The 61757-nt window shown below is 40.3% G+C and overlaps 1 protein-coding gene and 2 non-coding genes across 3 annotated transcripts; 1 reads left to right on the forward strand and 2 right to left on the reverse strand.

Moving 5' to 3' along the window:
• Positions 1-34679: 34679 nt before the first annotated feature.
• LOC133306133 (uncharacterized) lies at positions 34680-35072 on the reverse strand. The gene has a single exon (XM_061506413.1). The coding sequence runs from the start codon at positions 35070-35072 to the stop codon at positions 34680-34682; it is 393 nt and encodes a 130-aa protein (XP_061362397.1).
• A 1255-nt stretch (positions 35073-36327) lies between these two features.
• Positions 36328-36434, forward strand: LOC133306136 (small nucleolar RNA R71). The gene has a single exon (XR_009750850.1). It is a non-coding gene; the product is annotated as a small nucleolar RNA R71 (small nucleolar RNA).
• Positions 36435-55377: 18943 nt separating this feature from the next.
• LOC133306137 (small nucleolar RNA R71) lies at positions 55378-55484 on the reverse strand. Its single transcript, XR_009750851.1, has one exon. It is a non-coding gene; the product is annotated as a small nucleolar RNA R71 (small nucleolar RNA).
• Between the last annotated feature and the right edge of the window lie 6273 nt (positions 55485-61757).

Raw genomic sequence — 61757 nt, forward strand, 5'->3', positions numbered from 1 at the left:
ATCTGCTGCATTGCACTGTTTTAGAAATGATATTGATGAACTGCTTTTGGAACTTATATTGCACATGTAAGTGAGCTTGGGGTGGAAGATCTTTGAGGGCCCCTTGTCTTACTGAGATTTCTTGTTTAGAGATCTCACCCCACGTTTGGGGACGCTTATTTCAGGTTCAGGTAATTTGGGGGCTGATGCCTCTAGCAGTAGGAGGCCAGAGCATAGCTGATTAAGATATTATATGCTGACTTGTATGGATGCTGGGTTTAGATGCTGTTTATGTTTTCTGCCTTTATATTATTATGTTGTTGTTGTTGAGACTTATGTTGGGCTTGTTGCCTTATTTGGGTGAGCATGGGGTTTGTCTATGCCACTTTGATGTTAGTACTTTTGAGTTGAGTTGTATAAACTATCAGGGTTGTCCGGTCTACGTGTTGTAGTTCCGTGACTAGAGACTTATATCTGTTATTTTAATTAATGAGGTATTTCAGTTAGCGGTCTTTTGCAATTTACATACAGGTAATGTTTTATTAAATGATTAAGTAAGCAAGTTGGTAATGATAATGACGTCATAATTGAAAAAAAAAGATATTCCGCATTTTTAATTAAGCGCAGCTTAATCCGATAATATGATAACATTACCGGATATATACGGGAAGTTACAAGATCTCTAAAAAGAAATCTCACTAAGAAAAAGGGTCCTCAAGGACTCTTCTGCCCAAGGTCACTTACAAGTATAATATAAGTTAGAAAACAGTAATTACAATGCATGTTCATATTAAGACATTTAAATCATGACAATATATCTCTTGCTCAAAGAGCCAAAGACTTTAACTAATTAATCATGTGATGTATGCAAATGCGGTTCGACTGGCCAGGGAATAGGATAGGGTTTATAATGTAAGAACCCGCACCGTTAATTAAAGAAGTTAATTAAATAATCTTGAAAAATTAAGAAAGGATTCCATAATTGATCCTAATAATTATGAGAAGGCTTAATTAATTATGGTAAGTAATTAATAATGCTGAAAGTCTCTTTTCGGACGAAAAGTGCAGATACCGGTTCTGCTACTTGGTATAAATGCGTACCGATGAAGTATCCCAGAAAATTATGAAAAGTTTGTATATGTCACTAAAATAATATATAGGACTTGTAAAACAAGTTTCAAGTTAAAATAATGAGAACTGATGCCAGAACTGATACTGGCTATGGAAAAGCGCGTACCGAAAAGGTGTTGCGAAAAATAAAATAAAAATATGAAAAATCTTAGAAAAATGTGTAGGATCAAAATCCTAAGTTTGGGATTAAATTGCTAATCGTAGCTATTAGAGATAATACAATGTGTTTAAAATTAAATGTGCTATAAATACTCCTTTTGCACAAAACCCTAGGCCATATTGGCTTCCTACGTGAGTTGCTCAGGGGCTGAGTGTTTCTCCCTTTTCTGTCCCTTCTTCCTCTTCACCTTTCTTCTTGGTTTCTTCGTTAAACACATAGTGGAAAGTCTTGTGAGGTTGAGAGGCATCATTCTTCTGAGTGTTCAGCCACTGTTTGTGAGAGTTTGGGAGCTGAGTTCATAGGCTTTAGTGGTTGAAGCCATTTCCTTGGTTGTGGGAGATCCAAGGAGTGACCTTTGGTGCAAAGAACCAACCTTTGATCACCATTTTCGTGCACTTTGTGAGACAGAACCTTGGAGCTGACTTGAGAGCTCCAAGAGCATCATCCACCTCTATCTTGAGCTTGTGGTATGATCATCACCTTTGTTCTTGAGTTTATTTAGTTAAAAATGAAGCCTTGATGCATGTAATGGATTAAAGTTGATAACTTTAGGTTGGGTAAGGTTAAACACACTTAGAAATGCATGTTTTAGCCTTTGAAATCGTGAAAAGGACCACCTTTGGGAGGGATATCTCGCGAAATTCAGAACTGCATTTTGTCGTGAAATATCTGGATATGGATATCCGGATATGATATCTGGATATGGATATCCGGATATGATATCCGGATATGGGATATCCCGATATGTCCCCGACATATATCCGGATATTCTGGGTTTGCGTGAACAGTAACAGTATTGTTCATACAGAACTGTGTTTGGGGTTTGTGGACCCTAGATTGGTTAAGTTGAACTTCTGTTATGATTAATCTAAGTTAGAATCAAGTGACTAAGGGCTTGTGGCTTTGGGAGAAGCCTTAAGACATGAAACGTAAGGAAAGGCGTTGCCTTTATGTCTTATACTTGTATGCTTGAATATTGATATGATTGCTGGTCCAAAACAGATTGTGATTCTGCTGTGTGTGGAACTTGAGCTTGTGTGGACTCTTGGCTTGGATTGTTAGCTTGCAAGGTAAGCTTTTGTGTCCTCGGTTTAGCCATTGTGTGGTTCCACCATACCCCATGGGGGAATGGTTCATATGCATGATGTGTTTACATGCTTTGATAATTGAAAATGCTGTTGAGCTTTATGTGCAAGGGCTTTTAATATGTATGTGTTGTTCCACTTAGACGGTTAGCCTGAGTATGTGGCGTCATACAAGACGGTGACACTGTGGGTGGGTGCAAGTGGCGTCTTGAATTAGTGTGGGCAATAGACGTATTCCTGCATTTCTCTGGCCAGTAGATTAGTTATAACACACATGACATGACTATCTGCTGCATTGCACTATTTTGGAACTTATATTGTTGAACTGTTTTTGGAACTTATTTTGCACATGTAAGTGAGATTGGGGTGGAATATCCTTGAGGACCCCTTGTCTTACTGAGATTTTTGTTCAGAGATCTCACCCTACGTTTGGGGCACTTATTTCAGGTTTAGGTAACCCAGGGGTTGAGACCTCTAGCGGCAGGAGGCCGGAGCTTAGTTGATTGATGTTTATCTACTTATGTATGCTGACTATGTTTGGATGCTGGATTATACCTGTAGCGTTTATGTCATTAGCTTTATGGATTATTATGTTGAGACTCTGTTGGTTATGTTGTCTATTTGGTGAGCATGGGGTTTGTCCATGCCACATTGGCTTGACTTTATGTTTTTAGTTCGGAGTTGTATTAATGTATCAGGATATTGTCCGGACTACGTGTTGTAGATCCGTGACTTAGATACTCACTTATTTATCTATTGAGGTATTTCAGTTAGCCGTCCTTTGCAATTTAAATACAGGTGATGTTTTTATGAAAATGATTAAGTAATCAACTTGACTAAGTATAATGACGTCATAATTGAAAAGTAAAAAGTATTCCGTATTTTTTTAATTAAGCGTGGCTTAATACAATGACATATTAACAAACCGGGTATACACAGGGTGTTACATTTTATGGTATCAGAGCACTTTCTGGAGTAAAGCCTGTATGTATTGCAATAACTTAGGATGTTTACTTGCGAGTCTGTCTTTTGTGTTTTCTCTGATAGGGTTTTGCTATGATCATGCATGTGTGACCACATTGCGTGGGCCTAATCAACTCATTCTTTGTGTAACTTGTACAGAGTCATGGTAAATCCCAGGAGAAATCGCGAGACGAACGAGGATCAGCCGGATCCTGTCTTGACTGCATTGGCTGAGATGCAGGCAGCTAGACTAGCCGATCAAGATGCCACTAGATTGGCCAATGTGGCGATGATGGACGCCGTTCGAGAGGCGAACCGGAAGGCCATAGAGGATGTCCTTGAGGCAAGCAGGCTGGCAAACATGACCATGATGAGGGTCATGTTGGAGGAGATGCGGGCTGGCCGTAATGAGGGTCAGTTCCCACCGCCACCACCTCCACCGCCACCACCGCCGCCTCCACCTAGTCTTCAGGATGACAGCCAGAGTTATGTTAAGGGCACTGGTCAACTCACTGGGGTGATGGAACCCTATGTGGAGCCTGCTGAAGACCGTGATGTGATTGACCGTCGGCTTAATGCTTTTTCCAAGCATAAGCTACCTTCCTTTGATGGGTCTTATGATCCTATTGCTGCAGCAAGATGGCTACATGCACTGGACAAGATCTTCCGGGTCATGCAGTGTACGAATCTGCAGAAGCTGATGTTTGCGACGTATATGCTGGAGGGTGATGCCCATGAGTGATGGATGAACACCTCTCACACTTTTAAGATGCAGGGTCATGTTATGATATGACCATTCTCCGAGGATTGCTTTCTGGGTCGGTACTTCCCTTATGATGCGCAGGAGAGAAAGTAGGGGGAGTTCGACAGGTTGGTGCAGGGGTCATTGTCTGTTGACGAAGACCTGGAAAAGTTTAATGAGCTTATGGAATTTGCACACTGTCGGATGGTTATGCCTACTCCGACCTTTCTTGCTGCTGATAAACCTTTGGTTTACCATGTTTTTAGGCTAAATTATACAAGAGTTATATATTAGAATGCATGGAATTCAAGGTTTTACAACATATAAATCATAAAATAGGAAATTGAGCTGACGTTTTGATGATAATTGCATTTTGAAGGTAAAACCACAAGATTTGGTGCTAAAAGTGCTAAAGAAATCATGACGAAAAAGTAGCGGCTCAATATGGACCAAGGGAATCCAAAATCTTACAAGTTAGGAGCCAGAAAAGCACGCTCAAACGCACAACAGGACGCTCGAGCGTTTGGAAGCAGGAAAAATAGCCAAACTGGGCACAACAGGACGCTCCAGCGCACAGATGCACGTTCAAGCGCCCCAGAAGACATAATTTCAGACTCGAGGAGAACGCTCGAGTGCCCAGTAGCACGCTCGAGCGCTCTCAGGCAGGCAGAAATAGAAATTTGAAACAATTCAGCACGCTCACGCGGCTAACAGCATGCTTGAGCGCCCAAGCACATCCTGACAGCAAAGATTTGACAAAATATAATGAAGATTTGCTGAGATTTTTCAATGGTTATCAGATTTTGATATCCGAAATTAAAGAGGAAGCATATCAAACTTGACTTAAAGAGATTCATGGAAGATTGAAGCAAGATTATAACAAGATTCAAAGTCAAAAGTCTGTCACCAATATACAAGATCTTAAATGCAAAAAGGAAACAATTGTAGAATCAACTACAAATCTGATACGGATTCGGTGAGAGATGCAATGAAGGATACAACTCCAATGGCTATAAATAAGGAGCTTGGGGTCAGACCAAAACACGAATTCACAAGTCCAGAGCATTACACCAAGACTGAAGGAGGAATCCTGTTGCGGAGCGCTGGAACACTGAGGAACCAAGTCAACATCACACTAATGGAAGCTTGGGGTTCTCTTTTCTTTATAATTGTTTTTCAATTCAGTATGCTAGAGTAGTCTCTTATGTAGTTAAGGGTAGATGGAACCCAATTGAATCTTTATGTTTATGAATTAAATTGTCTCTGAATTCTGTTCTTTTTATAATCGAATAAATTATCTGTCTTTATTGCTTTCTATGAGTTTGCTCCATATAGAATGATTTTGGGGAATTGTATGACAATAGGGATGTTGGTGCATGAACCCTGAATTGATAATTTATCATAATCCTTGTGATCTAGGGATAGACATAGGGTAATTGTGCAATCTTGGAATTTTTGATCTTAATGCATGTTTTCTTGGGGAATAACCAGGGAACTAGGGTTCTTCTCAGATCACATAGATTTAGGGTAACAAGGAATTAGGGTTCTCTGTTTTGATCTCAACTTTCAAAGCATTCTCTGTTTCCCCTTCCCCAATATGCATTACAATTTTTTGGTAAGGTTGACATTGGAAATTAGGGTTCATATTAAGACATTTGGGGATTTAGGGGAATTTGATCTCAATGCTTAAGGGATTCATCATATTTGTTTTGGTTAGAAATTGAATAATCACTAAGTATCCATGTATCCTTCCCATGAACAACAATCAAACGAATCCATTCATATATTACACGCAAGCAAATGATGCATGTGAACTATTTGTAAAAATGCCCATATGAACCAATTGACAAAATGTCAAATGAGAACTCTAGATGGTGTCTAGGATTGGCATGATATTAGCATTGCAAGTTTACAAAAATGCTCATATAATTCTCACACATTCATGGCACATTCACAACACCATATGCTAAAGTGTATCGGTTCATGGTAGAATATGGAAGCTGTTTAATAAAATGCTACAAAGAGTTTTACAATTGTGTAGTTACATGGAGCACATAATAGACATGTATAGGTAAAGTTGTCATTGAGTGTGGATCATGACCATGTTTTCCAAAAGCAACGTACAAGGAAATTGATATGTAGTCACCTTTTTAGAAAATTATTGCAAGTTTTTGATGAATATGATTGAATTCTTCAATGGAACCATACTTTCAAACAAATCTGGGAATTGTGAATGATGAGAACATTTTTCTAAGTGCAAGATGTCCAGAAGAAGCAAGAGACACACAGGCACCAAGAATATCGATGCCGATTCAAGCTCTCAACCTCCCGTAGTGGAGGTACAAAAGTTCAAGTCCCCAACTCATGAGCAAAGGTACAACGATCACATCTTGGGCAAGGGAATATGCAAAGAGAGAGTCCTCCAACTTACCATGGGCCAGCACCCTGAATTCTACAACAATATTACTAGACGTGGTTGGAGGAACGTCTGCACCTTGCCAGTGGTGACTAGGGAGGATATATGCAGGGAGTTCTTTGCAAATGCTTACATCAAGCATGAAGAGGGAGTAGAGAGGCAGTATGTCAGTTTTATGAGAGGGAAAGAAATAAACTATGACTCCCTCTCCCTTCTGAACCTGCTGAAGACTGCTCATTGTGACAGGACATCTGTAACCACTTGTGCATACCAGAACAAGTGGCGTACATTGGAATATTCGGACGATGCATTAGAGGATGCAAAGCCTATAGTGGAGTGTATCACCAATCCAGGTGAAAATTGGGATAAAACAAAGGACGGGCGTCCTAAGAGAGTGTGGCTAAGGAATTTGAATAACCCAGCCAAGGTATGGTTTCACTTTATGGTTAGCAACATCATACCCTCTACTAACCACACTGAGGTGGTAGTAATACAGGAATTTTTGCTTTGGGCCATTATGACTGCAAGACCCATAGATCTGCCCAGGATCCTCTCTAAGAGTCTATACGACATGGCCCATAACACGAGTAAGAAGGCATCCATTGGCCATAGCTCTCTGATAGAGTACATGTGCAAAGCAGCAGGGGTAGAGATTCCCACAACAGGTGGAAGAGAGATTACCTTGCTGCCAACCATAGATGCCAAGTGGATTTCAGATAAGCTAAATGAACCGGTAGAGGAAGATGGTTCGATAGCAGAGGCAGCCCAAGCAGGAAGGCGGAGTTGAGTGAGACGTGCACCAGCCCAGACAGATGAGGCTTCTGGTTCAGCTGATACATGATCAGTAGAGAGTCGACTGACTGTTCTTGAGACTCAGGTGAGATTCATCTGGTGCAAGAACCGCCATATGCATAGGTAGCAGCTCGCGTACCAGACACATATTTTGCGCTATCTCAGCCTCACTCAGCCAGATGGACTTCCAGACTTCCAGCCAGAGCCTTATGACGGATCAGAGGAGAAGGATGCTTATGATGCTGCACAGAGAGTGGCTAGCATAGGTCCCGCTACTGATGGCCAAGACGATGATGCGGAGGATAGCAAGGACACAGTCATGCCACCAGCCATTGTGAGAGACGCAGAGGACGAGGAGATGGATGACTGATCACCTTTCCCACTTTATATGCTTTATTTTAGTTTCCATTTTGCATGAATTATTATGTTTATGTTATTTTGGTATGAGATAACCTTGTGTTGCAGTATAATGTTTTAGCGCTGTTGACCGATAGTTTTATGATGTTGTTTCACGAGGAATCGACTAGTTTTTAGACTATCCACGCGATTATTTTTATAGATTTAAATTGGTTGCTGAGGACAGCAACATTTAAATCTGGGAATGGAAACGCATGTCATCAGCTAGAATGCTAATTGACCAAAGGAACTTCATGAGTATACACAGAACATCCGGCTAGTACAGGGAACTATCTCAACTTTAACTTTTTCCTTGCAATTTGAATTTAATTGATTTTTTTTTAGAGTTTTAATTAATAAAAACCCCAAGCCACTGTTTTGTGAAAATTTTAAAGATTTTTTTAAAGATTTCTCAGTGTTTTTAATTTTTAATCATTAAATTATTCAGAGCATGATGATTACTTCAATTTTTCATAATAAGCATCAATGTCTGATTTTCATGATTTGTTGAATACTTTCATTAAGGATGAGATTGTTAAGCTTTGGAATAGAGAAATTACTGCGCATTCATAGCCGTGAGGTTTTTGAACCTATACAGAAATTTTTTATTGAGTGTGCAAGCCACTGTATGAAAGACTCTAGATCTTACTTTGTTTCTTGCTTGAATTGGTATGTGATATTGTTAGAATATTAGATATGATATGATTAGATATAATTAGATATGATTGGATTCCGTCTTATCCGTAAATATTCTGACTGTATTCTGACTGTATTAGGATTAGGTTTGGGCCTTTCACTTAAGCCCATTAGGGTCTCTATATATTGTAACTCTCTGACACAGGTCAATACACAACATATTATTTTATATTCAAGTTGGTATCAGAGCTCTTTCGTTCTGGGAACCCTCGCTTCCGCTTAGAAACCTTGTTTTTTTGCATCAAAACCTAAGCCCACTGCTTAGGAGTCCTCTTTCTTGCCGTGCGTCCTTCCGGCAAGCCTTCTAGGGCTGTAAACAGCCTCTGAGTGATTTTTCCAAACGCGTCAGCACCTCCGATGGCCACCGGAACCACCGTCCGCCGTCAGAATCACTGTTCAGGCAACTGGAGACTTTTTTCGGCGACTTTTCCGACCAAACTTCACGCGATCAGGACCCTCTCTTCCCGGCGACCAGGTCTGTGGTGGTCCGGTCAGCAACGCATCTCCCACGCGCCGTCACGCGCCACCTGTCTTCTCTGCGCGTGGGCTTCACGCGCCACCTTCTGCCGGCGCGTGAGCACTATTCCGGCGGCTTTTTCCGGCCGGTCTTGGACAGAGAAGCTCGCCTTCTCCTCCCCTTTCTGGATCTGTGATTGTTTCTCTGTGGGTCTGACCTTAGACGCGTGGTTCTTCTTGATTGGATATCGTTTGCCTTCGTTTACGGCTTTTATATTCTATCTTTAAATGGCAGCAGCATCTCCTGATCTCTCAGAGGTTAACTCTCCTTCTATTGTTGCAAATATAGCTCAGTCAGACAATGCATCATTTGGTTCAGGTTCAGACTATGCTGCACTCCAAACCCCTCTCAGGAAGGCTTCTCCTCAGTCTCAGCCTTATACTGGTAATCCCGTTGCTTGTGTTTCTCATTCTACATCTCTTGGCACTTGGATATTTGACTCTGGTGCTACCGATCATCTCTGTGGTAATAAGGAACTCTTTACATCTCTTACTTATTCTGATCATTTACCGTCTTTTACCCTTGCGGATGGAACCAAAGCCCCAGTTCGTGGGATTGGACAAGCTCGTCCGACCTCTACCTTGGCCTTGACATCTGTCTATTACATTCCTAGCATCCCTTATAACTTAATTTCTATTAGTAAGTTGACCATTCTGTGTTTTATAGGATTAAATCTCCTGATAAGTGTATCTATTTGTTAGTCTATGTTGACGACATCATTCTCACCGGAAGTGATCAAGACAGAATTCGTCAGTTAAAACAGCATTTGTTTAGTACATTTCAAACAAAGGACCTTGGGAAGCTGTGTTACTTCTTGGGAATTGAGGTGGCGCAATCCAGACATGGCATTTCTATCTGTCAAAGGAAATATGCCTTGGATATCCTAGAAGAAACTGATATGTTGGGGAGTAAACCAGTTGATACACCTATGGATCCTAATGCCAAGTTATTGCCCGGACAGGGGGAGCCGTTATCTAATCCTGGACGTTATCGGAGGCTAATTGGGAAGCTCAACTATCTTACTGTAACTAGGCCAGATATTTCTTTCGCTGTTAGTACGGCTAGTCAGTTTCTTGATTCCCCTTGTGATTCACATTGGGATGCTGCTGTGAGGATCCTCCGATACATCAAAGGAGCACCAGGAAAAGGTTTGTTGTATTCAGATCAGGGAAATATAGAAATTTGTGGTTATTCAGATGCTGATTAGGCAGGATCACCCTCGGACAGGCGCTCTACTTCTGGCTATTGTGTCTTCTTTGGAGGAAACTTAATTTCGTGGAAGAGCAAGAAACAACCTGTTGTTGCTCGATCTAGTGCAGAAGCTGAGTATCGTGCAATGGCAAATGCTACCTGTGAGTTAGTCTGGTTAAAGCAGTTGATTCAGGAGCTTCATCTTTGTGAACAGAAACAACCCATGACACTCATCTGTGATAATCAAGCTGCGCTACATATATCCTCTAATCCTGTCTTTCATGAGAGGACCAAACATATAGAGATTGATTGTCACTTCATTCGAGAAAAGATTCAGTCAGGAGAAATCAAGACTGCTTTCGTCAACTCCTCTGATCAACTAGCGGATGTTTTCACTAAAGCTCTTAGAGGTCCTCGGGTTGAATACATTTGTAACAAGCTTGGTGCTCATAATATATACGCACCAGCTTGAGGGGGAGTGTTAGAATATTAGATATGATATGATTAGATATAATTAGATATGATTGGATTCCGTCTTATCCGTAAATATTCTGACTGTATTCTGACTGTATTAGGATTAGGTTTGGGCCTTTCACTTAAGCCCATTAGGGTCTCTATATATTGTAACTCTCTGACACAGGTCAATACACAACATATTATTTTATATTCAAGTGATATATTTTATGGATATAATTGAGGCATGTTCTTTCTTAAACTAGATGGCCAAATATTCCTTAGTTTAACCCCTTTGAGCCTAGGCCTATTTATTCTTTGAAAACCTATGAAGATGACTAAGCCACTTTCCATATACTCTCCTCATCTTAATTGAGATTGAAATTTCAGATTAAATTGAGAAAAATGTGTTAATTGTTAAAGATATAAATTGCGGAAGTACAGAGAAAAAGGAAAAAGCCAAGGAAGTAAGGTTGCGTGGAATGAGAAAGAAAGAAATAAAGAAAAGGAAAAATCCTCAGGAAGCAAGAAGTGAAAAGAAAGAAAGAAAAATTGTTCTAAGGAAGAGAACGACAACCAAGAGAAAAGTTCAAAAGAAAAAAAAGAAGAATGGACTGAAAAGAAGGAAGAAAGTTGTTTACAAAATGTAAACAAGTACGTTAGTTTCTCTTTGAATCTGAATTTTAATCTTACAACTCCTTCTCTAAATTTTCTTTTCTTTAGCCAGGCCAAGTTATAACCCAAGAAATACCTCTTGATCTTTGAGATACATCACAATACTATGGAAAACGAGAATATAAGCAAGCCTTTGGTAGTGTTGATTCAGTGGAAAACGAGTGAAACACTAACCCTACAGACAGTTGAGCATGAGTGAATTGAAATCCTAGTGAGGGAATATTTTAGTAAAAATTCTCTTATTCTTGATCTTAAAAATTTTGTTGCATTTTTTTCTGATGGAATTATGAATCTTATGATTGATGCAGCAATTTTTATAGTCTGAATGCTCTGTTATTATAAATTCTTTCCTGCCAATTCCATGCTTCTGAGATTCCTACTTCCTATTCCCTTAGTCTTATTTTAGTTGATTGCTGAGGACAGCAATATTCAAATATGGGAATGTTTGATAAACCTTTGGTTTACCATGTTTTTAGGCTAAATTATACAAGAGTTATCTAGTAGAATGCATGGAATTCAAGGTTTTACAACATATAAATCATAAGATAGGAAATTGAGGTGACATTTTGATGATAATTGCATTTTAAAGGTAAAACCACAAGAATTGGTGCTAAAAGTGCTAAAGAAATCATGACGAAAAAGTAGCGGCTCAATATGGACCATGGGAATCCAAAATCTTACAAGTTAGGAGCTAGGCGGCCCAAAAGACATAATTTCAGACTCGAGGAGCACGCTCGAGCGCCCAGTAGCACGCTCGAGCGCGCTCAAGCAGGCAGAAATAGAAATTTGAAACAATTCAGCACGCTCAAGCGGCCAACAACACGTTTGAGTGCCTAAGCACATCCTGACAGCAAAGATTTGACAAAATTTAATGAAGATTTGCTGAGATTTTTCAATGGATATAAGATTTTGATATCCGAAATTAAAGAGGAAGCATATCAAAATTGATTTAAAGAGATTCATGGAAGATTGAAGCAAGCTTATAACAAGATTCAAAGTCAAAAATATGTCACCAATCTACAAGATCTTAAATGCAAAAAGGAAACAATTGTAGAATCAACTACAAATCTGATACGGATTCGGTGAGAGATGCAATGAAGGATACAACTCCAATGGCTATAAATAAGGAGCTTGGGGTCAGACCAAAACACGAATTCACAAGTCCAGAGCATTACACCAAGACTGAAAGAGGAGTCCTGTTGCGGAGCGCTGGAACACTGAGGAACCAAGTCAACATCACACCAATGGAGGCTTGGGGTTCTCTTTTCTTTATCATTGTTTTTGAATTCCGTATGCTAGAGTAGTCTTTTATGTAGTTAAGGGTAGATGGAACCTAATTGAATCTTTATGTTTATGAATTAAATTGTTTCTGAAATCTGTTCTTTTTATAATTGAATAAATTATCTGTATTTATTGCTTTCTATGAGTTTGCTCCTTATAGAATATTTTGGGGAATTGTATGACAATAGGGATGTTGGTGCATGAACCCTGAATTGATAATTTATCATAATCCTTGTGATCTAGGGATAGACATAGGGTAATTGTGCAATCTTGAAAATCTTGATCTTAATGCATGTTTTCTTGGGGAATAACCGGGGAACTAGGGTTCTTCTAAGATCACATAGATTTAGGGTAACAAGGAATTAACCCGTAATTAACTTAGAAAGAATTGATTGGCAATATATTAAGAACGGATTCTTGACAGTTTAATTCATAACATATTGAGGAAATTGGGGGAAGTCGAAACCTTAACTATGCTTATTTTAAATTCTTAATCAACCATCATCGTCATTCATTCTTTAAATTCTGAATTTTCTTCATTGCATGCTATTACTTGTTTTTAATTTTAAAGTTCCTCAAATCACAATTCTCTCAAATATAACTTTTGATTGTTCAACTAAGACGTAATTAGCGAACTAGTGCTTGAAAATTCTGATCCTCGTGGGAACGATCTCATACTCCGGTACACTTTATTACTTTACGACCGGTGCACTTGTCGAGTCGCAATAGCTGCTAAGTTGCGTAAGGGACTTAGCGAGGAGATAGTTGTTCCTCTTGCTGGAGCGGCTTCGAGAGATTTTGGGACACTGGTGCAGCAGTGTCGGGACATCGAGGATGTCTGTATTACGAGTAAGGCCAAGAGGGCCAAGATTGCTGAGACAAAGGGAACGAGCAATTCCATTTCCTGGAAAGACAGGAAGTTTGCTGGAAAGGGCAAAGGGAAGCATTTTTCGGTTAGGCAGGGCCCTGGTCAGTTCAAGAGGACTTCTTCGCAGCAGGGAGGTTTTGCTAGGCCTCCTTCCACTCCTAGGTGTTCGGGGTGCAGAAAGGAGCATGCAGGACGTTGTGCTACGGGGCAGCTGATCTATTTTCACTGTGGCAAGGAGAGCCACTACTCTAGAGATTATCCGTCGTCGACAGTGAGAGCTGCTGCAGTTTAGGCAGTTCCACTATAGATGGTTCCCTTTCCTCCTACTTCGGCACCTGCAGTGCCACCTGCTTCTGGACGTGTGTATACGTTGGATCACCAGCAGTCAGACCGAGTTCTGAATCTTGTCAGAGGTACTGTTTCCATTGGTGGATCTTGTGTTGATGCATTGTTTGACTCCGGTGCTACGCATTCTTTTATTGCAACCCCGATTGCTGTGGGGCTTGAGTTGCCCATGTCTGTGCTTTCTCCACCATTGCGGGTGACCACCGCCACTGGAGAAAAGTGTGATTCTACCACTGTACATCGAGATGTCGTGTTTTAGTGGGATGGTCGTGACTACTCGGTACATCTGATTGGATTGTCGATGGCTAATCTGGAAATCATTCTGGGCATGGATTGGTTGTCCAGAAATTGTGTGATGATTGACTGTTGTGCCAAGTTCATGGTGATGTCTCCATGTGACTCCATAGCCAGTTCCTCGCTTTATATTTCATTGCTGCAGGCTAGGAGAGCCTTGAGAGCAGGGGCATTTGGTTATGTCATGTTGGGAGGTTTGGTGAGTGGGACACAGGAGGATATCACTGGCATTCCTATGGTGGGGGAATTCCTCGAGGTGTTTCCTGAAGAGATTCATGAGTTTCCACCATAGCGGGAGATAGAGTTCTCCATTGACTTGTTGCTTGGTGTGGGGCCTATTTCATTAGCTCCATATCGAATTTCGCCACCGGAGTTGGCGGAGCTGAAGAAGCACATTGAGGATCTTTTAGCGAAAGACTTCATTCGGCCGAGTGTGTCTCCTTGGGGAGCACCGCTCATCTTCGTGAAGAAGAAGGACGAGACTATGTGATTGTGCACCAACTACAGGAAGTTGAACAAGGTGACGATAAAGAACAAGTATCCCCTTCCATGTATTGATAATTTGCTAGATCAGCTCAGGGGTACTGGTGTGTATTCGAAGATTGATCTCCGGTCCGGATACCATCAGATTTGGGTGAAGCCGGAGGATGTTCCTAAGACCATGTTTCGTTCGAGATACGATCACTTTGAGTATTTGGTGATTCCATTTGGACTCATGAATGCACCTGCAGTGTTCATGGATTACATGAACCAGATTTTCCAGCCATACCTGGATAAGTTTGTGATCGTCTTCATTGACGATATCTTGATTTACTCCAAGACGGAGGAGGAGCATGCTGAGCACTTGATTATTGTGTTGCAAGTGCTGAAGGAGAAAAAGCTTTACGCTAACCCTTCGAAATGTGAGTTTTGGCTCAAATCTGTGAAGTTTCTTGGGGATGTGCTTTCTGTTGAGTGAGTTGCAGTAGATCCCAACAAGATTTAAGTTGTGTTGGATTGGGAGAGGCCCAAGACAGTTACTGAAGTGAAGAGTTTCTTGGGTTTGGCAGGTTACTACCGGAGGTTCATCAAGGGATTCTCCACGATGGTTCTTCCACTAACTCGCCTTACCCGGAAGGAGATTCCATTTGTGTGGACTCACGAGTGTGAGGAATTCTTTCAGGAGTTGAAGGAGAGATTGACTACCGCACCTGTGTTGATTCTTCCTGATCCTGATGAGCAGTTTGAGCTTTATTATGATGCTTCTGGAAAGGGGCTGGGCTATGTTTTGATGCAGACCGATAGAGTTGTTTCTTATGGTTCGAGGCAGTTGAAGCCTCATGAGGAGAACTACCCGACTTATGATTTGGAGTTGGCTGTGATTGTTTTCGCTTTCAAGATTTGGAGGCATTACCTGTTTGGTATGCAGTTTCCTGTGTTCAGTGACCACAAGATTTTGAAGTACTTGTTTGATCAGAAGGAGCTGAACATTAGGCAAAGGAGATGGATGGAGTTTCTGAAGGACTACGACTTTGAGTTGAAGTATCATCCTGGCAAGGCCAATGTGGTAGCTGATGCTCTGAGTCAGAAATCCGTGAGTCTATCCAGTTTGTCGATAGGTGACTTTGATGTCATTGAGAAGTTTCGAGACCTGTCGGTGACTTCCTTGTTTGGGGGTGCACTTCTCGAGATGGAGACAGTGAGAGTCAAGAATGAGCTTATGGAGAAGATCCAAGATGCGCAAGTGCAGAGAGAGTGTCTGGATTACGTGAAGAACCAAGACGGCGTGTCTTGGAATGAGGATGGACTTTTGTTGTTCCAGAAGAGAATTGTGGTTCCTCGGGGTCCTTTGACCGAAGAGGTTCTGGCTGAGGCCCATAAGGGCCAGTTTACAGTTAACCCTGGTGCTACAAAGATGTATCAGGACTTGAAGCAAAATTTCTGTTGGCCGGGTATGAAGAAGGACATAGCTGTGTATGTGTCCAAGTGTTTGATTTGCCAGAAGGTGAAGATAGAACCCCAGAAGTCGTCTGGTAAGCTTCAACCTCTTGAGATTCCGGAATGGAAATAGGAGAGCATTTCCATGGACTTCGTGGTGGGTTTGCCGAAGACTGAGGTTGGCTGTGACTCTATCTGGGTCATTGTGGACAGACTGACGAAGTCTGCACATTTTCTTCCAGTGAAGGTTAGCTTCACTACCGACCAGTTGGCCAAGTTGTATGTTCGTGAGATTGTGAGGTTTCACGGGGTGCCCGAGAGTAGCATCAGTGATAAGGACCCAAAGTTCACATCTTGGTTCTGGGAGGCGCTGCAGGGAGCTTTTGGTACTCAGTGAGATTGAGTACAGCCTATCACCCTCAGACTAACGAACAGACTGAGAGGACCATCCAGACCTTGGAGGACATGTTGATGGCTTGCACTTTGGAGCAGGGTTCAGCATAGGATAGTACCTGTCATTGGTGGAGTTTTCATATAACAACAGTTTCCATGCTAGCATGGGCATGGCACCCTACGAGGCGTTGTATGGTAGGAGGTGTCAGACTCCTACCTGTTGGTCTGAGGTTGGAGATAAGGAGTTGTTTGGCTTGGACTTTGTCCAAGATACCACCCAGCAGATCTAGATGATCTGAGAGAAGCTGAGTAGGCGCAGAATCGCCAGAAGAGTTACTACGATGTCAAGCATCCTCCACTGCAGTTCAGTGAGGGTGAGCACGTGTTTGTGAGACTTTCACCTATCACCGGTGTTGGTCGGACACTCAGAGTAAGGAAGCTTAGCCCGAGATTCATTGGGCCATACCAGATCCTTGGTAGAGTAGGACTAGTTGCCTATCGGCTTGCCTTGCCTCCGAACTTGGCCAACATCCACGACGTGTTTCACGTGTCTCAGCTTCAGAGGTACGTAGCGGATCCTTCGTACATGGTGCAACCGGATGATGTGGAAGTTTGGGAGAACTTGAAAACTTCCGTCGGACCACTCAAGATTCTCGATCGTGGAGAGATGAAGTTTAGGAGCAAGATCATTCCGATGGTCAAAGTGCAATGGACAGGAAGAACTCCTGAGGAGTGTACGTGGGAGCGAGAGGAAGAGCTTCTCCGGAACTACCTGACTTTCGAGACATGTATGTTTCTGATTTTGAGGACAGAATCCTAAAAAGGTGGGGTGAATGTAAGAACCTGCACCGTTAATTAAGGAAGTTAATTAAATAATTTTGAGAAATTAGGAAAGGATTCCATAATTGACCCTAATAATTATGAGAAGGCTTAATTAATTATGGTAAGTAATTAATAATGCTGAAAGTCACTTTTCGGACGAAAAGTGCAGATACCGGTTCTGCTACATGGTATAAATGCGTACTGATGAAGTATCCCAGAAATTTATGAAAAATGTGTATATGTCACTAGAATAATATGTAGGACTTGTAAAATAAGTTTCAAGTTAAAATAATGAGAACTGATGCCAGAACTGGTACTGGCTATGGAAAAGCGCGTACTGGAAAGGTGCTGTGTAAAATAAAATAAAAATATGACAAATCTTAGAAAAATGAGTAGGATCAGAATTCTAAGTTTGGGATTAAATTGCTAAGCGTAGCTATTAAAGCAAATACTGTGTGTTTAAAATTAAATGTGCTACAAATACTCCTTTTGCACAAAATCCTAGGCCACATTGGCTTCTTACTGAGTTGCTTAGCGGCTGAGTTTTTCTCCCTTTGCTGTCCCTTCTTCCTCTTCACCTTGAGAGCCAAAAAAGAACCTTTCTTCTTGGTTTCTTCATCAAACACATAGTGGAAAGTCTTGTGACGTTGAGAGGCACCATTCTTCTGAGCGTTCAGCCACTGTTTGTGAGAGTTTGGGAGCTGAGTTCATAGGCTTGAGTGGTTGAAGCCATTTCCTTGGTTATGGGAGCTCCAAGGAGTGACCTTTGGTGCAAAAAACCAACCTTTGATCACCATTTTCGTGCACTTTGTGAGACAAAACCTTGGAGCTGACTTGAGAGCTCCAAGAGCATCATCCACCTCTGTTTTGAGCTTGTGGTATGATCATCACCTATGTTCTTAAGTTTCTTTAGGTAAAAATGAAGCCTTGATGCATGTAATGGATTAAAGATGATAACTTGAGGTTGGGTAAGGTTAAACACACCTAGAAATGCATGTTTTAGCCTCTGAAATCGTGAAAAGGACCACCTTTGGAAGGGATATCTCGCGAAATGCAGAAGTGCATTCTGTCGCGAGATATCCGGATATAGATATCCGGATATTGATATCCGTATATGATATCTGGATATTGATATCCGGATATGATATCCGGAGATTGATATCCGGATATGGGGTCTTGTGATATCCGAATATGGATCTCTGGATATGCATATCCAGATATGATATCCGAAAATGGGATATCCGGATATGTCCCTGACATATATCGGGATATTCTGGGTTTGCGTGAACAGTAACGGTACTGTTCATACATTACTGTGTTTGGGGTTTGTGGACCCTAGATTGGTTAAGTTGAACTTCTGCTATGATTAATCTAAGTCAGAATCAAGTGACTAAGGGCTTGTGGCTTTATGAGAACCCTTAAGACATGAAACGTAAGCAAAGGCGTTGTCTTTATATCTTATACTTGTATGCTTGAATATTGATATGATTACTGGTCCAAAACAGATTGTGATTCTGCTGTGTGTTGACCTTGAGCTTGTGTGGACTCTTGGCTTGGATTGTTAGCTTGCATGGTAAGCTTTCGTGTCCTTGGTTTAGCCATTGTGTGGTTCCACCATACCCCATGGGGGAATGGTTTATATGCTTGATGTGTTTACATGCTTTGATAATTGAAAATGTTGTTGAGCTTTATGTGCAAGGGCTTTTAATATGTATGTGTTGTTCCACTTAGACGGTTAGCCTGAGTATGTGGCGGCATACAAGACGGTGACACTGTGGGTGGGTGCAAGTGGCGTCTTGCATTAGTGTGGGTAATAAAGGTATTCCTGCATTTCTCTGGCCAATAGATTAGTTATAACACACATGACATGATTATCTGTTGCATTGCACTATTTTGGAACTTATACTGTTGAACTGTTTTTGGAACTTATATTGCACATGTAAGTGAGCTTGGGGTGGAAGATCCTTGAGGAAACCTTGTCTTACTGAGATTTGTGTTCAGAGATCTCACCCCACGTTTGGGGCGCTTATTTCAGGTTCAGGTAACCCAGGGGTTGAGACATCTAGTGGCAGGAGGCCGAAGCTTAGTTGATTGATGTTTATCTGCTTATGTATGCTGACTATGCTTGGATGCTGGATTATGCTTGTATCGTTTATGTCATTAGCTTTATGGATTACTGTGTTGAGACTCTGTTGGTTATGTTGTCTATTTGGTGAGCATGGGGTTTGTCCATGCCACATTGGCTTGACTTTATGTTTTTAGTTCGGAGTTGTATTAATTGTTGGGTGGTTTGCTGATGGTGGAAAATTATAAGTTCTGATAGGGGACGTTCCTCTGTTCTTGCAGAACACAGATTTGTTCCCTTAGTTCCAACCCAAGTGCGCAAGTGCACGCATCAAGTAATAAAGGGAGTATTAATGCCCAATTTATCGTTCCCACGAGGATAGAATCCTAATTATTGTCTTACACTGTTTTATAAAGAATGAAAATGAGAATAAAAGTTAGTAAATGAACTGTCTGGTCAAACGTTCCCTACTGTCTTGACAATGTTCCTCAGGAACAGTAGGTTCAATCTGTTGGCAAACAATTACTCGCTGCGTTATGTATGTAATCCTTCCTGTTTAGAAGAAGGTGAGATAATAATCATTGGAGTTGATAGTTATAATTATACAAAGCAAAAAAAACTACTAAAGCAGAAATAACTATAATCAAGAGACAACAGGGTGATGTTTTATAACAATTAAACAGAAGAAACAGATTCACTCATTCACTCTTAAATAGCTATTTTCTCTGCTCAAGACTTAGCAGTTCTTGGATTTGTCCCAGTTTCTTGTCAGCCAACTCTGATTCCTCAGCTCATGGACTAGATGGCTCACAAGTTTCCATATTCCTATGGCTCCCTTAACTCCAACAGGTACTTAGTATAGATACTTAAAATGGATGAGTTGGCCCCTTATTCCTAAGGTGACCAGTAGTGTTTTTTCCATAACACTACCTTCCCGCAATGGTTAAGCTGTCTAAAATCCCTTCCTTATGGAAGTTCCTTTCTCAGTATGTGCCCAATTTCCATTGGTACACAATGAATATAGCTCACTTAGCCAAAAAAAATACAAAAAGCTTCAGTCAAGAGTTTTGAAAACAGTTCTTTAAGAGTTTCACAGATTACCCGTTCCATAGATAGTTCAGCTCATGGCTGATATTTTAAACATAATTATTCCCAACTGAAGTCCCATAGACCCGAGATTCAGTTAAGAGATAACGAATAGAACGAAGAGAAAAACACTTATATTAAATTAAAAGACAGTTTTCAGAAGAAACAGAAAATGGAGAAAAATCGGTTATTACTCGTGAGGAGTCTTAATGGTTGATACAGAGAAGAGAATAGGGATTGTCACTTAACTATAGTTACAACTTAAAATAAATCTAAGCTACTAACTACTACTACTAGGTGATCTCTTCCTTTTGGACTTCAAACCCTCCAGGATTCGATGATGTTTTTGTGTGTGGGTCGTCCTATTTATAGATGGAAGAGGAGTGGCAGTCTTGTAAATCCTTTAGAGCAAGTTGCTTGAATGAGGGGACGAGATGGTGGCAGCAGATGTGAAGACTGCGCAGATTGCTGGATGGAACAGGTTTTGGTGATGATTAGCCGTTGTTTGCAGTCTGCCCCATGCCTTGCTTTCTTTTTCAGCCAATGAGAAATCTTGATTCTCTGCTCTTCACGTTTCCAGCTGCTCAGTTGGTTCACCGCCTTGCTTTTAGAAGACTTTAACTCCACATTACCTGCAAAGTGTATAGAGGCATCAAATGAGTGGAGCAGGTGCATTAAATGCGTCTCAGTCTGTTCCCCTTTTAATATATTTTAAAGGAATACGTTACCATACGTTCTCCTGCTGTGTTTTTGTCACAAATGTGTAAAACAAGTGATTTTCGTGCTGAAGTTGCTCATCAGATGAGGGAACATGTGGTATTTTGCTATCAAAGTGGGCTTAGATAGGAACGAATTTACGTCCCATCAAACACCCCAAAACTAAACTATTGGTTGTCCTCAAACAACTCATAAATATTGTATTGGGCTGCCCAATTTCAAAGAATAGCTCAACATAAAGGAACTTGAGCCAGTGAGTAATTATAAACTTTTCAACAAATGAGCTACTCTTCATAGTTAAACAGTAAGAGGATTCTTTCCCCAGATAAGTGAAGGTTGCTGATCTTTCATCTCACTGTCACTCAAGGGTTGGTGTTTGCTCTATCCATTCCTGGATGTGATTCTTCAGGACTTGCCTTTCTGCTGCTTTCCTATGAAGTACAGTTGTCTTCCCTCCCAAGGATCTTTGGTGGATGAGTGTATGGAAGTGTGGAAGAATGGTGGTCTGACTTGTGGGGTCAAGGAACGTTTGCTTTTGTGCTTTTGAACTTGGACTTTTTCTGTTTGGGGGAACACCTTTTTTTGTACCTTTTTTCCCCTTTGGAGGAAGGTTTTCTGATATTTTCTAAATTCTTTTGAATGGTTGTTCCCCTTTGTCTTTACTTTTCTTTCTTCTATCCTTTTTGTTCATTTTTGAGTACGTTCCTTGTCCTTCTTGGTTGGCCAGGTGGTGTATGATGGAGTGGAGGTGAGTGTGTGGTTCTGTTTGATCCTTGATAGTAGAGTCCATCTGTCTTTCAGCAGTACTTACAGCATCAAGGCAAGTTGAGAAGTTTCATTGTGGTTACACCTCAAGAACTCTCTCAGAAGTGGGTGTTTAGTCTTTTTCCGTTCCTTACCAGCTTGAGTTCACACAGATCAGCTTCTTTCAAAAATCTGAGGATTAAATTCCCTGCATTGTTTCTATTTCAAGTACTCAGAGGAAGAACAGGCATAATTAATCAGTGACATTGTGTTTCATGTATGTTGGTTAATCAAAAAAATTGGGCAGTCTGAATACTATAACTGAAATGCATGTACCAAACAGTTTGATCAAAATGTCTTTTTCATTGTAAAAAGAATATTTACAAGGGCGCATGCTTTGATCAAAATGCATGTACTCAAGAGTTCCTGATAGACAGTTTAAACAATATATATTTCCAGAAATACCAGTCATGCAAATATACTCAGATACCCATCTATGGGCGCATGCTGAACTTGGCTCCGTGCCACAAATCTAATAGCATGCAATCCAATACATAACATAACTGAATACTACATAGTCATATCATCATGCCTGAATACATAAATGTACATGTATCGAATATGAACACTATGCAACAATACATCTTTTCCAAAAATACGTCTAAAACAAATAGTAGCATCCGACCACCAAGAACTCCACATCCTCATACTAGTACCTCTAGCCACGGTTAGTGTCCTTGTCCCATGAGGTTCTTCAATTAACTGTGTTCCTGAAATCATATCCCCAAACGGGGTTAGAGACGAATCTCTACTAAACTCCAGGTTTATGGGAAACCCTCCATACCCTGGGCTCACTTCCTGCATGACAGTCAGATACATAATATACAAAACATCATATAAGCAATTATCATAACTGAACAAAGCATATATACATATCTTATCAAAGACAAACGCAGTCATTCCCAAGGGATGACCCCAAGCGAAAATCAACGCACGTAACAAATATCTTTTACAAAAATCATCACAATACTCACATCAGAACAAAACGTGTTATATCAAAGATGTACGCAATCGTTCCCAAGGGATGACCCCAAGCGGAAATCAACGTACGTAACAAATATCATTTACAAAATCATGATACATATCCCATAAAACATGTCATATAATCAAATATCATAACTAAACAAAAAATATACACATATCTTATCAGAAACGTACGCAAATATTCCCAAGGAAGGACCCCAAGCGGAAATCAACGCACGTGTTCCCAAGGGAGGACCCCAAGCGGAACCAGAACATATCAGAGGCGTACGCAGTCATTCCCAAAGGAGGACCCCAAGCGGAAATCAACGCACGTGTTCCCGAGGGAGGACCCCAAAGCGGAACCAGAACATATCAGAGGCGTACGCAGTCATTCCCAAGGGAGGACCCCAAGCGGAAATCAACGCACGTGTTCCCGAGGGAGGACCCCAAAGCGGAACCAGAACATATCAGAGGCGTACGCAGTCATTCCCAAGGGAGGACCCCAAGCGGAAATCAACGCACGTGTTCCCGAGGGAGGACCCCAAGCGGAACCAGAACATATCAGAGGCGTACGCAGTCATTCCCAAGGGAGGACCCCAAGCGGAAATCAACGCACGTGTTCCCGAGGGAGGACCCCAAAGCGGAACCAGAACATATCAGAGGCGTACGCAGTCATTCCCAAGGGAGGACTCCAAGCGGAAATCAACGCACGTGTTCCCGAGGGAGGACCCCAAAGCGGAACCAGAACATATCAGAGGCGTACACCATCAGTCCCGAGGGAGGTCATATACTAATTCCTTTCAAACTTACATATAGAACCCCAAAGCTAGTTAGGATAAAACCACTAACTCTTAGTGGGCATTTCTCATTTTACATGGACTTATCATGTCCTCAACATAACTTACAAATCATAATTCCAAGTCCAATACAATTCCAACCCATTTACTTCTTTAAGGGATGAAAATGACACATATAGGTGTGTTCATGACTTTTTCTCAAGCTATCTTTTGTTAGCAACCATTCCCTTCATCACTACATCGAATATCCATCATCATCTCTTATTTAAATATCACCAAATACCTCATTTGTACCTATTTAAGGATGAGGGCAGATTTGCACTCATAAGTGTTTATCATTTTTTTTCTCATGTTTTTCTTTCCTTTATTTCTCACTTCACATAACTCCAATTAAGTAGATAATCATTAACCAACCTCAAGATACATAAACACACATTCAAACATATTAAAGCATGATATTCCTTGTTCTTTTTCCTCTTGGCCAGAATACATATATATATAGGAACAATGTCTTTTTCTTTAACTTTCATCACTTTTACCAATCCTAATTCACACCACTTATCAGTAATTACATACAAGGTATTATTTTCACTTTGGCATTTCATCAAACACTTGGTCTACCCCTTTTATTGTATATAGGTTGAATTATACATGAGAGGTAGGCCATCCATTTTCTCAAATTTCAACATCCATTCTCAATAACTTTTCAACTACTATGAACAACAATTCATCATCAATTTCCAATTCAAACTAAATTATTTTCTACCAAAATATGCTCACAATTATCAAGACTTAAATCACAAACATAGAACCATAGAATTAGAGGTTTCTTACCTATAGTTGCTATTCCAAGCTCCAAAGAACAAAACCTAAGCTTTGCTCACTCAAAAGCCCCACTGTTTCACAAGGATGAATAGTGCCACGAATTAGGGGTGATGAATAACTCTCTCCACAAGCCAAATCAGCCCAAATAGAGTGGTGGAATGGATTCACTAGCCTTTTTTCTACAATTTTCATGTATGGCATCATGACTTTTGGTGACCAAATGAGTGAGAATGGAAGGAAGAAAAGATGAAACCCTACGTTGGCTTATAAGGAAAAAAAATGACAGTAACCAACGCGCACGGAGAGGAAGAAATGAAAGCTTACAGGTTTCTTAAGGCTTTTATTTGAAGTTACTCTTTAACTGGGTAACAGCTTACCTATCTACACATCTCCATTCCCTACCAAACTTTGTATACTAGTCCAGAATATTTTTATGGTAATATTTATAATTTTACTTTTTACTTTCGGGTAACTTTATTTACCTGCATTTTTACTCCTTAACTGTCATTTTAACTCCTTTTTCACCAAAGGTGACTTTATTTCTTTTACTTCTAATTATTCTTCAATATTAAATCCACCATTACTAGTAAGGGTTATTATATTCACCCCACCTTTTAAGGATTTTGCCCACAAAATCAAACATAAGACATTACACATACCTGACGTCAAACTCAGGATACTGCTGGAGAATTTCATTCTCCTGCTCCCAAGTAGCGTCTTCAGAAGTCAAGCTTTCCCATTGTATCTTGACTATGAGAATAACCTTGTTTCTCAAAACTTTCTCATCGCGAGCCAAAACTTTCAGTGGTCCCACAATAATTTCAAATCTTAATTTACCTCATTCTAAGGGCACGTCCAACACCTGTAGTCGGAGACAAACAGATAAACACATGATTCCCTTCATAAAATTCAAGGGTTTATGTTTTACAATCTCTTTTACATATAATCGAGCCAACTGCTCAGTTGAGAAACTCATCTTGACTGGAATGAAATGTGCAGACTTAATCAATCTGTCTACCACAACTCATATAAAATCAAAACCAGCATGAGTTCTCGGCAATGCTACTACAAAATCCATGGAAATACTAACCCACTTCCATTCCGGAATATTCAAGGGCTGCAGTAATCCATAGGCTTCTCATTCTCAAACTTATATTCGTCATTTTATTTCTCAGAGCTCATTTTAGTTCACTTTTATTCCCTAAGGAAAAGTATTAACAATTCACAGTTGGGTTTCTGCACTGTTTTTAACGAAGTGCCCTGTGAATTACAAACTGTGCACTGTTTGCACGCAAAATCGTAAAATTTCTAAACTTATTATTTTTTGTCTAAACATGACTTGTTTAGCATATGATGGACTTACTTATTACATCCATCTTCTTACTGAAACTATAATCCCACTGAAACATCAATGTATCAGTCTTTCTACTGATAATATAATTTACAATTTATTGTACATCAGTCCTTGCACTGATAATACAATTTACAATTTCATTGTACACCAGTCCTTACACTGATAATACAATTTACAAATTCTAATGACCAGGGAAACTGCACTCTATGAATTACACAAGGAATATCCTTGATACATGCTAAATGCAAAACATCACATCATAACTAATACTCTGGTTAACTATTCAAGGGCTCTCCCCAAGAATAGCTAACTGACATGTCTCACATGTCTAGTGTGACTCCCAGGGTCAAGCCATAGGCAATCAACACAAACTGTACCCAAACTGTAGTATGGAAATAACTCCCAGGGTCAAAGCCATAGGCAGTCAACATACTAAGGTCACTGACCAGGATTCTCATAACATATATCATCATTACATCAAAAATCATATAATATTTATATGAATGTGAATGAATGCACATATACAACATATCAAACACTTATTTATACACTGAGCAATCTTTTTCTTCATACCAGACCACCAGAAATTTGGTTTCATGGCCTGATACATCTTGGTAGCAATAGGATGGATAATGTACTTACCCATATGGCCTTCAGCTGATACCTCATCTACCATTTGACCCTTCGGAAAAATGATCCGATCTTTGTAAAATTTAAGACCGAACCTATCAGTGGACACAAAGTCCTATTCTTTCATGGACTGAATCTCTTCATCAAGCAATTGAGCTTCTTTGATCCGCTCAACTAATCAGTTCTGGACTACAGTAGTAGTCAATAAATGCGGACTATCCTCGGTATTCACAGGAATGCAGAGATCCCTGAATTTCTCAATCAAATTATACTCAGAAATCATCAAATTGGCCATACCAAGCGCCTTTCTGCTTAAAGCATCTGCTACTACATTAGCCTTACCGGGGTGATATTACAATTCAAAATCATAATTGTTCAGGAATTTCACCCATCGGCGTTGCCTCATATTCAGCTCTTTCTGATCAAACAGATACTTCAAACTTTTGTGGTCATTGTAGACAATGAAATCGGCCCCCGTATAGAAAGTGTCGCCAGATTCTCAATGCGAACACTACGGCTGCCAACTCAAGATCGTGTGTCGGATCGTTCTCCTCATGCGGCTTTAACTGCCAAGAAGCATAAGCAACCACCTGACGAAATTGCATTAAAACACAGCCTAACCCAAACTTAGAAGCATCACAATACACCACAAATTTACTGGTAGGATCCGACAATATCAATACCGGAGCTGTAGTCAACTTCCTTTTTAACTCCTGAAAACTCACTTCACATTCTTGGGTCCACACAAATGGGTTCCCCTTATGGGGTTAACCGGGTCAAAGGTAGTACCATCCGTGAGAATCCCTCAATAAAACGCCTGTAATACCCAGTCAAACCAAAAAAACTCCTGATTTCTGTAATAATTTTAGGACGCTCCCAATCTAACACTGCTTCAATCTTACTCGGGTCCATTTCCACTCCTTCAGATGAAATGACATGGCCCAGAAATTGTATCTCAGAAAGCCAGAAATCACACTTTAACGGTTTAGCATACAACTGATGCTCTTTCAGAATCTGTAAAACAATCTTTAAATGCTCAGAATGCTCTTCTTTGCTCCTTGAATATATCAGTATGTCATCAATAAAGACAACCACAAATTGATCCAGATAGGCTTTAAAGATCCGATTCATATAACTCATAAAAACGGCTGGTGCATTCGTAAGCCCAAAAGGAATAACCAGGTACTCGTAGTGCCCATATCAGGACCTCAAAGCTGTCTTCGGAACATCATCCGACTTTATCCGGATTTGATGATACCCGGACCGAAGATCAATCTTAGAAAATATAGTCGCACCACGCAACTGATCCAATAAATCGTCTATACGCGGCAAAGGATACTTATTCTTGACAGTAACCTTGTTCAACTGCCGATAATCTGTACACAATCTTATAGACTCGTCCTTCTTCTTAACATAGATCATCGGGACTCTCTACGGAGATACACTCCGTCTGATAAAATTCTTACTAGACAAGTCTTCGATCTGCTTCTTCAATTCAGATAATTCCAGAGGTGACATCCGATATGGGGCAAGAGAGATAGGCCCCACGCCAGGTAACAAGTCGATTGTAAATTCAATTTCCTTCTCTGACGAAAATTCAAAATTTCATCCTTATCACAGTCAAATTGAATGCTTCATTATTAATTCAAGCTCTTTCTGCCTAGTTGCAGTCCAAGTCTGCTGTAGTGCAGCAAAAATTTCTACAACAAGATCTGGTGATGGATCATCATTATTAAATGTCCTACGAGTCCTCCTTGGAGGAACCACATCTCTGCATATATTACACTAAGGAATGAGTTAGCTACGCTCACACTCAGTAATCACATATGCATTATGCAGCACTCCAAGAAAACACTCAAGAACTTCCAACTTCAAATATCTTATGTTATATATCATGTAACTCCCTAGAGCAACTGCTCTGATACCATAAATGTAACATCCCCGTCTCGAGCCGGTTCAATTAACATACATATGATACAAACAGAAACAGAGGAAGACTTAACTTACGAAAATACGAACTAACTTTTTCTTTTTCTTTAATCCTTTTTCACATGACATATCACATTGCATACTTCTTCTAATTTAATACTTATTTTACGGAGACGAAAATCGGACGGAGTAACCTCTGTAAATCGGACAACTGGGGATTTTCCAATCCCACTCTCAAGAGTTCCTGATAGACAGTTTAAACAATATATATTTCCAGAAGTACCAGTCATGCAAATATACTCAGATACCCATCTATGGGCGCATGCTGAACTTGGCTCCGTGCCACAAATCTAATAGCATGCAATCCAATACATAACATAACTGAATACTACATAGTCATATCATCATGCCTGAATACATAAATGTACATGTATCGAATATGAACACTATGCAACAATACATCTTTTCCAAAAATACGTCTAAAACAAATAGTAGCATCCGACCACCCAGAACTCCACATCCTCATACTAGTACATCTAGCCACAGTTAGTGTCCTTGTCCCATGAGGTTCTTCAATTAACTGTGTTCCTGAAATCATATCCCCAAACGGGGTTAGAGACGAATCTCTAGTAAACTCCAGGTTTATGGAAAACCCTCCATACCCTGGGCTCACTTCCTGCATGACAGTCAGATACATAATATACAAAACATCATATAAGCAAATATCATAACTGAACAAAGCATATATACATATCTTATCAAAGACAAACGCAGTCATTCCCAAGGTATGACCCCAAGCGAAAATCAACGCACGTAACAAATATCTTTTACAAAAATCATCACAATACTCACATCAGAACAAAACGTGTTATATCAAAGATGTACGCAATCGTTCCCAAGGGATGACCCCAAGCAGAAATCAACGTACGTAACAAATATCATTTACAAAATCATCATACATATCCCATAAAACATGTCATATAATCAAATATCATAACTAAACAAAAAATATACACATATCTTATCAGAAACGTACACAGATATTCCCAAGGAAGGACCCCAAGCGGAAATCAACGCACGTGTTCCCAAGGGAGGACCCCAAGCGGAACCAGAACATATCTGAGGCGTACGCAGTCATTCCCAAAGGAGGACCCCAAGCGGAAATCAACGCACGTGTTCCCGAGGGAGGACCCCAAAGCGGAACCAGAACATATCAGAGGCGTACGCAGTCATTCCCAAGGGAGGACTCCAAGCGGAAATCAACGCACGTGTTCCCGAGGGAGGACCCCAAAGTGGAACCAGAACATATCAGAGGCGTACACCATCAGTCCCGAGGGAGGACCCCAAAGCGAACATCCGGGTACTATACAATCAATGGCCAGATATTGTTACAGAAATCATATTACAGAAGTCATATCATAACAAAACATATCATATTAACACATATCAAAGTAAATACATCAAAACAAAACATATCATATTATCATATAGCTCTATATGAATGCATCTATATCATATATCTCATACAACCTGACCACAGTCCGTACACTATGGCGGAACACAAAGTAGGAGCGAACCCCATAAACATAGAGCTTACCTCTTGAAGCTTTTTCAATCCGCTTACTTGTGGCACAAGTTACTTATATATCTTCAAGAAGGTTCCGATCTTTTTCAGTCCCTAGGTACACCTAGAGAAAGAATACAAAAATACAAATCAATAAAATGCTATCATGCCTAGATTTTACATAAGGCATACATTTTATCGTTTATTTTCGTTTCTTTACGTTTATGCTAAATCTATGCCAATACACAAGTCATATACTAATTCCTTTCAAACTTACATATAGAACCCCAAAGCTAGTTAGAATAAAACCACTAACTCTTAGGGGGCATTTCTCACTTTACATGGACTTAACATGTCCTCAACATAACTTACAAATCATAATTCCAAGTCCAATACAATTCCAACCCATTTACTTCTTTATGTTCATGACTTTTTCTCAAGCTATCTTTTGTTAGCAACCATTCCCTTCATCACTACATTGAATATCCATCATCATCTCTTATTTAAATATCACCAAATACCTCATTTGTACCTATTTAAGGATGAGGGCAGATTTCACTCATAAGTGTTTATCATTTTTTTTCTCATGTTTTTCTTTCCTTTATTTCTCACTTCACATAACTCCAATTAAGTAGATAATCATTAACCAACCTCAAGATACATAAACACACATTCAAACATATTAAAGCATGATATTCCTTGTTCTTTTCCTCTTGGCCAGAATACATATATATAGGAACAATGTCTTTTTCTTTAACTTTCATCACTTTTACCAATCCTAATTCACACCACTTATCAGTAATTACATACAAGGTATTATTTTCACTTTGGCATTTCATCAAACACTTGGTCTACCCCTTTTATTGTATATAGGTTGAATTATACATGAGAGGTAGGCCATCCATTTTCTCAAATTTCAACATCCATTCTCAATAACTTTTCAACTACTACGAACAACAATTCATCATCAATTTCCAATTCAAACTAAATTATTTTCTACCAAAATATGCTCACAATTATCAAGACTTAAATCACAAACATAGAACCATAGAATTAGAGGTTTCTTACCTATAGTTGCTATTCCAAGCTCCAAAGAACAAAACCTAAGCTTTGCTCACTCAAAAGCCCCACTGTTTCACAAGGATGAATAGTGCCACGAATTAGGGGTGATGAATAACTCTCTCCACAAGCCAAATCAGCCCAAATAGAGTGGTGGAATGGATTCACTAGCCTTTTTTCTACAATTTTCATGTATGGCATCATGACTTTTGGTGACCAAATGAGTGAGAATGGAAGGAAGAAAAGATGAAACCCTACGTTGGCTTCTAAGGAAAAAAAATGACAGTAACCAACGCGCACGGAGAGGAAGAAATGAAAGCTTACGGGTTTCTTAAGGCTTTTATTTGAAGTTACTCTTTAACTGGGTAACAGCTTACCTATCTACACATCTCTATTCCCTACCAAACTTTGTATACTAGTCCAGAATATTTTTATGGTAATATTTATAATTTTACTTTTTACTTTCGGGTAACTTTATTTACCTGCATTTTTACTCCTTAACTGTCATTTTAACTCCTTTTTCACCAAAGGTGACTTTATTTCTTTTACTTCTAATTATTCTTCAATATTAAATCCACCATTACTAGTAAGGGTTATTATATACCTCTTAAGTGGATTCAGAGAGAGGGATACACTCCTCTTTTTCCTCGAAAGTCTCATCATTGTATAGCTTCAACCTGTGTCCATTTACTTTGAAGGAACGACCATGTTCGGAGCCTTAGATCTCAAAAGCTCCATTTCCTGCATCATTTACAATTTGATATAGTCCAGTCCACCTTGATTTGAGTTTTCCTGGAAACAGTTTGAGTCTAAAATTGAAGAGTAGCACTTTCTGGCCATTTTTGAGATCTCTGTTTCTGATCCTTTTATCATGCCACTTCTTCATCTTCTCCTTATATAATTTATGATTTTCATACGTGTTCCCTCTGAATTCTTCCAATTCTTCAAGTTGTAGCAGTCTCTTTTCTCCTGCTGCCTTTTCATCCATATTGAGGGCATGGAATGCCCAGTAAGCTTTGTGTTCCAGTTCGAGGGGAAGGTGGCATGCTTTTCCAAATATCAGTCTGCATGGAGAACATCCTAAGGGTGTTCTATATGCAATTCTGTAAGCCTATAATGCTTCATCTAACTTGAGAGACCAGTCTTTTCGAGAAAGGTTGACTACCTTCTCTAAAATTCTCTTAACCTCTCGGTTAGAGACTTCAATGAGACCACTGGTTTGTGGATGATATGGAGTTGCAACCTTGTGTTTGACTCCATATTTCTCCAACAGCCTCTCAAGTTAGCGTTTGATGAAATGTTTCCCCTCATCGCTGATGAGACAACATGGGGTCCCATATCTGGTTAAGATGTTCTTCTTTAGAAACTTAATGACCACCTTAGCATCATTAGTGGGTAAAGCAACTGCTTCTACCCACTTACTTACATAATCTACAGCCATTAATATGAATCTGTTCTCACAAGAAGGAGGGAAAGATCCCATGAAATCAATCAAATAATTCAACTTCTAGAATTGGGTAGAGAGGCATCTCATTTTGTCTAGTTAGGTTACCCTCCCTTTAACATTTAGCACAATTTTTTGCATATTGGAGTGCATCTTTAAAGAGGGAGGGCCAGAAAAAACCTGATTGAAGAACCTTGGAGGCAGTCATGATTCCACCTAGATGACCTCCATATGAGGACGAATGGCAGTGTAGAAGGATTTGCGGTTGTTCTTCTTCTGGGATGCACCTCCTTATCATTTGGTCTGCACATCTTTTGAACAGGAATAGTTCATCCCAGAGATAGTTCCTGCAATCATGAAATATTTTTTTCTTCTGCATTCTGTTTGCCTCGTAAGGTTCTAGTCCTGCTGCAAGGAAGTTGGCTATATCAGCAAACCAAAGAACGTCTGCTTCTATATGATTGATGCCAAACAATTGCGCATCTGGGAACGTCTCCTTGATGGGTAGCCCTACTTTAATGTGTTCTAATCTAGACAGGTGATCTGCAATTTGGTTTTCACACCCTTTCATTTCTTTGATCTCCAGATTGAATTCTTGCAGCAGTAAGAACCATCTGATCAATCTTGGTTTTTCTTCTTTTTTTGAGAAAAGATATTTGAGAGCTGCATGGTCAGTATGCACAATAATTTTTTATCCTAAAATGTATGGCCTGAATTTTTCGCAGGCATATACTACAGCCAACAGCTTTTTTTCAGTGACTGTGTAATTCATCTGAGCTTCATTCAAAGTTTTACTAGCGTAGTATATGCTAGGAAAAAGTTTGTCCTTCCTCTGGCCCAGAACTACCCCAATAGCATGATCACTTGCATCACACATTAGTTCAAAGGGTAAGTTCCAGTCTGGAAGTTGGATGACAGGTGTGGTAATGAGCTTGTTTTGCAAGGATTCAAAATCTTTCAAGCAATCAGAGTTAAACTCAAATTTCTTATCTTTTTCTAACAAGTGACACAAGGGTCTAGCTATTTTGGAAAAATCTTTAATAAACCTTTTGTAGAAGCCTGCATGCCCAAGAAAAGATCTCAGTGTTTTTACATTTACTGGTGGTGGCATTTTTTGCTATGGCTTCTACTTTGGCTTGATCCACTTCTAGTCCTTTGCTGGAAATCTTATTTCCCAGGACTATTCCTTCCTTCACCATGAAATGGCATTTTTCCCAATTAAGCACTAGATTAGAGGAAAGACATCTTTGGAGAATTTTTTCTAAATTGTCCAAGCAGTGGTTATATGACGTTCCCAGCACAAAAAAGTCATCCATAAAGACTTCTACTCCTTCTCCTATCAGATCATAAAAAATTGAGAACATACACCTCTGGAACGTTGCTGGTGCGTTACATAACCCGAAGGGCATCCTTCTGAAGGCGAACGTTCCATATGGGCAAGTGAAAGTGGTCTTATGTTGATCTTCTGGTGCTAGAGCAATCTGATTATACCCCGAATATCCATCAAGGAAGCAGAAGTATTCCTTTCCTGCTAGATGATCCAGCATCTGATCTGTGAACGGGAGTGGGAAGTGGTCTTTTCTAGTGGCATTGTTGAGCTTTCTATAATCTTGGCAAATTCTCCATCTTGTAACCTTTCTCACAGGTATTAGCTCATTTTTTTCATTTACCTCTACTGTTATGCCTCCCTTTTTGGGGATGCATTGGACAGGACTTACCCAGCTGCTGTCAGATATTGGATATATGATCCCTGCATCTAGCCATTTGATGACTTCCTTTCTTACCACTTCCTTTATTATAGGGTTCAGTCTTCTTTGGTGTTCCACTGAAAAACTGTTAGGGTTAGTCAATAATATTTTATGCATACAGAATGAGGGACTGATACCTTTGAGATCTGCTATGGTCCAGCCGATGGCTACTTGGTACTTTTTGAGTTTGTTAAGCAGCAGTTCTTCTTGTTCTTTGGTAAGAAATGAAGAAATGATCACAGGAAAGGTGTTATCGTCCCCTAGGTAGGCATACTTCAGGTGTTGGGGAAGAGGCTTTAGTTCTAGGTCAGGAGGTTTTTTTGATGAAGGTCTTTTAGGTTGTTTTTCTTTTTCAGTTCTTATCAAAGGTTCAGGCATTCTTTCTTGCAGATAGCAACTCTGCTCCCCTTGTTGTGGACCTTCTTCTTCCTCCTCATATTCTTCCCCTTCTATTTTTATGCTGAACTGGTTATCTAACACAGTGAGGGCTGAACATTCTTCCAAATCTTCACCTTCGTCCTGGAACTTCATTTCCTTAACGACGTTGAATTTGATTTCATCATCATGTACTTTCATGGTTAGTTCCCCTTTTGTACATTGATGACTACTCCTCCAGTTGCTAGGAACGGTCTACCTAGAATGATGGGAACGTCAATATTAGCTTCATAATCCAAGATGATGAAATCAGCGAGCAAGATGAATTTGTCCACTTTGACTAGCAGATCTTCAATGTTCCCTTCTGGTTTGACAATGGATCTGTCTGCCATTTGTAAGGTTACCGTGGTTGGGTCAGCTGGTCCAGTGGATAATTGTTTGAAGACAGATAGAGGCATGAGATTGATGTTAGCCCCTAAATCACACAAGGCTTTCCCTTGGTATGTGTTTCCTATAACGCAGGGAATGGTGAAGCTTCCTGGATCTTGAAGCTTAGGTGGAAGTTTGCCTAGATACTGGCAACTTTCTTGTGTCATTTTTACAATCTCATATTCTGTTATCTCTTTTTTTTTTAGAGAACATCTTTCATGAATTTTACGTACCTGGGTATTTGTTCTAGTGCGTCCACCAGAGGGATGTTGATGTGTAGTTGTTTTAAGATGTCCAGGAACTTACCAAACTACTTATCTTCCTGTTGCTTCTTTGTTCTCTGAGGAAACGAATTTATTTTGGTATTGGCCTCTTTTGGGTTGGACTGATTGGTTGACTGTTGTCCACTTGGTCTTCTTTGGCTTCGTCCTCCTTTTCATGCTCTAGGTGTTGTGTTTTTGAAGCTGCTTCAGATGCTTTAGTCTGTCCTTTTTCTCTTGACAAAGTCGTGGGTGGTGCAGTAGCTTTCCCACTTCTTAGGGTGACAGCCTTAATGTGCTCTGAAGGGGAAGTAAGTGCCTCTTTTGGTGAGGTTGTTGAGGGAACGTTAGTATTCCCTGATAGTGATCCTGGTGTTCTGGTTTGGAGATTGGCAGCAATCTGTCCCAGATGGGATTCAATGTTCCTGACCACTGCATCATTCCTGGTGACACATTCCTTGACATAATTTTCCAGGGTGTTGATGCATTGGTCATCTCTGTGGAATGGAACGTAGTTGTTTCTCCTTTGTTCAAACGTTCCACTGCTGTTGCCTTGCTGATACTGTTGCTGGGTGTTGAATGGTCTTTGGTTCATGGGTGGCCTCTATTGGGTGTTGTGGTTCTGATCCTTAATGATAGTTCCTCCAGGATTTGAATTTGTACTGTGTCCTGCTTGTTGATTGTCTCTGGTGAAGTTCCTGTTGCCAAAATTTTTTGCATAACACATCAATGCAGTGGATGGGCAGTCTGTTGAGTCATGAAGGTCACCACAGGCTGAGCATAACACACCAATGCACTTTATGCAAAAAAATTTGAATAACACACCAATGCAGTGGATGGTTCAGTTTCAGCTGTTGTGAGTTGCAAGACTTCCATCCTTGGTGCTGCTTGGTCAGCTTTCAGGTTCTTCACTTCATTCATGAGTGATGCCAACTGGGCTTCCATGGCAGTTTGTTTATCCAGTTCTAGCATGCCTGGCTTCCTTACTGGGCTTACTCTGTCTATTGGCCATTGGAGACATCTTTCAGCAGTTCCTACTATGATTTCGTACCTTGATTCCAGTGTTCCTGTAAAGAAATATCCTCCTGCAGCAAAATCTAAGTGAGATTGAGAAGTATGGTCAAGTCCCTTATAGAAAGATTGTAACACTCCCCAACTCTCTACCCCATGGTTTGGACATTTTCTGATGATGTCCTTGTATCTCTCCCAGGCTTCATAGAGGTTTTCTCCATAAAACATTCTGAAGTTAGAGATTTCTCCTCTAACATCATCTTGTCGGGACATTGGAAGAAACCTCTCTATGAACTTGTTAAAGAGCTCCTCCCGTGTGTGGATTGATCTAGGGGTGAGAGTTTTCATCTATGTTTTTGCCTTTAATCTTAAGGAGTGAGGGAACAACCTCATTCTCATGCTCTCCTCTGTCATACCCTCAGCTTTAAAATTATCACAGATATCTTGAAATGTTGTGAGGTGTGTGTAAGGATCTTCTGCAGGGAGTTCATTGATGACCCATGCTTCCCTAATCATGTGAAACATGATAGGTTTCAGTTCAAAGTTGGTGCTACAGGAGGGGGGATTACTCCCTTGTCTGGTCTGTTCCTGAAAGGAGCAGCCAAAGTTCTGAAGTTTTGTTCAGGAGGAACTTCTTCATTGTTATTATTATGATCAGCCATGTTTTCAAGAATTTCTTCCCTGAGGATTCTTCTTCTCCTATGATGTGTACGTTCTGGTTCAGGATCAAAGAAAAACTCAGGTACTTCAATGGAGTGGTCAGAGTTTGTTTCAAACTCTTCACTCATAAACTATAAACACAAGTTATATATGCACAACAGTATTAGTGACATAAAGACAAATATAAAGGTAAGGTCAGATATACAGAATATGTACTAAAAACAGTAAATAAGAGCAAAATTTAGTGTTTCTATCACCGGCAACGGCGCCAAAAACTTGTTGGGTGGTTTGCTGATGGTGGAAAATTATAAGTTCTAATAGAGGATGTTCTTCTGTTCTTGCAGAACACAGATTCGTTCCCTTTGTTCCAACCCAAGTGCGCAAGTGCACGCATCAAGTAATAAAGGGAGTATTAATGCCCAAATTATCGTTCCCACGAGGATAGAATCCTAATTATTGTCTTACACTGTTTTATAAAGAATGAAAATGAGAAGAAAAGTTAGTAAATGAACTGTCTGGTCAGACGTTCCCTACTGTCTTGACAACGTTCCTCAAGAACAGTAGGTTCAATCTGCTGGCAAACAATTACATGCTGTGTTATGTATGTAATCCTTCCTGTTTAGAAGAAGGTGAGATAATAATCATTGGATTTGATAGTTATAATTATATAAAGTAAAAAAAACTACTAAAGTAGAAATAACTATAATCAAGAGACAACAGGGTGATGTTTTATAACCGTTAAACAGAAGGAACAGATTCACTGATTCACTCTTAAATAGCTGTTTTCTCTGCTCAAGACTTAGCACTTCTTGGCTTTATCCCAGTTTCTTGTCTGCCAACTCTGATTCCTCAGCTCATGGACTAGATGGCTCACAAGTTTCCATATTCCTACGGCTCCCTTGACTCCAACAGGTGCTTAGTACAGAACCTTAAAATGGACGAGTTGGCCCTTTATTCCTAAGGTGACCAGTAGTGTTTTTGCCATAACACTACCTTCCCCCAACGGCTAAGCTGTCTGAAATCCCTTCCTTATGAAAGTTCCTTTCTCAGTATGTGCCCAATTTCCATTGGTACACAATGAATATAGCTCTCTTAGCCAAAGAAATACAAAAAGCTTCAGTCAAGTGTTTTGAAAACAGTTCTTTAAGAGTTTCACAGATTACTCGTTCCACAGATAGTTCAGCTCATGGCTGATATTTTAAACATAATTATTCCCAACTGAAGTCCCATAGACCCGAGATTCAGTTACCAGATAACGAATGGAACGAAGAGAAAAACACTTATATTAATTTAAAAGACTGTTTACAGAAGAAACGTAAAATGGAGAAAAATGGGTTATTGCTCGTGAGGAGTCTTAATGGTTGATACAGAGAAGAGAAGAGGGGTTGCACTTAACTATAGTTATAACTTAAAATAAATCTAAGCTACTAACTACTACTACTACTAGGTGATCTCTTCCTTTCGAACTTCAAACCCTACAGGATTCGATGATGCTTTTGTGTGTGGGTCTTCCTATTTATAGATGGAAGAGGAGCGGAAGTCTTGTAAATCCTTTAGAGCAAGTTGCTTGAATGAGGGGACGGGAATGTGGCAGCAGAGTGTGGAGACTGCACAAATTGCTGGATGGAACAGGTTTTGGTGATGATTAGCCGTTGTTTGCAGTCTGCCTCATGCCTTGCTTTCTTTTTCAGCCAATGAGAACTCTTGATTCTCTGCTCTTCACGTTTCCAGCTGCTCAGTTGGTGCACCGCCTTGCTTTTAGAAGACTTTAACTCCATATTACCTGCAAAGACTATAGAGGCATTAAATGTGTCTCAGTCCGTTCCCCTTTTAATATATTTTAAAGGAATACGTTACCATGCGTTCCCCCACTGTGTTTTTGTCACAAATGTGTAAAACAAGTGATTTTCGTGCTGAAGTTGCTCATCAGATGAGGGAACGTGTGGTATTTTGCCATCAAAATGGGCTTATATGGGAATGAATTTACGTCCCATCAAACACCCCAAAACTAAACTGTTGGTTGTCCTCAAACAACTCAGAAATATTGTATTGGGCTGCCCAATTTCAAAGAATAGCTCAACAGAAAGGAACTTGAGCCAGTGAGTAATTATAAACTTTTCAACAAATGAGCTACTCTTCATAGTTAAACAGTAAGAGGATTCTTTCCCCAGATAAGTGAAGGTTGCTGATCTTTCATCTCACTGTCACTCAAGGGTTGGTGTTTGCTCTATCCATTCCTGGATGTGATTCTTCAGGACTTGTCTTTCTGCTGCTTTCCTATGAAGTACAGTTGCCTTCCCTCCCAAGGATCTTTGGTGATGAGTGTATGGAAGTGTGGAAGAATGGTGGTCTGACTTGTGGGGTCAAGGAACGTTTGCTTTTGTGCTTTTGAACTTGGACTTTTTCGGTTTGGGGGAACACCTTTTTTTGTACCTTTTTTCTCCTTTAGAGGAAGGTTTTCTGATATTTTCTGAAGTCTTTTGAATGGTTGTTCCCCTTTGTCTTTACTTTTCTTTCTTCTATCCTTTTTGTTCATTTTTGAGTACTTTTGTTTCTTCTATCCTTTGGTTGTTCCACTTGGTTGACCAGGTGGTGTATGATGGAGTGGAGGTGAGTGTGTGGTTCTGTTTGATCCTTGACAGTAGAGTCCATCTGTCTTTCAGCAGTACTTACAACATCAAGGCAAGTTGAGAAGTAAAAAGATGATTAAGTAATCAACTTGGCTAAGTATAATGACGTCATAATTGAAAAGTAAAAAGATATTCCGCATTTTTTTAATTAAGCGTGGCTTAATACGATTACATGTTTACAAATCGTTATACACGGGGTGTTACACGGTTCGACTGGCCAGGGAACAAGATATGGTTTATACACATCTGCGACCTATCTAAACATAAGAGTCGCAGTCTTATGCCTTACACACCAGAGTCGCAGTCTGATTGTATAAGTAATCACATAACTTTCATACATTACATGCCTTACACACTAGAGTCAAAGTCTGATTGTGTAAGTAAAATCAACACCACTTTTATACATTACCTCGATAGTTAATTTAACACATCTCAGGCATATATCAATGCATATTCATCTTTCATAAAAGCATACATGCATATAAACCACCCTCCCATGGAGGTCGGTGGAACAAACAACAGATCAATCCGAGGACACGAAAGCTTACCTTGCAAGCTAACAATCCCAAGTCAAGAGTCCACAACCGCCCAAGGTCCACAAACAGCACTCTCGCGGTCTGTTTATACCAGCAATATAATTAATATTCATAGTCTAGAAGCTGATTGCATTAGGACAACGTTTCCTTTTTCGTTTAATGTCCTTAGGCTTCTCTCAAAGCCATAAGCCTTCAATATTATTGGTTCTGACTTAATTAAATTATTCCAGAGGTTCATAATAATCAATTAAGTGTCCAGAAACCCAACGCACGCTTTTGTTTGGGTAAAATAGCTCAAAACATGGTTTTTCTCATAATATCCCGATATTTCTCGGGGACATATCCGGATATCAATTTCCGGATATTTCCAGACCCCATATCCAGATATCCATATCTGGATATTTCCTGACCCAATATCCGAATATCCATATCCAGATATTCACAGACCCAATATCCGAATATCCGTATCCAGATATTTCCAGACCCAATATCCGGATATTTCCAGAAAAATATTCGGATATTTCGCGACAGAATGCAGTTTTGCATTTTCACGAAGATATCCCTTCAAGGTTCTATTTTTAACACTTCCAGACGTCCAAGCATGCAATTTTAGACACATTTAAGCAAGTGTTTATGTTGGTTACCTACTCATCTCATTTTACATGCCAAGACTCAACTTTTAACAAGAAAAACTCACGATCCAGGTAAGGAACATACCCAAGGTTCGAAACAACAAACAAATAGTGCTCTTTGAGCTCTCTAAACAGCCACAAGGTTCTGACTTCCAAGGTACACAAAAATGGTGATCAAAGGTTGGTTCTTTGCACAAAAGATGGCTCCTTGAAGCTGAAAATGCCATCACAAAGGCTCCCACAACTCAAACCAAAAAGTCAGCTACTACACCTCACACTTAGTAGCTAAAACTCAGAAATGGAGTAGCCTCACATGCACCCAAGGCTTGCTCTCACCTATTCAAGGTATTTTGGTGAAAGAACTAGAAGAAAAATTCTCTCTTAAAGGTTTCTATGGAGGAAAAAAAGGGTGGCAAGGGTGGCAGCTCAAACTCAGAAAATTCTCACGAAGAAGGCACAAAGAATAAACCTAGGATCATGTGCCACCCTTTATATAGCCCACTTAAGTTTTAATCGCACTGTATTAGCGCTAATAGCTACGCTTAGCATTTTAATCCCAAACTTTAGATTTTGAACCTAGTCATTTTTCTAAGATTTGTAATATTTCTATTTTATTTTTCGCAGCACTTTGCTGGTACGCACTTTTACGTAGCCGGTATCAGTTCTGACACCAATTCTCATTATTTTGACTTGAGACTTGTTTTACTAGTCCTATATATTATTCTAGTAATATATACACATTTTACATAATTTTCTGGGATACTTCATCGGTATGCATTTATACCGTGGAGCAGAACCAGTATCTACACTTTTCGTCAGAAGAGTGACTTTCAACATAATTAATCACTTACCATAATTATTCAAGCCTTCTCCTAATTATTAAGGTCAATTATGGAATTATTTCCTAAGTTCACATTTAATTAATTTAATTTCCTAATTTAACGGTGCGAGTTCTTACATTCACCCCACCTTTTTAGTATTTTGTCCGCAAAATTAGAAACATACTTGTCCCGAAACTCGGGGTATTGCCGGAGAAGCTCGTCCTCTCGCTCCCAAGTACACTCCTCATGAGTTCTTCCTGTCCACTGCACCTTGACCATCCGAATGATCTTTCTCCTTAACTTCTTCTCGCCTCGATCAAGAATCTTGAGTGGTCCGACGGGAGTTTTCAAGTTCTCCCGAACTTCCACATCATCCGGTTGCATCACGTGCGATGGATCTGCAATATACTTCCGAAGTTGAGACACGTGAAACACGTCGTTGATGTTGGCAAAGTTCAAAGGCAAGGCAAGCCGGTAGGCAACAGGTCCTACTCTACCAAGGATCTGGTATGGCCGAATGAATCGCGGGCTAAGCTTCCTCACTCCGAGTTCCCGACCAACATCGGTGACAGGTGAAAGTCTCACAAACACGCGCTCACCCTCACTGAACTCCAGTGGTCAATGCTTGACATCGTAGTAGCTCTTCTGGCGATTTTGCGCCTGCTTCAGCTTCTCTCTGATCATCTAGATCTGCTGGGTGGTATCTTGGACGAAATCCAAGCCAAAAAACTCGCGATCTCCAACCTCAGACCAACAGGTAGGAGTCCGACACCTCCTACCATACAATGCCTTGTAGGGTGCCATGCCCAGGCTAGCATGAAAACTGTTGTTGTACGAAAACTAAACCAATGGCAAATACCTATCCCATGCTGAACCCTGCTCCAAAGTGCAAGCCCTCAACATGTCCTCCAAGGTCTGGATGGTCCGCTCATTCTGTCCCTCAGTCTGAGGGTGATAGGTCGTACTCAATCTCAACTGAGTCCCAAAAGCTCCCTACAGCGCCTCCCAGAACCGAGATGTGAACTTCCGGTCCCTATCACTGATGATACTCTCGGGCACCCCGTTGAGCCTCACGATCTCGCGAACATAAAGTCTGGCCAACTGCTCAGTAGTGAAGCTCACCTTTACTGGAAGAAAGTGGGCAGACTTCGTCAATCTGTCCACAATAACCAAGATAGAGTCACAACCAGCCTGAGTCTTAGGCAAACCCACCACGAAGTCCATGGAAATGCTCTCCTATTTCCACTGCGGTATCTCAAGAGGTTGAATCTTACCAAACGGCTTCTGGTGTTCAAACTTCACCTTCTGGCATATCAAACAAACCAACTTCGTTCCAAGACACACCATCTTGGTTCTTAACATAATCAAGGCACTCTCTTTGCACCTACGCCTCTTTGATCCTTTCCATCAGCTCATTCTCAACTCTGACAGTTTCCATCTCGAGAAGTGCACCCCCACAGAAAGGTCACTGACAAACCTCAAAACTTCAATAACCTCAAAATCGTCATTCGATTCTCTGGGATAGCTAGTCACTTCATCAATAGAGGTGACCTGACCTCACATACTCTACTCCTCACAATAACTCGGGTTAGTTTAGGTCTTATTCCATGACTCTAGCCTCGACTTGACTTACAATTTAATAAATCATTATTCTCAAATAGAATCACATTCCTTTCACAATATGATATCATAATCATGTTCATTTCGAACAATACATGTTAGTTAACATGCTACTTCACATAGTAACGTACCTTAGTTCACGTACACCTGCAAAATTTCCAATTCAAATAACATAATAATTAAATATTCTATGCAACATTATACCTCAATCTCCTTGGCGTCTGTAAAATCGGAAGTCAATAAAGGATGGTACAACATCGATGTATTAACACAGTTCATGACATTTACTTCATGCTTAGTACTATTCTTGGTGTTAAGATGACAACTACATATGAAACATATCAATACTCTACATATTAACTAGAGTCATGGAGACCACTCAAGTCACAAAACTAACTGTACATACACTTGCCTCGCATATAAAAGATTGTGCATGGCCTTGCCACAAAGTCCAAGTGTTACACACTTAAATTCCTTAAAGAGAATTTCACATTCTCAAACAAAGCACCATCACAATTAGGTAATGGCGTGAGACATCTTACCTTCTATGCCCAGCTTTGGCATATCACTCTTAGTATATTTTATTCATCCCACCCCCTTGGTGGTTGTAGAGTATAAACTCATATTTCAAGTCTCTTAATGCATTATCATAGCGTGAGGCAACTAAAATTGATTGATCTATGTACCTCGTGCACCCGAACCACCCAATGAGTCAAACCCAAATCGGTACCCTCATAGGACTTCCAAGAGTCAACACTCCTAGGATCCAATCCCCAAAGGAAAGCCCATGACATAGATTATCGGCCAAAGAACAATTAGGCATACCATCCTCCTGTAAATCTCATACACAAGGACCACTCAATGAATCACACATCAATTGAGCGTCCGATGGAACTCCTCGGAGGTAACCTCTTCGGATACATCCCCTCCCGGGATAGTCCACAAAACATTGATGGCCAATAACCCACTCAATCAACCTAGTCCTCAGGTCAAATTATCAAACACTTCAATACAACATTCAATGTATAAACATAATTCATACATCATGTTATGCAATCACAATAATTCAACACAAAATTTCTCAACAACTAGTCCGTACCCAAATGATCTCAAGGTTGACCATGGGTAGACAATTAAGATCTGCTACCCAATCTCGGCCATCCAACTGAGGTACCACATCCGGATAAAAAGATGAAGTATCGCATTTCTCTTCCGTAATGGTAATAACCCTCAAAAATGGAGAAAATTCAATTATGGGCAAGTCTAGCCCCACAACAATCGGACTCGCAATAATTAAATGCGTCATCCCTAAGTCAAACAACACATCACAGAAGTATCCCCAACGTGAATTATACCTCTCGCAAGATGTAGAGCTCTGTCCGACTGCTGCCTATCCAATGTGTAAAATCGGCCAGTGGCATGTGGCACAACAGGTGCCTCTGTAGGTGGAGCAGGAATCATCTGAAGAGGGCTGCCTGAACTGCTGCATCCCTAGCAACTGTAGTATAACAATCCTTGGCCATATGGCCACTCTTTCCACACTTGAAGCATATCCGCTCCCCAGTAGCACAACGTCCTATATGCTCCTTTCTGTATCCCATACATATAGAAGTGTAAGAAGGTCTAGCAAAACCTCCCTGCTGTGTAAAGGTCCTCTTAGACTGACTCGGTGCCTGCCTCGCAGACAACTGCTTCCCTTTTCCTTTTCCACCAAACTTCTTGTCCTTCCAGGAAGTGGAACTGTTGGGTCCCTTAGCCTCAGCTACCTTGGCCCTCTTGACCTTGCTCACAATGCAGACATCCTCAATGACACGACACTGCTGAACCAATGTGCCAAAATCTCTAGATGCAGTACTAGCAATGCGATATGCTATCTCCTCATTAAGTCCCCTTTGGAACTTAGAAGCCAAAAAGGTCGGGGTCGGCATAGCAATAAGGAAATGTGCAAACTTGGCCAGCTCATTGAACTTAGCCAAGTACTCGTCCACAGTCAACGAGCCTTGCACCAAACAGTCAAACTCTCCCTGCTTTTTCTCCTGCGCATCATAGGGAAAGTATCTACCCAGGAAGCAATCCTCAAAGAATGGCCATGTGATGACATGACCCTGCATCTCATAGACGTGAGAGGTGTTCGTCCACCACTCATGTGCATCGCCCTCCAGCATGTAGGTGGCAAACATCAGCTTTTGCGGATCAGTACACTGCATAAAGATTGGAGCCATCTCGTAGCAGCAATAGGATCATAATACCTATCAAAAGAATGTGGCTTATGCTTGTGGAAAGCATTCAGCCGGCGGTCAATCACGTCACGGTCCTCAACAGGCTTATGGTAGGGCTGCATCATCCCAGTAAGATGACTGGCACCCTCCATTTGACTCTGGCTATCGTCCTGAAGACTGGGTGGAGGCGGTGGAGGTGGTGGCGAAGGATACTGGCCACCAGCAGGACCAGCCCTCATCTCTTCCAACATGACCCTCATCATGGTCATGTTCGCCAGGTGATTCGCCTCCAGCACGTCCTCGGTGGCTTTCCTGTTCGCCTCTCTGACGGCGTCCAGCATAGCCTGGTTTGCCATTCTCATGGCCTCCTGGTCGGCTAGTCGAGCCGCCTGCATTTCAGCCAATGCATCCAGGACAGGATCAGGTTGATCCTCATTTTTTTCTCAGTTTCTCCTCAATAATACCATGACTCTGTACAAGTTACACATAGAATAAGTTGATCAGGCCCACGCAATGTGGTCACTCATGCATCATCATAGCAAATCACAACAGAGAAACACACAAGACAAGACACACAGCAAAATATCCTAAGTTATTGCAATACATACAAGCTTTTCCCTAGAAAGTGTTCTGATACCATAAAATGTAACATCCCGTGTATACCCGATTTGTTATCATGTCATCGTATTAAGCAGCTCTTAATTAAAATGCGGAACTAACTTTTTCTTTTCAATTATGATGCCATTATTATTAACCAAGTTGATTACTTAATTCATTTTCAAAAGATTTCTTGTATGTAAATTGTAATTCAACAACTAACGGAAATACCTCATATATTAATGTGTTTCTAGTCACGGAACTACAACACGTACACCAGACATAATCCTGATAGTTTATACAACTCAAGTCTAACTAAATAAGGCAGAATCAATGTGGCGTGGATAATCCCTATGCACACCAAATAAGGCAACAAGGCCCAACAAAGTCTCAGCTCAAATAATAATAGCATGACAATAAAGCACAAATCAGCATCCAAGCAGATCAGCATAAACAGACAATAAACAGTTAACTAAGCTCCGGCCTCCTGCCACCCGAGGTATCAGCCCCGAGGTACCTGAACCTGAAGATGTGCCCCAAACGTGGGGTGAGATCTCTAAAAAGAAATCTCAGTAAGACAAGGGGTCCTCAAGGACTGTTCCGCCCCAAGCTCACTTACAAGTATAATATAAGTTTGAAAATAGTAATTACAATGCATGTTCATATTAAGACATTTAAATCATGACAAAATATCTCTTGCTCAAAGAGCCAAAGACTTTAACTCGTTAATCATGTGATGTATGCAAATGCGGTTCGAATGGCTAGGGAACAGGATAGGGTTTATATACGTCTGCGACCTATCTAAACATAAGAGTTGCAGTCTTATGCCTTACACACCAGAGTCACATTCAGATTGTATAAGTAATCATATAACTTTCATACATTACATGCCTTACACACTAGAGTCGCAGTCTGATTGTGTAAGTAATCAACACCACTTTTATACATTACCTCGACAATTAATTTAACACATCTCAGGCATATATCAATGCATATTCATCTTTCATAAAAGCAGACATGCATATAAACCACCCTCCTATGGAGGTCAGTGGAAGAAGCAATAAATCAATCCGAGGACACGAAAGCTTACCTCGCAAGCTAACAATCCCAAGTTAAGAGTTCACAACCGCCCAAGGTCCACAAACAGCACTCTCACGGTCTGTTTATACCAGTAATATAATTAATATTCATAGTCTAGTTATATTATGTGGACTCACGAGTGTGAGGAGTGCTTTCAGGAGTTGAAAGAGAGACTGACGACTGAACCTGTGTTGGTCCTTCCTAATCCTGCTGAGGAGGTCGATTTATATTGTGACGCCTCCTGAAAGGGGTTGGGTTGTGTGTTAATGCAGTTGGGCAAAGTAATTGCTTATAATTTGAGGCAGTTGAAGTCTCATGAGGAGAACTACCTGACTCATGACTTGGAGTTGGCTGCTATTGTTTTTGCTTTCAAGATTTGGAGGCATTATCTCTATGGCATGAAGTTTGTCATGTTCAGTGACCACAAGAGCTTGAAGTATCTATTCGATCAGAAGAAGCTGAACATAAGACAAAGGAGATGGATGGAATTTTTGAAGGATTACGACTTTGAGTTGATGTACCATCCTGGCAAGGCCAATGTGATAGCTGATGCTTTGAGTCAGAAATCTGTGAGTCTATCTAGTTTGACGATGGGTGACTATGATATAATTGAGAAGTTTCGAGATCTGATGGTGACCTCTTTGTTTGGGGGTGCACTTCTCGAAATGGAAACTGTGCAAGTTAAAAATGAGCTCATGGAAAAGATTAAAGAGGCACAAGTGCAAAGAGAGTGCCTTGACTATGTGAAGAACCAGGACGGTGTGTCTTGAAACGAGGATGGTTTTTTGACTTTCCAGAAGAGGATTGTGGTTCCTCGAGGTCCTTTGACTGAGGAGGTGATGACATAGGCTCATAAGGGCCAGTTTACTGTCCACCCTGGTGCTACTAAGATGTACCAGGACTTGAAGAGAAATTACTGGTGGCCGGGCATGAAGAAGGACATAGCTATTTTTGTGTCCAAGTGTTTGATTTGCCAGAAGGTGAAGATTGAACACCAGAAACCTTCTGGTAAACTTCAACCTCTTGAGATACTACAATGGAAGTAGGAGAGCATTTCCATGGACTTCGTGGTGGGATTGCCTAAGACTCAGGCTGGTTGCGACTCTATCTGGGTCATTGTGGACAGATTGACGAAGTCTGCCCATTTTCTTTCGATAAAGGTGAGCTTCACTACAGAGCTGTTGGCCAAGCTTTATGTTCGCGAGATCGTGAGGCTTCACGGGGTGCCCGAGAGTATCATCATTGATAGGGACCCGAAGTTCACATCTCGGTTCTGGGAGGCGCTGCAGGGAGCTTTTGGTACTCAGTTGAGATTGAGTACAACCTATCACCCTTAGACTGACGGACAGACTAAGCGGACCATCCAGACCTTGGAGGACATGTTGAGGGCTTGCACGTTGGAGCAGGGTTCAGCATGAGATAGGTACCTGTCATTGGTTGAGTTTTCGTACAACAATAGTTTCCATGCTAGACTTGGCATGGCACCCTACGAGGCATTATTTGGTTGGAGGTGTCGGACTCCTACCTATTGGTCTGAGGTTGGAGATCGCGAGTTGGTTAGCTTGGACTTTGTCCATGATACTACCCAGCAGATTCAGTTGATCAGAGAAAAGCTGAAGCAGGCGCAAAATCGCCAGAAGAGTTATTATGATGTTAAGCATCGTCCACTGGAGTTCAGTGAGGGTGAGCACGTGTTTGCGAGACTTTCACCTGTCACCGGTGTTGGTTGGGCCCTCAGAGTGAGGAAGCTTAGCTCGCGATTCGTTGGGCCATACCAGATCCTTGGTAGAGTAGGACCTGTTGCCTACCGGCTTGCCTTGCCTCTGAACTTGGCCAACATCCACGACGTGTTTCACGTGTCTCAGCTTTGGAAGTACATAGCATATCTATCGCACGTGGTGCAACCGGATGATGTGGAAGTTCGGGAGAACTTGAAAACTCCCGTCGGACCACTCAAGATTCTCGATCGTGGCGAGAAGAAGCTGAGCAGCAAGATCATCCCGATGGTCAAAGTGCAATGGACATGAAGAACTCCTGAGGAGTGTACTTGGGAGCGAGAGGACGTGCTTCTTCAGCAATACCTCGAGTTTCAAGACAGGTATGTTTCTAATTTTGCGGACAAAATTCTTAAAAGGTGGGGTGAATGTAAGAACTTGCACCGTTAATTTAGGAATTTAATTAATTAACTATGAGATTAATGAGATAATTCCATAATGGACCCTAATAATTATGAGAAGGCTTAAATAATTATGGTAAGTGATTAATAATGTTGAAAGTCACTTTTCTGACAAAAAGTGCAGATACCGGTTCTGCCTCACGGTATAAATACGTACCGATGAAGTATCCCAAAAAATTATAATAAGAATGGGAATATTCGTAGAATAATATATAGGACTAGTATGTCAAGTTTCAAGTCAAAATAATGAGAATTGGCGTCAGAACTGATATCGACTACGTAAAAGCGCGTACTGGAAAAGTTCTGCGAAAAATAAAATAAAAATATGACAAATCCTAGAAAAATGGCTAGGTTCAGAATCCCAAGTTTGAGATTAAAATGATAAGCATAACTATTAATGCTAATACTGTGCGATTACACTTAAGTGGGCTATAAATAACCATTTGGCCTAAAACCCTAGGCCATATTGGCTCCTACGTGACTTACTCAGCAGCTGAGTGCCCCTTGCCACCCTCTTCTCCTTTCAAAAACTTGAACCTTCCTCCATAGCAATCCCTCAAGAACTCACCTTTTCCCCTTTGATTTCTTCACTAAGCCTTGTAAACACTTAGTAGTAGATTGTGAAGAGGTGGGGTGTCTTGTTGTTGAGTTTTGGCCTCTGACTTGTGGTGAATTGAGGGCTGAGTTGAGGGTTTTCATTGTGAGAGCCTTGTTCATACCATTAAAGGCTTCAAGAAGCCATTTTGATGATGAAAGGTCCAAGCTTGTAGTACATTTTCGTGCCCTTGCAAAGTCAGAACCTTGGAGCTGTGTTGGAAGCTCCAAGAGAGTCCCATTCTCTGAGTTTTTGGAGATTGAGGTATACCATGATCACCACCTTTGTATTTTCATTGTTTTAGCTTGTTTAATCCATTAAAAAGGAAAACTTTGATCATTTGAGTTAAAGACTGATAATCTAAGTCTAAAATATGTTAATGAACATCTATTGATGGAGTTATTGGACTCCAAATCGAGTTTGGACACTTAAAAATGGGATTATGCAGTGAACAGCTCGAGTTTCTGCATTCTGTCTGATAAGTATTCGAATACTTTTTGTGTAGTATTGATAACACATACTTTGTTACACTTATTTATTACTCTTGGTTGGTATTTTTACGATTTATTTGAATTAAATAAAGGTCTTTTGGGTCAAATCAGAATTATAGATTTTAATTGGGTTTGATAGATTTTCGTCATAATTTTCCAAATTTACACTACTTTAGTATTTTGGTCATATCTCACTTTATAGATGTCCAATTGACTCCGTTCTTGTTGCGTTTTGCAGCTACTAGAATGCTCTACAATCGCTATTTCAACCACTGAAGCCTAATTCAGACGAGAAGATGGTAGAAATCTGAGCCCAAGATGGACGTGTTTTGCTGGAAATTTATTTTGACGTTTGGACTTAAGTTATAATTTTGAACCCAATGTACATGAGGCCCAAAGCCATTAATTCAGTTTTGTTTCCTTTTATTTTGAGTTGGATTTGTAGAGCCCGAAGCCCAACTTGATTAGGGGTTAAAAGGGCGAGAGTAGGGACCTTGTGGAGAATCTTTGGTTTGAATTTGAATTTTACAGTTTTGAAATTAATAGAATTTTTGTCTTTTCTCTCTCCTCTTTTCTTTAATCAACCCAAGGGTTGAGGATTCCATGGTTGAATCCTGAGGACCTGCGCCTCATTTTGAACCAAATTCATTTCTTTTTCCAACTCGGTTTGACATCGCGCGATTGTGGGTGTTCAATCTGAGATACGCGATTGCGTTCTTAGGAAAGAGATTAACCATTAGATTTAATGGTTATGCTGATTAACCCAATGAACTCAAGTCGAACGGGTTGATACTCCGCGATTGCGCGAGTAAACGCACCGTATTCGACCAAAAGCTAAACGATCGCTTAGAGAGGGTTCTCCATTGGAAACAAAGATTCTGATTCAATTGAGATCAATCACGATTTGGTAATTATTTGTCCAATGATGGATATCCTTGGAATCCTAATTCTTGGGTTGGTTACTTTTAATTTGATTATTCTCGTTTGTTATTTTATATTTTTTATTCCCGTTTAAATTGACAATCATATTAAAACTGCCCCTTTTTAGTTTCCAATTTTCTTTAGTTTCCATTTCTCATTAGTTTCTCTTTTATTTAGTTCCCATTTTCATTTAGTTTCCGTTTTCATTTGGTTTCCATTTTATTTCTATTTTTTTTATTTTTTAATTTTTTTTTATTTTTACTTTCTTTTTTATTTTATTTTTATTTTTATTTTATTTTTATTTTATTTTTATTTTATTTTTATAACTGAGCGATTAAGATCCTTGCAAACTCCTTGAGAAACCTAATTTAATTAATTTGCGCGAGTTCGACAGCTCGTGTCAAATTTGGAGCCGTTGCCGGGGAGTTTGCATCATTCTCTATTGTTTTTTACCAACTTCTTCCTTTTGCTTCCATTATGCAGAAAATTAATCATAGGGAGTGGTGAAATAAGCAGACTGAGAGGATCTTCACATGTTGATGGACATTGCTTTAAGCCTTTTTATGAGGGACTCCAGCAGCAGCTTGTGGAAGCACAAATCAGGCTCACTGATGCCACTTACCTTCCCTAAGGAGGATAGGGAGTCTTCTTTTCCTTTTTCTTTGCATTTTTTATTTCAACTTTAATTGTCAATAAGTGGATTTTCCTTTTCTTTCTGATAATTGTTAAGTTATACATGGAATGAACTTGGACATATTTCTTTTGATAGATTATTTTGATCAGGCTTAATTCTTGACTCTTGGATTATATTACTTGTTGACTGATATTGTTATGCTGATTGCGTAATTTTGTTTTACCCTTGTGAGATTTTGGGCCTGTATGAATGGATTACATCTTCTGTCATTCTCTCTTTCGTGTGTGTTTCTGCTCATGATCTTTATTCTCTAGAACTTGATCTTGTTCTTTTTGAAACTGCATTTTTCATTTACATGCATGAATATGATAGAAGCATTTTTTCTTTTCTTTTTCCCTTTAGCCAGATAGACATCTCTTACATTATTATCCCTTGGTGAGCCCCTTTGAACCTTTATATCCTTTATTTCTTAAGCCGCATTACAAGCCTAAGTGAAAAACCAATTAATTCCACACCCTGGAGATTTAATAAGCATTGGTTTCACTGTAGTTTTGTGTTTAAGTGTGGGGGTTTGCCCGAGACGTGCAAAAATTTAAGTGTGGGGGTGACCATCTGATTCCTTTCTGATTTTTGGTTTTCTATTAAAAAAAGAAGAAAAAATAATAAAATAAAAATAAAAATAAATAAATAAATAGCAAAAGCAAAAAGAAAAAAATAATATAGAAAAAGAAAAAAGAAAAAAGAAATAAAAAAAGTGTGTTTATTTCTATCTTTGCATTATCTTTGTTTTATTTTCTTATTGTAGTTTTTAACTTTTGCTCTAGTAGATTTCTGGGTGTTTAACTTTATTTTCCACAATTCATCCATACCTTCACCTCAGCTCCATTACAACCCTGCATAAAGCCCTCTTGATTTGTGCATGCATGTGTTAGTAGCAGTGGAGAAGTAGAATTTGAGTAAGCCTATGGTAGAATGATTTTCTTGAGTAGATTTGAGTGATACACTGTTTACCTGATACACTAGAAAGAAAAACATTGAGAGCATCCTGTAAGGAACCATTTTCTGCAATTGGCATGTACAGTTGAAATTAGCAGGTCTTGTGATTTAAGATTATGGAATTTCTGTCTTGATTGATTTATCTGTTGAAAACTTGTGATCTTTGTATATGTTTTGTATGCTTGATAATTGTTAGAAGGGATTGGTTGATCTTAGTCTTTGCTTTCTATTTTAGTTTTTCCCACGAGTGCAAAAAGATAAGTGTGGGGGAATTTGATAACACATATTTTGTTACACTTATTTATTACTCTTTGTTGGTATTTTTACGATTTAATTGAATTAAATAAAGGTTGATAAACCCCTAGTTCATCAGGTTTTTCAGCATGAATTTGTATTAATTTGTGTGATTAATTGGATGAAAAAGAGGTTAATGTCCTGGAAATCCCTCAAGTGTAAGTTCTGAAAGCTTAGTTGAAAATCAACACTGTCTTGTAGGGAAATGAAGTTCAAGGAGCAGCAGAGAGAAGAAGAAGATTCTGGAAAAAGGGAGAATGCTTAAGTGTTGAGCGCTAAAACGTCCACACAAACCGTTTTAGCGCGCTGCTACAATTTGAAGGTAAAAGTTGCTGGTGTCGAGCGCTAAAACGTCCGCACAGACCGTTTTAGCGCGCTGCTACAATTTGAAGGCAAAAGTTGCTGGTGCCGAGCGCTAAAACGTCCAACACATAACGTTTTAGCGCGCTGCTGCAAACTAAGGACGAAAGTTGCTGGTCTTAGGCGCTAAAACTCCCTGACCAAACATTTTAGTGCCCTGCTGCTGCAAAAAGACTCTGGTCTCGAACGCTAAAACGTCCAAGCCAAGTTTTTTAGCGTTAGAGTTGGTTGGAAGCAGTTGAGCATTCACCAGACATGGATGCTAAAACGTTCAACAGCTCGCGTTTTAGCGCCCAAGTTACTTGAAAGCAGTTGGACATCCGTCAATCATGGATGCTAAAATGCCCATATAGAATGTTTTAGCGCCCATGTTAGTTTTCAGTTGTAATTTGTAACACTATAAAAGGCAAGGGCCTTCACATTTCTGAGGAAAATCCATCACATCTCTCTCTCATATATCAGATCCTCTGATCTGACTTCTCTCTCTTACTTTCAAAATTCTTAGGAGTAGTGTTGTATTAGTTAGTGTTTCATATGTAATTGCACGTGAAGATTGAAGACTTACTATCAAGACAATGGAGTTTGATCTTTCTTCTTCCTTTGTTTGTATTTCAATTATGTTTGAGTAGAGTCCTTTGTAGTCTGATTCAATGTAACTCAAGTTTGAATTTATGAATGGTTAATTAGATGTTTTGTTTATCTATTATGTGATTGTATAAAGTTGTCTTGATTAATTCTTCATGTTGCTAAATAGTGTAGAACAGACACGTTTACATTGTTTCTCTATCTTTGACAACTTCATCATTAGTGTTCTAGTAGTCAAGACATTGATGCTAAGATTCTGATGTGGTCTTAAGACTTTGGTAATTAATGCATGTATTAAGAAAGGAATCACACAGACATTGGGGTTTCTGATTAATGTATCTATCAGGGTAGTAATACATTACATCTTGAGATGATAAGAAAAAAGTTGATCAACATCACATAGTAGATAATTCATAATGGAAATTGGTTTATCCATAAATTCATGCTTGAGGGAAATTGACATCTGACTACTTGTTAAGTTATATTCACATCTTATTTGCTTATCAATTCTTTAATTTTATGCAATTTCAATTTCGGGTGACAAGAAATTAATGCAATTCAGAATTTTTCGGTTGATTCAACTTAGTAACATTTGGTTAGTTAGTGCTTGACACAAATCTTCGTGGGAACGATCTTTACTCATCATTTTATTACTTGTTTGACTAGTGCACTTGCTAAATCTGACAACAAGTTTTTGGCGCCGTTGCCGGGGATTTGTGTTTCAACATTGACAGATACCATTGGTTGTTTCGATTGAATCTTTTATTTTTTTCAGCACTTTATATTTTTTGTATGAATTTTTGTTCTCTTGTAATTCTGGTGTATGCGAGGTACTATTGATCAAAACTCTTTGTTGTTTGACCCAGAATTAGAAAGGACAATCAGAAGGAACATGAGGGAAGCCAGAAGAAGGCAATTACAAGAAAGGGGTGAACCAAGTATTACAGTACAGGAAGAGATCATGGCAGAAAATCATGTGCAACCACCACAGAGGACACTGGGAGATTACATGACTTCTGTTGTCATTCCACCCATTGGAAGTGTGGTTCGACCTACAGTAGAGCCCATTAATTTCGAATTGAAGCCTGCATTAGTACAGTTGGTGCAGAAAGAACAGTTTGCTGGAACAAGTGCAAAGGATCCATACCTGCATATTGAGAACTTTTTGTTGTTAAGTGACACTGTGAAAATCAATGGAGTGACCAGAGATGCCATTCTATTGAGGCTCTTTACTCATTCACTGAAGGATGATGCCAGGAGATGGCTACAGTCATTACCACAAGGGAGCATTACAACTTGGGATGATCTGCAAACCAAGTTCTTGGCCAGATTCTTTTCAGCATCCAAGAGGGCAAAGTTGAAGGATGAGATCACAGGATTCAAGCAAAAGGAGTCAGAGTCTATCTATGAGGCCTGGGAGAGGTTAAAGACACTTTTGAGGAAATGTCCACAACATGGAATAGAAGTATGGAATCAAGCAGCAATATTCCTCCAAGGGTTGACAACTAACACCAGGACATTGGTGAATGCCACAACAGGTGGTTCATTGACAACCAAGACCCCTCAGGAAGCCCTTGACATCTTTGAGTCTCTAGCATCTCAGGAGTTTGACAATGCTCCGGTTAGTGACAGAAGGACAGGAATTATTAAACTTGATGGTTATGATGCTTTATTAGCCAGGAATGACCAGTTGCAGCATGTTCAGAAACAACAACAACAACTAGATACTCTCACCAAGCAGCTTTCTTCTCAGAAGGTTGCTTCTATGGACACTAATTCTGTGTGTGCCATTTGTGGGAAAAGCCATGTTACTGATGATAATGACTATGGAGGGTCTGCTGAACAAGCAGAAGTTAATAGAGTGTGTTATGACCATAACAACCAGAGGAATTACAACAACCAGGGGTGAAATGTGTATGTGCCACCATGGAAGAACAAGAATCAACACCCAGGGTTCAGTTATAGTTCCAACCATCAGTTGAATCCTCCACTACATCCTCCACCACCACATTCATCACAGCAAGGTGATGCTTCTGCATGGGAGAAAGCTTTTGCCCAGTTATCAAAGACTACTCAAGATTACATTCAGGGGTGAAATTCTTTCAGGGAAGAAACTTCTACTTTCATGCAAGAGACAAAGACTGCATTCAGAAACCAGGAAGCATCTATCCGGAATTTGGAAACACAAATTGGCCAGTTGTCTAGATAGATAGCTGAGAGGCCACAGGGCAAGTTCCCTGGTGATACTATAGTGAATCCAAAGGAGCATTGCAAGTCCATAATAACAAGAAGTGGGCTTGTGCTTCAACCGGTGAACAAGAAAGTAGATGAGAAGAAAGTGGGAGAAAAGAAAAATGAGGAGGAAGTTGTTGTTGAGGATGTTGTAGTTGAAAATAATAATAATAAAAAGAAAGTTGAGGAAAAGAAGAAAAAAGAAGAGGTAGTGGTTGACAAGAGTTCTTCACCCCAGAAGTTGATGAAGAAGAAGATGGCTGACAAGTAGGACCAGCCAATCAACCTATCTCCATATGCTAAAGTGCCTTACCCTCAACGGTTGAAGTAGGAAATCCAGAAGCAGCACTATGCAAGGTTTTTGGATATCTTCAAGAAGTTACAGATTAACATTCCATTTGCTAAGGCCTTGGAGGATATGCCTCACTATGCCAAATTCATGAAAGATCTTCTGTCTAAGAAGAGGAAATTGAAGGATGGTGAGACAGTGGCCTTAACAGAAGAGTGTAGTGCCCTGATCCAGAAGAAGCTTCCACCAAAATTAAAAGATCCAGGAAGTTTCAGCATCCCTATTGCCGTTAGAGATGTAGAAGTAGGGAAGGCACTCTGTGATTTGGGGGCCAGCATTAACTTGATGCCATTGACTGTATGTAGAGCTTTGGGAATCAACACCTTGAAGGATACCAATCTTATTATGCATCTTGCAGACAGATCCATCAAGAGACCGGAAGGTGTGGTTGAAGATGTTCGGGTTAAGGTGGATAAGTTCATTTTTCCAGTGGACTTTGTGATTCTAGATATGGAGGAAGAAGATACTGAAAGCCCTCTACTTCTAGGGAGGCCATTCTTTGCAACTGCTAGATCCCTGATTGATGTTGAACAAGGGAAGCTAATGCTAAGGGTGAATGAAGAGACAGTTACAATTGATGTGTTTGAAGCCATTAAACATCCTGTTGATGTGGAGGATTGTTTCAGGATAGATATCATATAGGAGGTTGTGGAGGAAGTGAAAGGAGAAGAGGACCTGTTGTTAGAGGAAGACAAAAGTAAGGATGAGATGAGTGGGGAATTTTATCAGGAGGAACCAGTAGTTGAAGAGCTTGAAAAGAAGGTGGATGACATTCCTAAGAGAGCACCTAAGGTGGAACTGAAAGAAATACCTTCTAATCTGAAGTATGTGTTCCTTGGGGATGATCAAACATACCCAGCCATTATAAATGCATTCTTGTCTAAAGGGGAGGAAGTGAAGTTGGTTGAGGTACTCAAGAAGAACAAGACAGCCATGGGCTGGTCATTTTCAGATCTTAAGGGTATCAACCCTTCCTTCTGCACTCACAAGATATTGATGGAGGAAGAAGTCAAACCAGTAAGGCAACCACAAAGAAGACTTAATCCCACTCTGAAGGAGGTAGCAAGGAAAGAGGTGGTGAAGTTGCTTGATGCTGGAATGATTTATCCTATTTCAGATAGTGCATAGGTGAGTCCAGTTCAGACAGTGCCCAAGAAAGGAGGGATGACTGTGGTTAAGAATGAGAACAATGAACTGATCCCTACAAGAACAGCCACTGGCTGGAGGATGTGTGTTGACTATAGGAGACTCAATAAAGCAACCAGGAAGGACCATTTCCCTATTCCATTCCTGGACCAGATGCTGGAAAGATTAGCAGGACATGCTTTCTACTCTTTTCTGGATGGATACTCGGGCTACAACCAGATAGTTGTAGCTCCGGAAGATCAGGAGAAGACTACATTCACTTGCCCCTATGGAATCTTTGCATACCGGAGGATTCCTTTTGGCCAATGCAATGCATCAGCAACTTTTCAAAGTTGCATGCTTTCCACATTCTCTGACATGGTAGAAAGGTGCATTGAGATTTTCATGGATGATTTTTCTGTGTTTGGTCCTACTTTTGATGCATGTTTAGAAAACTTGGACAATGTTTTGAAAAGATGCCAAGATTGCAATCTTGTGCTAAATTGGGAGAAATGTCACTTCATGGTGACAGAGGGTATTGTTTTGGGACACAAAGTGTCCAACAGAGGGATTGAAGTAGATAAGGCCAAGATCTCTGTTATTGAGAAACTACCCCCTCCCATAAATGTTAAAGGTGTGAGGAGTTTTTTAGGACATGCTAGTTTTTACCGTCGTTTTATTAAAGATTTTTCAAAAATTGCAAAACCATTGTGCAAGCTGTTAGGAAAAGATCAAGAATTTATGTTTACTGATGACTGCTTGCATGCATTTAATGTGTTGAAAGACAAGTTGATCACTGCACCTATAATCATGGCACCTGATTTTTCATTACCATTTGAACTTATGTGTGATGCCAGTGATTATGCTGTGGGGGTAGTCTTAGGCCAAAGGAAGGATAAACTATTGCATGTCATTTACTATGCCAGTAAGATTCTTAATGAAGCTCAAAAGAATTATGCTACTACAGAGAAATAGTTATTGGCAATAGTGTATGCATTTGACAAATTCAGGTCATATCTGCTAGGGTCCAAAGTTATTGTTTACACTGACCATGCAGCTTTGAAGTATTTGTTAACAAAGCAGGATGCTAAGCCCAGGTTACTCCGATGGATGTTACTGCTGCAAGAGTTGGAAGTAGAGATCAAAGACAAAAAGGGAGTGGAGAACTTGGTGGCTGATCACTTATCCAGGATCACAGAGACACATCTACAAGAGGGTCCAGAGGTGGTGATCAAGGAAGAATTCCCTGATGAGCAAATACTGGCCATAAGCACTGTTTCCCAGTTGGTGCATGATCAAGTCTTGTCTGTTAACACACCACCATAGTTTGCTGATTTTGCTAACTACAGAGCTGCTGGAGCCATGCCAAAGGATTTCACTTACCAGCAGAGGAAGAAATTTCTGCATAATGTGAGGAGATACATCTGGGATGAATCATACCTCTTCTATAGATGTTCAGATGGAGTAATCAGAAGATGCATTCCTGAAGAGGAGCAAAAGAGTGTCTTATGGCACTGTCATGGTTCAGCCTATGGTGGCCACTTTGCAGTTGAGAGAACAACAGCCAAGGTTTTGATGAGTGGTTTCTACTGGTTCAAATTTTACAAAGATGCCAGAAAGTATGTGGAAGCATGTGACAACTGCCAGAGAACTGGGAACATCTCCAGGAGACATGAGATGCCTTTGAATAATATACTGGAGGTGGAGATCTTTGATGTCTGGGGTATGGATTTCATGGGACCTTTTCCCTCTTCCTACTCTAACAAGTATATCCTGGTGACAGTTGATTATGTGTCGAAGTGGGTTGAAGCCATAGCCACACAAACAAATGATGCTCGGGTTGTGATAGCATTCCTAAAGAAGAACATATTTGTGAGATTTGGAGTTCCAAGAGCCATAATAAGTGATGGGGGAACCCATTTTGATAACAGGTTTGTTGAAGCTGTTCTTGCCATGTATGGAGTGAGGCACAAAATAAGTACTCTGTACCACCCTCAGACTTGTGGTCAGGTTGAAATTTCCAACAGGGAACTTAAAAGAATATTGGAGAAAACTATTGGGAATGCTAGGACTCAATGGTCTAAGAAACTTGATGACACCTTGTGGGCATATAGGACAACATTCAAAACTCCTATTGGAATGTCTCCATTTCAGTTGTTGTTTGGGAAAGCATGTCATTTGCCTGTTGGATTGGAGCATAGAGGATTATGGGCTGTCAAGTTCTTAAACTTTGACTCCAAGGCTGCAGGTGAGAAAAGACTACTGCAATTGGATAAACTGGATGCATTTCGTCTGTCTGCTTATGAGAGTGCCAGCCTATACAAGGAGAAGACCAAGTTATGGCACGACAGGAAGATCACACCCAGGGATTTTAAGGTGGGAGATCAGGTGCTGTTATTCAACTCCAGGTTGAAATTGTTTCCAGGGAAGCTGAAGTCCAGATGGTCTGGACAATTTGTAGTTAAGACATTGAAGCCTTATGGAGCGGTGGAGATTTATGCTTGGGATTTTGACCAGAGTTTTACTATAAATGGTCAGAGATTGAAACGTTACATAGGATGAGCTGTGGACAGGCAACTGATTTCAGTTGCCTTGTTGGAGATAAGCTAGATCATACCCGTCAGGCTCACGACGTTAAACACGCGCTGAGTGGGAGGCAACCCACTGTATCAGGTATGTAACATTAATGTTAATACCATGTAAAGAAAAAAGGAAGATAAGAGGGCAAAGTTTTGAAAAAATTTAAGAATTTTTTTTTTTGACAAGTGCTGGGCGCTATTACTTCTATTCTGGACGTTTTAGTGTCCTAAGAGTTGCATCACAATGAAACTCTTTGGCCATGAGCGCTAAAACATTCATACTGACCATTTTAGCGTTCACCCAATGTATCAGTTGCAAGCACTCTGGCACAGAGCGCTAAAACGTCCCTGGTGACCGTTTTAGCGCAGTGCTGCACACAACGTGTGCACACTTTTCTGGTCCTGGGCGCTAAAACGTTTAGTTTCAACATTTTAGTGCCCTGTCACTCATTTTAAATACACGGGTTTTCCCTCACTTCTCTCACACTCACCCTTTTGTCTGATTTTTTCACTCACTCTCTCTCACAATGCACCCTTGAACTCTTCCATTGTTCTTCATCACATTTCCTAACATTTCATCATATTACACCCATGATCATGTTTACACCCCCACCTAAGAAGACCAGAAAGAAGAGGTCTAGGGTGTCTCAGGCATCTGAGCCTCCACCACCTCCACCTACATATGATGCCAATTTCTGGAAGAGTGCGGAGCATGAGGCCCGTTACACTGCTAAGACTTCTTCCAGGCCATTTGTCCCGGAAAGAAAGTTTGTCCTGGACAAGGATGAGTACCCAGAGTTCCAGTCCCAGCTGCAAACTAGGGAATGGGTGACCTTTGGTGATATCCTAGTCAACAGCAGCCCGACCATAGCATGGGAATTCTATGCCAATGCCTACAATAATGATGAGGGTAGTAAGAGGACTTTTGTTAGTTGGGTTAGAGGCAAGAAAGTCAAATATGATGCCCATACTATTCAGAAGCTTCTGAAGATCCAGCATTGTGATTACCTTCACAACCAATGCTGCCAGTTCAAGAGAAATTGGTAGAAAATTGACATTCCACCCAGGAGACGGGACCCTGAGTTTGAGAGTTGGACCAAGTTGGGGGCAGCTGAGCCCGTATTGCACACTATAGCCAAGCCTGGTACAAATTGGGAGATGACAAAGGATAAGGTGAATCCCAAGCTGCTGTGGTTAAGGAACCTTAATGGAGAGGCCCGAGTTTGGTTCCATTTCGTGGTCTCTAATGTTATGCCTTCCTCCAACCAAGCGGAGGTAATTCTGATGAGAGCTGTCTTGATTCACACTATTATGACCAAAGGGAAAGTGGAGCTTCCCATCCTTCTTCAGGACAGTAAATATGATATGGCCCACTCTGATAGCAGTTCTACTGCTTTGGGTCACTGTTCTCTGATCCAGCTTCTGTGAGGAGATGGACCCACGGGGCTG

The sequence above is a fragment of the Gastrolobium bilobum genome, unplaced genomic scaffold (genome assembly GCF_033153095.1).
Source record: "Gastrolobium bilobum isolate Gb01-03AN ecotype WA unplaced genomic scaffold, APGP_CSIRO_Gbil_v1 utg7478, whole genome shotgun sequence".
Taxonomy (NCBI): Eukaryota; Viridiplantae; Streptophyta; class Magnoliopsida; order Fabales; family Fabaceae; genus Gastrolobium; species Gastrolobium bilobum.

What these genes read in the sequence shown, in the direction of transcription:
- LOC133306133 (XM_061506413.1), bottom strand. Translation starts at nt 35,072, where the DNA reads ATGACACAAGAAAGTTGCCAGTATCTAGGCAAACTTCCACCTAAGCTT.